This window comes from Oryctolagus cuniculus, chromosome 11 (genome assembly GCF_964237555.1).
Source record: "Oryctolagus cuniculus chromosome 11, mOryCun1.1, whole genome shotgun sequence".
Classification (NCBI taxonomy): domain Eukaryota; kingdom Metazoa; phylum Chordata; class Mammalia; order Lagomorpha; family Leporidae; genus Oryctolagus; species Oryctolagus cuniculus.
Window position 1 is genome coordinate 49510648 of NC_091442.1, and position 71318 is coordinate 49581965.

At 51.6% G+C, this 71318-nt stretch overlaps 1 protein-coding gene and 1 long non-coding RNA gene across 2 annotated transcripts; both read right to left on the minus strand.

The window, feature by feature from the left end:
- Positions 1–2967: 2967 nt before the first annotated feature.
- On the minus strand, positions 2968–11098 carry VSX1 (visual system homeobox 1). The gene is made up of 5 exons (XM_051834477.2): positions 10178–11098; positions 7560–7638; positions 6998–7121; positions 5661–5841; positions 2968–4013 (listed from the first exon to the last, which is right to left on the minus strand). The coding sequence occupies exons 1-5, from the start codon at positions 10602–10604 to the stop codon at positions 3646–3648; spliced, it is 1179 nt and encodes a 392-aa protein (XP_051690437.1). The 5' UTR covers positions 10605–11098; the 3' UTR covers positions 2968–3645.
- Positions 11099–21258: 10160 nt separating this feature from the next.
- LOC138844211 (uncharacterized) lies at positions 21259–47019 on the minus strand. Its single transcript, XR_011379772.1, has 4 exons — positions 46806–47019; positions 29891–30030; positions 23508–28214; positions 21259–22055 (listed from the first exon to the last, which is right to left on the minus strand). It is a non-coding gene; the product is annotated as an uncharacterized lncRNA (long non-coding RNA).
- Between the last annotated feature and the right edge of the window lie 24299 nt (positions 47020–71318).

Genomic DNA, 71318 nt, shown 5'->3' on the forward strand with positions numbered 1-71318 from the left:
ATTGTGTATATAACATATCCACCAATGAGTGTGTGTGTGTAGGTGGAGAGAGAGTGAGAGGGAGAGAGACTCATAAAAATTGTAAGTCAAATAAAACAATTGTGTTAAGCCACATTTTGGAGGTACCTGGAGCATCTCCTAAACCAAAACCTCTAAAAGCTTTACCTGGATGGGTGCTTAGTGGTGAAGTCCAGAGGTTGAGACACCTGTGACCCAAACTGGAAGGCCTAGGGTCAGTTCCCTGCTCTGACTTCTGATGCCAATGCAAGACCTGGATTGAGTTCCTGGCTCCCAGCTTCAACCCTGGCTACTGCGGGCATTTAGGGAGTGAATCAGTAGATGGATGTGCCTCTCTCTCTCTCTCTCTCCCTCTCTCTCCTTCTCTCTCCCTCCCTCTCCCTCTCCCTCTCTCTCTCTTCCTCTCCCTCTCTCTCCCTCTCTCTCTCTATTTCTCTCTATCTCTCTCCCTCTCTCTCCCTCCCTCTCCCTCTCTCTCTCTTCCTCTCCCTCTCCCTCCCTCTCTCTCCCTCTCCCTCTCTCTCTCTCTCTGCCCCACACTTCTGTTGATAGCACATTTGGGAGTGTTTCCTTGTGAGGTGTCAATACAGGTAAGTTCCATCTTTCCTCATGTGTGGGAACAGTTGTCCCAATAACTCATCCCCAGGTAAACCCTGCTTCTGGGTCTGTGCACGGCCAGGGATCAGTGCACGGCCAGGATTACGCAGCCATCATTGTCACAGCCTATCACAGCCCTGCTCCGTGGTCAAGTCCCTCACCCTGCCTGTCAAGGCTGTCTTAGCTCTTCTTGGCTGTGCGCTTCTGACACATTGGACAATCGGCAAGTTCACTTCCTTTCTCATCCACTGTGAGGACCGCAGCAGAGCACAAGGTGTTAGCGAGTGGACTGCGTTGTTTGTTGCTAGCTACACGGCCGTCCAAGCAAGAGGCATCCATTGCTCCATCTTGTTCTTCAGTCACTTGTGAAAACCTCTGCATAGTCCCTCAATGTTTCCCAACATCGACTGCCACCTCCTGTCACCGCCGGGCAGCTGGCAGCATTGGGCACAGATTCCCATTAGGACGCTTTCCAAATTGGCTGTTCGCAAATTGTAATTTTTGGAAATCTCCTTCAGGATGTTGACGCCCACATCTCTGTTGCCAAACCCTTTTGAAAACTGAAAGAAGTTCATCCTGAGTTATTTCCTGTGGCCAGACTCCAGTCTGACCTGCTGGTGATTCGGGCAGGGACATAAGGGGACTGTGTGTTGAAGAGCCCTCGTGCCAGTTATCCAATGGGCACATGTGGGAGACTGCAGGCAGTGGGCATAGGCCAAGCACACCTCCTGCAAGTGGGAGCTTTCTTGCTGTGGTTTTAAAAGAATTTTTGTGGGGCCAGCACTGTGGCATAATAGGTAAAGCCGCCACCTACAGTGCCAGCATCCTATATGGGTGCTGGTTCGAGTTCCAGCTGCTCCACTTCCAATCCAGCTCTCTCCTGTGGCCTGGGAAAGCAGTAGAAGATGTCTCAAGTCCTTGGGCCCCTGCACCTGCGTGGGAGACCCGGAAGAAGCTCCTGGCTCTTGGTTTTGGATCAGCACAGCTCCAGCCGTTGCGGCCAATTGGAGAGTGAGCCAGTGGATGGAAGACCTCTCTCTCTGACTCTCCTTCTCTCTGTGTGTAACTCTGACTTTCAAATAAATAAATAAATCTTTTTAAAAAAAGCATGTTCTCCCATGAGAACCTGACCCTACATCAAGAATGTATGTCAGTGGTGAGTAGTGTTTTCTTATGCATTTAAAATGACCTGTGGGGTTGATGTTGTGCCTCAGTGGGTTAAACCACTGCCTGCAAAGCAGGCATCTCATATCAGAGTGTCAGTTTGAATCCTGGCTGCTTCACTCCTGATCCAGCTCGCAGCTAATGCACCTGGGAAAGCAGCAGAGAATGGCCCAAGGACTTGGGCCCCTGCACCCACTTGGGACACCTGGATGGAGCTCTAGCTCCAGCTGTGACAGCTATTTGGGGAATAAACCAGCAGATCAAAGATCCCTTTGTCTGTCTTTCTCTACCACTCTGCTTTTCAATTAAATAAAATAAAGCCTTAACAAAATAAAGGAAGATAGGCTCATCATTTTCTGTTTAACAGTGAGTGATGGGTAACATTTAGCTTGCACAGAACAAGCACCAGCTGAGCAAAACAGGCCGGAGGCAAAGCTGTTCTGTTTCTTCATCCAGAGAGATGGGAGTGCCAGGCCCAGCTGGGCAGAGGCCCATGCTGCCTTACAGAGTAGAGTAGCAGCCTCCTTGCTTCCTTCTGCCACTCCACTGTCTTCACAAGGCACCACATGTCCCCCTTAACAAGATGTGATCTCTCTCTGGACTCCCAAAAGTGAATCAGACATGGCCACTGTTTACGAAGCAACACCTGGTACGTGCATAGCCTGAGAATGGCTGCTTTAGCCTTCCCGAGGTTAAAAAGCCATAAGCAGGCCAAGCATTTGGGGGTGGTGCTTAAGCCCCCATCCCGTATAAGAGAGCCTAGGTTTGAATCCTGGCATGGCTCCTGCTTCCAGCTTCCTGTTCATGTGCACCCTGGGAGGCAGCAGGTGATGGCTCAAGTCATTGTGTTCCTGTCACCCCGTGGGAGACCTAAATTGAGTTCTTGGCTCTTGAGTTTGCAGGGGAGTGAACCAGCAGAGGGGAGTTCTGTCTGTCTCTGTCTTTCTCAAATAAATAAAATAAAAATTTAAAAATCAAAAAGCATATGAGGGAAGAGGCTACCAGAGGATTGGCAATAGTGGAGACGTGCAGTGCATGATAGAAAGAGTACAATGATTGATAGAAAGAGTACAGTGATTGATAGAAAGAGTACAGTGATTGAAAGAAACAGAACAGTGATTGATGGAAACAGTACAGTGATTGATAGAAAGAGTGCAGTGATTGATAGCACTTAACAGCAAACACTCCACAGAACATTTATTTTTAAATAATAAATAATTGACAAAGGAAACCCAGGAAAGGAAACATTCATGAAACCCAAGTCACTAAAGTGCTTCCAAATATAAATTTTGAAAGACCAAGGAGACTGGTCTGACCTTGAAACACCCTTTCTGCATTGGCCAACAGCTGCTGAATATGGCCTCCTGCAATATGGAAGGGGAGAGGAAACATGGCTTTCATTCTCTTGCTGTTTTGTTCATCAGTCCCACTGCACATAGCCTGGCAAATGATGCTAGGAAGAACACAGAAGCATCCCCTTAACAAGAGAGGGGAAATAGCCAAGGCCAAGTTCAAGATGAAGATACTAGAATTCACACGTGGGTCTGCACGGAGTCTTCACTACCAAGACATCTGATTCTTCCCAAGGTCACAGGTATTCGTATTTTCAAACTCAGAGCTCAGACGTCAGCCCTAACCTATTAATCTATACACTGTATGTGAACATCTCAAACGGTGCCCAGCAGCAGATCCCTGATCAAGTTCTACAAAACAGAATCGGAATTTTACACCCAGTTTGCTGGTTCATGTGCCTTCAAGGAACAGTCTCCATTCTAGAATGCAATGGGATTTTCCCTAAGTCACCCATCTGTCCTCTTAAAGTAGGTGATGTTGCATAAGGAGAAAGTAAAAATGAGAATATTTGTCTCAGACCACTTTTTTCTTTTGAAAACGCCCTGGGGTGATACAGCTCTCTGCAGCCTCTGTGGCTGGGACCTGTGGGTCTCTCGAGGCTCCCAGCTTCCTGGGCTGCAGCCTGTCCAGCCCTGTGGAGTCGGAGCAGCCTCGGGCACCTGCCGCACACTGCACCTCCTCGGCCTCCTGCCGGGCAGAGCTGGAGAGATCCATGGCTACGTCTTCCAAGGCATTCTTGGAGCTCTCCTTGTCCAAGCCTCTTTGCTGCCCTGCCTGACTCTGGCTGGAGCCTTCCTGGAGATGGTCAGGGCCCCAGAGTCGTGCCAACCGGTCTTCACTTCCTGGTTTCCTTACCATCTCCGTGGATTTTTTATGCATCCCTTGTGAAAAAGAACAAAATACACACCTTAAAATTCAGCAATTAGTACATTTCTTCCTTAAAATTGTCATTGTCGATGCCTATCTCTGGGACCTACGGGAGGGTCAGGTAGGTGGTGTTTACCACCATTAGGGCTGCCGGCTAGTGGCCGGCACCAAAGGTACTCTGTTTGGATAACAGTGACTCAGCACTTTCCTAGGTGCCCACAGCTCTGCCAGCAGGCTCCCTACTTCAGATGGGTGGGCATGGCCTCCTGCCTCATTTTCTCTCTCTCTGGTCTCTTTATGAGAAGAGATTACAGTCTGGCAAGCAGGCAAGGTACTGGCCCCTGCTGTCAATAAGAGAACAGGGCCGGCGCCGCAGCTCACTAGGCTAATCCTCCGCCTAGCGGCGCCGGCACACCGGGTTCCAGTCCCGGTCGGGGCGCCGGATTCTGTCCCGGTTGCCCCTCTTCCAGGCCAGCTCTCTGCTGTGGCCAGGGAGTGCAGCGGAGGATGGCCCAGGTCCTTGGGCCCTGCACCCCATGGGAGACCAGGAAAAGCACCTGGCTCCTGGCTCCTGCCATCGGATCAGCGCGGTGCGCCCGCCGCAGCGCGCCGGCTGCGGCGGCCATTGGAGGGTGAACCAATGGCAAAGGAAGACCTTTCTCTCCGTCTCTCTCTCTCACTGTCCACTCTGCCTGTCAAAAAAATAAAAAATAAAAATAAAAATAATTAAAAAAAAAAAATAAGAGAACAGGGTGAGACATGGTGGGGGAGGTTGCTCCAGCAGCCCAAAGATCTAGCTCATTGCCCAGAACTCTGCAACAAGTCAGCTGACAACAGCTAAAGAACCTGATGACTGGCTGATGGCTTACTTGCAAGATTGACATCTTAGCCAGCCAATCGAAAGAAGTCACCATTTACCAAGCTAAAACTCTGTCTCAAAGCCCGCCAGACAGCTTCCTCCTCTAGGAGCCTGTCTAGGTGCCTAGGATTTTCTCTGCCTTTTCCTTTATCATTGCAGCCTCTGCTCTTCACTGCTTCCTGTCTGTGTCTTTCATTCTTCCTTGGTGTGGACCCAGCCAGAGCCCAGTTGAGTACTAACACCAGAATTCCTGCACCAGTCTGCTGGGTAGATATTCCAGATGTGTTTGCTGGACAAAGACACCTACTCCTTCCCAACCTACAACGCCACTGGGGGAAGCAAAAACTGGACCTGCCCAGGAGATTTGCAGCCCAGAAGACACAAAGCAGCGAATGCGGAACCAGAACCAGAACCAGGGGCAGGGGTAGGGTCCTGGCTCTAGGTCTCTGGCTCAGCAATGCCCTGTTCTTATAACCTGTGCCCCGGAATTACATGGTTTCTACACATTCTAACAGCATTCAACACGCAGGTGCACTCCGAATAAGTTCCCCAGCTGTGAACAGCTGGACAGGATCTTTCCACGCACTGCCTGCACGTGTCTAGGTTAAATGATCAGGCACTCTCAGCCACTGCAGGCCTTATCACTCACCAGACATTAGAGGCAAGGTTCTGTGCCTGAATTTGTGTCCATGGACATTGCTCTGCTTCACCAGCGGCTGTGCTGGGTGTGCGTGTACGTTCACACATACATGCACGTACACACAAATGCACACAAACACACACACCAGGGCCTTCTCCTTACCCAGGAGCCAGGGCACGCAGGCCCCGCGCAGACCGCCCTCAGCCGCCTTGAGCACGGAGTCAGGCAGCGGGATACAGTGACGCACCATGGCCCCATACAGCCCGTACTCGGCCATCACGCTGCTGCCGCCCCACCGCTTCTCCCGCTTGCGCCACTTGGCCCTCCGGTTTTGAAACCAGACCTGGATGGAGGCAAGAGAGGACACAGAGAGAGTAGGTGGTGAGGAGGGTGGTCTGGCAGACCCGAACCGTCCCTGCTCTGAGTTCTAAAGCGGGTCCGCCTCCCACCCGTGCAGGGCAGGCATGCCCTGCTAGCTCCAGCAGGGGGCTGGAGGGCTTTCTCTGCAATCCGGAATGGGCACGATGACATCAAAGCTCTCTTTCCTCGCTGCCTTGGGTGAAGGCGTGGGCTGCGGATGTTTGCTGTTTTCATTAATGGGGAAAAGTTCTTTGGAGCAGTTTGTAAAATGAATCTTGTGGGCTTGCTGCAGCTTTTAAAAATGAGTGAGTTAGGGAGCCGGCGCCGCGGCTCACTAGGCTAATCCTCCGCCTAGCGGCGCCGGCACACCGGGTTCCAGTCCCGGTCGGGGCGCCGGATTCTGTCCCGGTTGCCCCTCTTCCAGGCCAGCTCTCTGCTGTGGCCAGGGAGTGCAGCGGAGGATGGCCCAGGTCCTTGGGCCCTGCACCCCATGGGAGACCAGGAAAAGCACCTGGCTCCTGGCTCCTGCCATCGGATCAGCGCGGTGCGCCCGCCGCAGCGCGCCCGTGGCGGCCATTGGAGGGTGAACCAACGGCAAAGGAAGACCTTTCCCTCTGTCTCTCTCTCTCACTGTCCACTCTGCCTGTCAAAAACAAACAAACAAAACAAACAAACAAAAAAAAATGAGTGAGTTAGGGACAGCTGTGGCAAAACAGAGAACAAAAGTCTCTCGTGCGTGCGTGTGTGTGCCTGAGTGTGGGTGTGCACGCAATTGTATATGTGTGCATGAGTGTGCAGGTCACCCTTTGGGGCTGGATACACCTACATGCCCATACATTCATCCCATATGACAGCACATCGTGACAGCTGATTTCTCTAGAAAGGACGACAGTCCCATGATTTCTCAGTGATATATCTGCGCAGTTTCTAGCGCACGTTCTTGTGGAAATCTAAAGAATGATTCAATAGTAAATAACAGTAAAAGGACAAAACGCAGGAGGATCCCAGGGACAATCTTCTCATGGTGCCTTTGGCTAAAGGATGCTACGCATTGTGCTGTGGGGGGTGGCTGTGGGTGCGCTCGCCCAGGTGGGGGATAGCACGCCCCCTTGTGGCTTGTGTGGGAAACACATACACACCTGGATTCGATCTTCTGGGAGCTCAGTTTTCATGGCCAGCATTTCCCGGGCATACACATCAGGGTAGTGGGCCTCGCTGAACGCCTTCTCCAGCTCTTCCAGCTGCAAGGCACTAAAAACCGTCCTGTGGAGAGTCAGAAGCACACACTCAAGTCCACGCCGGGAAGGCAGGCTTCCCACCTACTGCTCCCCACCATCACCATGATGCTCAAGCCCAAAAGCCACATCCTGAGTACTGGACATCCCACTCTTAGCCATCAGCCTCCATAGAAACCAGAGCCTGCTTCAAACAAAGACAATTCTTTCGTGTTTTCTAAATGAATTTCATCCGTTCGTTTTGACAAGACCCATCTTACAGATGCACAAAACCATGGCTATCGCCTGCTGGGAAGATTGTTCCGTAGCCTCCTGGGAGTTGGAGGCTTATCGCCCCCTGGTGGATACTGTGCCCTTCCTCCTGCCCGCTAGGAGTTACAAGGGACGCTGCCATATCCCAGGGCCATGAGTCCTCGGGTGCGGGGTCCCCAGGAAAGGTGGCCAGAGAGAACAGCCCACCCTGTACCTGTGCCGCCGCTTCTTCCTCTTGCCCAGAATGGGGGACTCCTTCAAGTCACTGTTCTCCTCAGACGGGCTGTCCTCATCTGCCCGCACAAAGACAAGAAGAGAGCCATGAAGCTTGTTTGCGTGTCCTGGATTTTATGTGAGGGTTGAAGTCACAATCCTACTGGGAATATGAGCATCTGCCTACACAAACCCACACTGCTAGCACTCACTAGAGTCCAACGTCCACACCTTATGTCAGTCCTCCATAAAACATAAAAACTCTACCCACCCACCCCCCCCCCACCCCCCGCTGCTGTTATCCTGTTTTGACAGACATGGAAACCAAAGCACAGAGATACTAAGTGACTGTCCTGAGATCACACAGGCAGTGAATGGTGAAGCTGCAATTCAAATGCCAGAGTGTGTGCAGCCAAAGCCACTCAGCCACTGATTGCATTGTCTGTCCCCACAGCCTCTAGATCCACTCACTTGCCTGTGCCTCCCCTCTCCTCCTCTTAACCCCCATACCAACACCCCTCACAGGGAGAGAAGGTGAAGGCGACAGAGCTGCACCCTGTTCAGAACCCCTGGAGGCAGGGTCGGGTGGTTCCCAGATGCCCTGGGAGAACCACTCCACTTGTGCCTCATCTTTTGATGGCCATCACATCAAAAGGTCCAGATGGAAAGAGAGGCAAGAAGACCAGAGTATTGTCGGATCCATGGTTTATAAACAATGATTGCAGGCAGGTGTCTGGTTCAGCAATTATAATGCCAGTGGGGGCATTGGAACGTCTGGGTTTGAGTCCTGGCTCTGGCTCCCTGTCAGTGTAATTTGTAGGAGGCAGCAGGTGATGGCTCAAGTAATCAAGTCCCTCTCACTCATGTGGGAGACCTGAATTGAATGCCTGGTTCCTGGCTTTAGTCTGTTCAGGTCCAGCTGTTGTGGACATTTGGGGGGGGGGTGAATTAGTAGATGGGAGTCCTGTCTGGCTCTGCATGTGTGTGTGTGTCTACTTCTGAAATAAATAAAATCAATATATATTTTAATTTTAAAAGTATAATTGCTTCAAGTTTTTTAAAATAATTATTTATTCAAAAGGCAGAACGATGGGGGTGTGGGGAAATAGAGAGCAAGAGAGAGAGCTTCCATCTGCCATTTCATTCAAATGACTCCCACAGCCAGGTCTGGGCAAGACCAAAGCCAGGAGCCAGGAACTCCATTCCATTACCCCACATAGGTGGGGCAGGGGTCCAAGTATTTAGACTCTTCCCAGAGCCATCAGCAGGAAGCTAGTTGGGAAACAGGGCAGCCTAGACATCCACCAACACTGCAATGTGGGATGCCAGTATCACAAGCAATGGCTTAACCTGCTGTCCCACTTCAAATGTTTTTAAAGGATGAATAAAGATGAAAATAATAAAATAACACTAGATCCTTCTACATCAGCTCACCAGAAAACCAAATGCTTGGACATAGGATTCCATGCTATGCTGCTAACCTGGTGGCAACTAGCCACATAATATTAATGAGCACTTGGCTCATTAGTGAAACGTGGCTAAACAGGTTGAGATCTGCTGTAAGCACAGAATACTCAGTGGACAAAGTAAAACATTTTATATTGATTGCATGTAAAGTGTTGATACTGATATTTGCATGCCTTGGATTTAAAATATAGCATTTAAATTAATCCCCCTTGTTTCTATTTTCCTTTGAAGACAAAGTTGCATGCAACAAGTGGTCACAGGGTATGTCTTTCAGGTCAGCTCTCCCAGAAATGTCCCCACAAAGCAAGATTTAATTCCTTTCTCCTTTTCTCTTATCAGTGTCTGTGGAAAAAAGAACCCATCCTATGAAATCGGTTTCTGCATTTTCAAGGAAACAAGTAAAAGAGCCAGGGTTGTGGTCACTCCAGGTCACAGAGAGGCTCTTGAAGTGCAGCCTACTGCCTAGCTTTCTTTCCAGGCTGGCGATACCCGCGGCACTTTCTTGCTGGGATTGCCTGCCTGGCTGCCCCTTCTAGGTTCTAGTCGTGGGTACCTAGATCCTCATTTTCCTTGTAGTTCTCCCTCGTCTTCCCCCAGCAACGCAAGCCTCTCCATTTCTTGGTCCTTGTCAGTTACGGGGTTTCACCGCTTCCTTCTCTTTCCCCATACTCTGCCTGGATTTGGGGGTGACAGGTGCACCCAGAACCAAACGCAGGTTAGCCACAGCGCTGTGGTTAGCCATAGTGCATTCATTCAGCCAGGCAGCGTCCTCTCTTCCGCGCGCGGTCCCTTTTCAGCACCCCAGAGGCGGACAGTTCTTGGGCACCCGGCCCCGAAAGCTTTTGCCAGCCCGCAGCCAGTGCAGCTGGTAGACAGGACCCGCCCCCGCCTTCCCGATCCCCGCTCGCTCCTGGCGCGGAGGTAGAGGCCGAGACACCAGGATCTCCTCGCAAGGCTCCATCTGGCCCCTGCAGTGCTGTGGGCACCAGATTCTGGAGAATTGGGGTTCCCCCTGGGGCCCGCGGCGCTGCGGCGCGATTACGCCTCCCACTGGGATCCGGACTTCCCTGCGCTCCGGGACCGCAAGTGAGAGCGACCGCGCTTGAAGCCACCGGGATCAGGGGCAGGGGCAGAAAAGCAGGGCCTGGTTACCGGACGTCGAGGCGCTCTCGCTGAGTTTCTGGTTGCCCGGCGCGGGCGGCCGGCGCCCGGGGAGCTGCGGGGCGGCTGTCTCCGGCCCCGCCGGCCGCAGGAAAGGCACGTCGGCCAGCAGCAGGTAGGGCGCCGGAGCGGCGGCGGGCGGTGGTGCACCCAGACCACAGAGGAGGCCCAGCCCCAACGGGACCGCCCCGCGCGCCAGGCAGGAGCCGCCGAGTGCGGGGCCAGCGCACGGAGCCGCCGCTGGGCCCTCGCAGCCCGATCCCGGCCCAGGGCCCGCGGGCGCGGGCAGCTCGGCTTCCAAGCCCAGCAGATCGGTGATGGCGAAGCCGCGTGGGCGCGAGCCGCTGGGGGACCGACCCGGCACCTGCGCCCGACTCCGGGCGCGCGCGTCGGGAATCGCGTCGCCGCCGGTGGTCATGTCGTCTCAGGAGGCGAAGCTCGACCCTCTCTGGGTCACTTTGGGTTGGTGATCCAGCTCGGAGGACGTTTTATACGGCTAGGCTGCCCACTCCAATCAGCTGGGCGAGGGCGCGTCGCTGTTAGGGACCCCGAGAGACGGGATGCGGCCGACGGCCCTCCCCTCCCCTCGGTCGCCGCCCCCGCAGCTGCGGGCCCCGCGGTCGCTCCCTTAGTCCCTCTTCTCCCCAGCTGTCCCCTGCCCGCCCCGGCCCTATTCTCGGGTGGGGGTGGGGGTAGGGGGGTTGTGTGTGTGGGCAGGGACAAAACAACTCTCCTTCTGCCTGTGGGTCCAAGGCGCAGCCTCCCTTCCTTCCAGATCCTCCACGCTTACTGGACACGACCCATGAACTCCTAGGGCCCCTTCGCATCGCACCCCCCATCCACAACCAAAGTGATCCCCGCTCGCCCTACAACTTCACCGCAGGAACCTCTGAAAATCCCCATGGGGAAAGAAGTAAAAAAAAAAAAAAAAAAAAGTAACCCGTGCCTGCTCTCTGCCTGCAGCCAAACCCACACTAGAGTGGGTGGGTGGAGAGTTGTCGAAAACCCACACGCGCTGGGGGAAGGGCGTGGATCACAGAGCAGGGTGCCTGGCCAGAGGCCAGGTGAAGTCAGAATTTCAGATAAGCAATTATTATTTTTATTTAAATATATATGTACCAGCGTTTTATATAAACACGTTTAAACGGTGGTGGCGGAAGTTGAATTAAAAAGTGCCTCCTGGGGCGCAGTCCTCACCGGAGATAACAAACCGTGGCCAGGTTTTAGGATTATTGAAAGAAAGTTGTGTTTGCGTTTTGTTCGAGTTGGCGCCAAAGCAGGCAAGTGAGTAAAGCCGCTTGCTGGATCGGGCTTTGAGCCCACCCGATCCCTGTGACTCTGAGCCCTGGGCCCAGTCCGAGAGCCCTGGAAGCAGTCTCTCGCAGTCCCCACGGCCAGGGGTCTCCGAGAGAGCCAGGGGGACCCTCCGGATCTCCCGGGTGCGGCACGGCTGCCTGCGCGCAGCGCGGAGCTTGCAAAGCCGGTCTCCAGCTCGCCGCGCGTCAGCTAAACGAGCGGATTACACGCGGGCCTCCCGATCGAGATAATTACAAGGGGCTACGCATTAACTTTCCATTATTAAAGGAAGATCCAAATCTGCTCTGGCAAGCTGTTCCTGGGATTAGCAAAACAATAACTTTCCTTTGGGGTAATTGTCCAGGGCGGGGGCGGGGGCGGGGGCGGCAGCGGCTTTAGACGCCAGCGTTGTTTTCAGCTCGGCCAGGAATTCCTCTCCCCTCCCCCTCCAAATTTATCTCTGGGTTTACGGACTAGGCTCTGGGGACGCCGGTCCCTGCCGAAGAGCTCCCCTCTGAGGCGTCGTCCTTCGTAGAGCCGAATCTGGGGGTCCCAGTTGGGCGAAACTCCCACGATTCTACACATTCTGTAGCCCGGCCCCGGGGCGGAGAGGCGGGACAGGAGCCCCAAGGTGACCCACGCTCAAGGGAACTCTGGCCCACGCGTGCACCGCGTCCGCAGCCCGGGAGGCCCACGCCACCGTCTGCTGCTCGAGGATCTGGGATCCCCTGTCTCTCCTCCGCACCCAGTTGCTGCCTGGGGACCCCTAGGAGATGGCCAGGGACGCACAGACAACAAAAGGTCGAGCAAGGTCATCCCAATCTCGGTCGCTCCGCAAGATAACCCCGGCCTGGGGCCAGCGAAGGATCTTACCAAACTCATTTTGCGTATGAAAGAAACAGCCTAATAAACCTGGTCCCACTGGACGCTCAAAGAGAAATTGGGACAAGCGCAGCACTGCGAGAGATGCGTGGAAAGGGGACGCAGAGACCGCGAATGGGGTGGGGGCCGCTGAGGCCGTCCGTAGTTCCCCGCCTAACGCCGTCTCCAGCCCCACCAGGCACTAGGGGCGTTGGGGATCCGAGTAGAGGGCAGGCTGGATTCCAGTCCGGCTGGGTGGCGGCGGCGAACGCACGGTACCTCTGGCTGGCGAGAACCGCTTCCCGCCGGCCGGACCCAGCGCTGACCCCATCCCTAACCCCAGCTGATCAGCTCAGGGACCCATCTCCAGGGGTACAGAGCCGTGCCAAGCGCTTCGCTCAGTATGCACAGCGATGGAGGAAGGGCTCCAACTCCTGCGTGTCTGCGGGGCGCCTCACAGGCGGCTGCGTCCACCTGTACTCCCGCTTCTGGGGGTCGCCTCTGAGCCTTGGAAGCCGGGAGGATGGGGTCCTCCCAGCCTCCCTGCTCCTCACCCCCCGTGCCAATCGCCCGGGGCCACTCCCAAGAAGTCGTTTTGGAACCCTAAAAATCCATTAAGGGGTCTGGCTCTGCCTTCATCAGCCAGGATTATCCGGGATTTAACTAATCAGTAAAGGGGTTCTCCACTCATTATTTCCAGGGAAGGTTTCCAAGCCCTCTCTATCGCCCAACCGCGAGTGCGCCTCCGGCTTCCAGCCCGGCCACTGGCTCTCGAGGATCGGTCCTGCCTGGGTGCGTTTGGGCTCTTCACAGCTCCAGGCTGGGACTGGATGGGCCAAACTGGCCGGGGCCAGCAGTCCGTGGGGCGCCAGGGTGGGAAGAAGCGCCACCTTGGGAGTCCCTGGCTTTGCTGTCCGTCTGATTCTCCTCTGCCTCTGGCTGGGTTTTGAGCCCTCCTTACAGCCTCTGTAGCAGGCACTGTTGTGCCCCGTCCCCATCTCCTGCCTGGCTACCCAACCTGCACCTGGCCCAGCCGCTTTCTCTAGGCTAAGTCCACTTTGTCCGCCAGCCTGAGATGCCAAGAACTACCAGGTGTGAGCAGCCCTGGACCACAGACCAACACAGGCTGGATTATCAACAGCCTGCATCCTTTGCTTCTCCCAGAGGCACCCAGCAGGACTGTGGTGCAGTTCCTTGCTGCAGTCAAGCCCCACGTGGCTTCCTTCCCTGGTGCCCTTGCTCCCCACAGACAGGGACCCTGGGGGCACCTTCCCCAGCTTCTGGAATGTGGGCTGCCAGCAGCTCACCTTGCCCGCTCATGGAGAGAGAATTGCCCTGGACTGACAAAACTCCTTGATCCAGAACACACACACAGACACACATATACAAAAAAACCACACACATGCACACATAAAAACACACACACATACAATACACACATATACACAAAACACATACACATGTACACGTAAACACATACATACATACATACATATACACATACACATAATACATACACATACACACACATAAACATACATATACACAAAACACACATACACATGCACACATAAACACACGTATGCATACATACACACAAACACATACACATGCACACACATACACATAGCACACACATATACACATGAACACACATACACCCACACAATACACATACACACATAAACACACACATACACACACAAGCACACACCCACATATGACAACTGATACGAGGTACCATGTGAGACCACCCCTCCCCTTTCAATAAGGGACAGCTCTGTAGTTATTTCTCCAGAATCCACTCTCCTCGAGGGTCAGGCCACAAGTCCGAGCCTTGCTCAGCCCCTTTCCCCGCCCCATCTCTGGCCTCCCTTTCTCCTGGGACCTCCTTCCCTCCTCACCTCCAATAAATCTCGTGCCTCCAGACCCTGTCTCAGGCTCTGCCTTTGAAGCTCTCAACCTGGGAGGCTTCCTGTCCCCATCTCACTTCCCACTGGGGTTCCCCGAAGTACCTGCCCTGCACGACTTCTGCAATGCCCACTCAGCATCAACCTGGGTGCTTCTCCCACTCCCCACCACCACCACACGTACACACAGAAACCCATGGTGCAACCATCACGGCCCAGCAAAGGTCCTGAGGTCCATATCCAGCCCAGGACTTGCTCCTGCAGCCAGGTCCCCATCTCCAATGGTCTCCTGCCCATTTGTCCCCTAGGGTCTCCCAGGAGCACTGAATCAGCCCACCCAGAGCTGGATCCAGCTGCTTCCTCTCCAGTCTGCACTGCCCCGCCCCCACCCCAGGGGCCAGAATAGGATCTTGGGAACTGTCCTCAGCTCTCCACCCTCCATCCCAAGATCACCTCCAGCTACTGATGGTGACGGCCATTGCTGACTGCTCTTGGCTTCTTACGACGCACAGCTATTATGACTTCGATTCTGTGTCAGCTGGATGCACCTGTTTTCTGTGGTTTGCAGCCAGGAACACTGTCACTGTCTGGTGCCCCTCCTACTTCTTCCATGCTCTCCCCACTCCCTCCTTGTCCCACAGCCACCGTGGTCCCTGTTGGAGCACATCCCTGTTGCTCCTCACCATGGTGACACCAACTCCCAGCTCCTTCCTTGCTGGTGATGGAAGAGCAGTCGCATCACATGTATGGCTCACCAGCGTGTGACTGGTCTAAGTAGCCCCAAGCCCACCCAGACCCAGGAACAGGACAGAGACCCCCCTCCTCCCCTTCACAGCAGGAGCCCGTGTTTTAACACAACACTGACAGTGCCAGGTATGAGCAGAAGTCCCTTACCTGTTGAAGCCCAGCCCAAGCGGCTCCCAGCCATGGGCCCTTCCCGGATGACCCTACCGCAGCTGGAAAGTTCTAGACATCATGTAACTTGGTGCTCCTGAGGCCATCTTGTCTGCCCCTCCCTTTGGTCCTTTTGTGTATGTCCTCAGGTGTCCAGAGCCGTGTCTTCTGATAGCCCCTAGAAACACACGGTCTACCTTCCAAGTCGTGGCTCCTGGAAGTGGTCCCCTGACCATTTATCAGTGGGTCTCAAAGTGTGGGCCCTGGGCTAGCAGTATCAGCTCTGAACCAGTGAGGACAGCAAGGCCAGGGCCCCATCTGGCCCTACTGACCCAGAACCCCAGAGTGGGAGGATCCTGGGATGTCTGTTTACAAGCCCCTGGGAGCTCTGATGCCTCTGGATTCTAGAACCAAGGACTTCCAGTGAACTGTGTGTCCTCATTTGCTGAGCAAGCATGCCCTGGGCCCAAAAACACCCAGTCACCCCCAGATGCTCTGAGGCCCTCTGGGCAACACCCAAGCTCAGTGCTAGGAAATCTGCCACCAGCCAGCCAGGAGGCTAGGGAAGAGTCAGCTTGGCACCACAAAGAGAACAGTAGCAAAGAGAAAATACTCCTGAAAAGTATTATATACCAGTGCTAAATTTTTTTTTTTTTAAATTTATTTGACAGAGTTAGGCAGTGAGAGAGAGAGAGAGAGAGAGAGAGAAAGGTCTTCCTTCCATTGGTTCACTCCCCAAATGGCCACTACAGCCGGAGCCACGCCGATCCGAAGCCAGGACCCAGGTGCTTCCTCCTGGTCTCCCATGTGGGTGCAGGGGCCAAGCACTTGGGCCATCTTCCACTTCCCTCCCGGGCCACAGCAGAGAGCTGGACTGGAAGAGGAGCAACCGGGACTAGAACCCAGCGCCCATATGGGATGCCGGCGCTGCAGATGGATTAACCAAGTGAGCCATGTCACCGGCCCCACGAGTGCTAAATATTATATATCAGTGCTAAAACAAGTGGCCCTGTAAGTGGAGTCCTCCTCTGTGCCAGGTATGAGAAGTGCGTCACCTCCATCAACATATTTCCTCCTTGTGTCACCCCTAGTAAGGAAAGTCTCCTTGGCATCTACTTTGCACGGCACTGTCAGTGGAGAGTCTGGGACCCCACCCTGAGCATCAGGCTTGAAACAGCAGCATCACCATGGGGAGATGAGAAAGCTGGGGAGGTCTCTCACATGTGTTTGTGCTTAGTGCTATTTTTGTCTTTAATTTTTATTTATGTGAAGGCTTCTAAAAGTTTTAATCTTTCACTGCTCCATTTTCTGCCTATTGAGGCAGATTTCACACACACCATAGTTGTTCACACTGACCATGGTTGTTCACACTGCCCATAGTTGTTCACACTCCCTGTGGTTGGTTACATTCCCTGTGATTGTTCACACCCCCCATGGTAGGTCACACTCCCCTGGGGTTGGTCACACTCCCCATGGCTGGTCACACTCCCCGTGGTTGGTCATACTCCTTGTGGTTGGTCACACTCCCAGTGGTTGGTCACTCTCCCCATGCTTGGTTACACTCCCTGTGGTTGGTCAACTCCTGGTGGTGGTCATGCTCCCTATGGTTGGTCACACCCCTCATGGTTGGTCACATTCCCTGTGGCTGGTCATACTTTCCTAAGTGGGTCACACCCACGTTGGTGGTCACACCCCTTGTGGTTGGTCACACTCCCCATGGTTGGTCATACTGTCCATGATTGTTCAACCCTTGTGGTGTTTATAACCTCCGTTGTTGGTAACACTCGCCATGGTTGGTCACAATCCCCATGGTGGTCACACGCACCATGCTTGGTCACACTCCCTGAGGTTGTCAACACTTCACATGGTTGGTCATTCTCCCCATGGTTGGTCACAATTCCCATGCTTGGACACACTCACCATGGTTCATCACAATCCCCATGGGTGGTCACACTCCCTGTGGTTGGTCAAACTCCCAATAGAGCTCACACTTTCAGTGTTTAGTAACACTCCCCATGGTAGACCACAGTCCATGTTTGGTGACACCCTCCTGGTTGGTCACACACCCTGTGGTTGGTCACACTCCCCATGGTTTGTCATATTGTCCATAATTGATCAACTCCTTGTGGTATTCACACCCTCTGTTGTTGGTCACACTCATCATGGTAGGTCACACTCCCCATCATGGTCACATGCCCTGTGGTTGGTCACATCGCCGTGGTTGGTCACACTCCCCATGGTGGTCTCATGCCCTGTGGTTGGTCACACTCGCCATGGTTGGTCACACTCTCCATGGTTGGTCATTCTCCCCATGGTTGGTCATATACCATGTGGTTGGTCACACTCACCATGCTTGGTCATACTGTCCATAATTGGTCAACTCTTTGTGGTGTTCACACCCTCCATTGTTGGTCACATCACTACGGTTGGTCACACTCCCCAGGGTGGTCACATGCTCTGTGGTTGGTCACACTCGCCATGGTTGGTCACTGTCCCCGTGATTGCTCAGACTTCCCATGGTGGTCTCATACTCTGTGGTTGGTCATACTCCCTGAGGTTGGTCACACTCCCGCTAGTGGTTCACACTCTCAGTGATAGGTCACACTCCCAATGGTAGGCCGCAGCCCTTGTTTGGTCACACCCCCCTGGTTGGTCATATTCCCATGGTGGTCACATGCCCTGTGGTAGGTCACACTTGCCATGATTGGTTGCACTCCCCATGATGGTCTCATGCCCTGTGATTGGTCACACTCACCAAGGTCGGTCACAATCCTCATGGTGGTCTCTTGCCCTGTGGTTGGTCACACTCTCCATGGTTGGTCACACTCCCTGAGGTTGTCCACACTCCCCATGGTTGGTCACTCTCCACGTGGTTGGTCACACTTCCCATGTTTGTTTATACTTGCCGTGACTGGTCACACTCCACATGGGTGGTCACAAGCCTGTGGTTGGTCACACTTGCCATGGTTGGTCACAATCCCCATGGTGGTCTCATGCCCTGTGGTTGGTCACACTCTCCATGGTTGGCCATAGTCCCTGTTTGGTCATACAACCCTGGTTGGTCACACACCCTGTGGTTGGTCGCAATCGCCATGGTTGGTCATACTCCCCATGCTGGTCACATGCTCTGTGTTGGTTTCACTCGCTGTGGGTGGTCACACTGTATGTGGTTGGTCCCATTTCCAGTAGTTGCTCACTCTCAGTGTTTGTCACACCTCCCATGGTATACCACAGTCCCTGTTTGGTGACACCCCCTGGTTGGTCACACACCCTGTGGTTGGTCACACTCCCCATGGTTGGTCATACTGTCCATAAAGGGTCAACTCCTTGTGGTGTTCACACCCTCCATTTTTGGTGATACTCGTCATACTCCCCATCGTGGCCACATGTCTGTGGTTGGTCACATACACTATGGTTTGTCACACTCCCAGTAGTTGCTCACACTCTCAGTGTTTGGTTATACTCCATGTTTGGTCACACCCCCCTGGTTGGTCACATGCCCTGTGGTTGGTCACACTTGCCACAGTTGGTCATACTCCCCATGCTGGTCACATGCTCTGTGGTGATCACACTCACCATGGGTGGTCACACTCCCTGTGGTTGGTTGCACTCCCAGTAGTGCTCACTCTCAGTGTTTGGTCACACTCCCCATGGTTGGCCACAGTCCCTGTTTGGTCACACCCCCCTGGAGGGTCACACCCCTGTGGTTGGTCACATTCCCATGGTGGTGAATGCCCTCTGGTAGGTCACACTCACCATGGTTGTTTGTACTCCCCTTGATGGTCACATGCCCTGTGGTTGGCCACACTCCCCATGGTGGTCACATGCTCTGCAGTTGGTCACACTCACCATGGTTGGTCACCCTCCCGATGTGATTGGTCAGACTTCCCATGCTTGGTCACACTCGCTGTGGTTGGTCACACTCACCATGGGGTCGGGTCACACTATGGTTGGTCACACTCCCTGTGGTTGGTCACACTCTCAGTGTTTGGTCACACTCCCTGTTTGGTAACACCCCCATGGTTGGTCATATGCCCTTTGATTGGTCACACTCGCCACGGTTGGTCATACTCTAAATTGGTGGTCACATGCTCTGTGGTTGGTCACACTCACCATGGGTGGTACACACCTGTGGTTGGTCACACTATGGTTGATCACACTCCCTGTGGTTGGTCCCATTCACCATGGTCGGTCACACTCCCTGTGGTTGGTCACACTCTCGGTGTTTGGTCACACTCCCTGTTTGGTAACACCCCCATGGTTGGTCACACTCGCCACGGTTGGTCATACTCTAAATTGGTGGTCAAATCCTCTGTGGTTGGTCACACTCACCATGGGTGTTCACATGCCTGTGGTTGGTCATACTCGCCATGGTTGGTCACACTCCCTATGGTTGTCAAACTCCCAGTAGTGGCTCACACTTCCAGTGTTTGGTCACACCTCCTGCTTGCACACATGCCCTGTTGTTGTTCACACTCACCATGGTTGGTCACACTCCCCATGGTGGTCTGGTTTTATGCCCTGTAGTTGGTCACTCTCCCCTTGGCTGGTCACTCTCCCATGGTTGGTCACACTTCCCAATCTTTTTTACACTCACCATAGTTGATAACATTCTTCATGGTGGACATAGGCCCTGCGGTTGGTCATACTGTTCGTCACATTCCCATGGGTAGTCACACGCTTGGGGTTGGTCACACACACCATGGTTTGTCTCGCTCCCAGTAGTTGCTCACGCTCATAGTGTTTGGTCACATCCCCCATGGTTGGCCAGAGTCCCTGTTTGGTCACACCCTCCTTGTTTCACACACCCTGTGGTTGGTCAAACTCCCAGTAGTGGCTCACACTCTCAGTGTTTGGTCACACACCCCATGGGTGGCCACAGTCCCTGTTTGGTCACACACCCCTGGTTGGTCACACACCCTGATGTGGTCACACTCCCCATGGTTTGTCATATTGTCCGTAATTGGTCAACCCCTGGTAGTGTTCACACCCTCCTTTGTTGGTCACACTCGTCATCGTCACACTCCCCTTGATGGTCACACGCCCTGTTGTTGGTCACATCACCACGGTTGGTCACACTCACCATGAAGGGTATGCCCTGTTGTTGGTCACACTCGCCATGGAGGGTATGCTCTGTGGTTGGTCACATTGCCACGGTTGGTCACACTCCCAGTAGTGGATCACTCTCAGTGTTGGGTCACACTCCCCATGGTTGGACACAGCCCCTGTTTGGTCATACCCCCTTTGTTGTCACACACCCTGTGGTTGGTCAGACTCACCACAGTTGGTCAGACTCACCATGGTGGTCACATGCTCTGTGGTTGGTCACACTCCCCATGGGTGGTCACACTCCCTGTGGTTGGTCACAGTCCTAGTAGATACTCATGCTCCATGTTTGGTCACACTCCCCATTGTTGGCCACAGTCCCTGTTTGGTCACACCCTCCTGGTGGGTCACACCACATTCCTATGGTGGTTGAACGCCCTCTAGTAGGTCACACTCACCATGGTAGGTTGTACTCCCCATGGTGGTCACATGCCCTGTGGTTGGTCACACTCCCCATGGTGGTCACATGCTCTGTGGTTGGTCACACTCGCCATGGTTGGTCACCCTCCCCGTGATTGGTCAGACTTCCCATGCTTAGTCACACTCACCGTGGTTGGTCACATTCCCCATGGGTAGTCACACGCCTGTTGTTGGTCACACTCGCCATGATTGGTCACACTCCGTGTGGTTGGTTGCAACCCCAGTAGTGGCTCCCACTCTAGTGTTTGGTTACACTCCCCATGGTTGGCCACAGCCCCTGTTTGGTCATACCCCATTGTTGTCAAATACCCTGTAGATGGGCACACTCGCCATGGTTGGTCATACTCTAAATGGTGGTCACATGCTCTGTGGTTGGTCACACTCGCCATGGGTGGTCACACTCCCTGTGTTTGGTCACACTCTTTTTGGTTGGTTGCACTACCAGTAGAGGCTCCCACTCTCAGTGTTTGGTCACAATCCCCATGGTTGGCCACAGTCCTTGTTTGGTCACACTGCTATGGTTGGTCACATGCCCTGTGGTTGGTCACACTCGCCACAGTTGGTCATACTCCCATGGTGGTCACATTCTCTGTGGTTGGTCAAACTCCCAGTAGTGTCTCAAACTCCGTGTTTGCTCACACTCCCCACGGATGGCCATAGTCCCTGTTTGGTCACTTTCCCTGCTTGGTCACACGCTCTGTGGTTGGTCACACATACCACGGTTGGTCACACTCCCCATGGCTGTCTCATGCCCTGTAGTTGGTCATACTCGCCATGGTTGGTCACTTACCCCGTGGTTGGCCTCACTTCCCATGCTTGGTCACACTCGCTGTGGTTGGTCACACTCCTCATGGGTGGTCTTATGCCCTGTGGTTGTTCATACACACTGTTGTTGGTCACACACCCATGGGTGTTCACACGCCTGTGGTTGGTCACACACACCATGGTTTGTCTCGCTCTCAGTAGTTCTCATGCTCTCAGTGTTTGGTTACACTCCCCATGGTTGGCCAGAGTCCCTGTTTGGTCACACCCTCCTTGTTCCACACACCCTGTGGTTGGTCACACTCGCTATGGGTGGTTGCACTCCCTGTGGTTGGTCAAACTCCCAGTAGTGGCTCATACTCTCAGTGTTTGGTCACACACCCCATGGGTGGCCACAGTCCCTGTTTGGTCACACACCCCTGGCTGGTCACATACCCTGTGGTGGTCACACTCCCCATGGTTTGTCATACTGTCCATAATTGATCAACTCCTTGTTGTGTTCACACCCTCCTTTGTTGGTCATGCTCATCATGGTTGGTCACACTCCCCATGGTGGTCACACGCCCTGTTGTTGGTCACACCACCATGGTTGGTCACACTCCCCATGGTGGTCTCATGCCCTGTGGTTGGTCACATTGCCACGGTTGGTCACATTCCCTGTAGTAGGTCACACTCCCCGTGGTTGGTCACACTCTCAGTGTTTGGTCACAGTCCCTATGCTTGGCCATAGTACCTGTTTGGACACACCCCCCCTTGTTGTCACACACCCTGTGGTTGGTCACACTCGCCTCGGTTGGTCATACTCCCCATGGTGGTCACCTGCTCTGTGGTTGGTCACACTCACTATGGGTGGTCACACTCCCTGTGATTGGTCAAACTCCCAGTGGTTACTCACTCTCAGTGTTTGCTCATTCTCCCCGTGGTTGGCCACAATCCCTGTTTGGTCACACCCCTGTGGAGGGTCACAGCCCCTGTGGTTAGTCACATTCCCATGGTGGTTGAATGCCCTGTGGTAGGTCATACACGCCATGGTTGGTCACACTCCCCATGGTTGGTCACTCTCCCTGTGGTTCATCAGACTACCCATGCTTGGTCACACGCCTGTGGTTGGTCACCCTTGCCATTGTTGGTCACACTCCCTGTGGTTTCAAACTCCCAGTAGTGGCAGTCACACAACCTATGGTTGGTCACATTGCCATGGTTGGTCACACTCCCCATGGCTGTTCATGTCCTGTGGTTGGTCACACTCACCATGGTTTGTCACACTCCCTGTGGTTGGTCACACCCCCAGTAGTGGCTCACACTCTCAGTGTTTGGTCACATTCCCCATGGGCACAGATCCCTTGTTGTCACACACCCTGTGGTTGGTCATACAATGGTTGGTCACACTCCCTGTGGTTGTCACAAACTCCCAGTAGTGGCTCACACTCTCAGTGTTTGGTCACTCCCCCTGCTTGGTCACATGCTCTGTTGTTGGTCACACTCGCCATGGTGATCTCATGTTCTGTAGTGGTCACACTCGCCATGGTTGGTCACTCTCCCCGTGGTTGGTCTCACTTCCCATGTGTGCTCATACTTGCTGTGGTTGGTCACACTCCCCATGGTGGTCATACGCGGTTGGTCATACTCACTGTTCACATGTGTGAACACCATGGGTGTTCACACGCCTGTGGTTGGTCACACACACCATGGTTTGTCTCGCTCTCAGTAGTTCTCTTGCTCTCAGTGTTTGGTCACACTCCCCATGGTTGGCCAGAGTCCCTGTTTGGTCACACCCTCCTTGTTCCACACACCCTGTGGTTGGTCACACTCGCCATGGGTGGTCGCACTCCCTGTGGTTGGTCAAACTCCCAGTAGTGGCTCACACTCTCAGTGTTTGGTCACACACACCATGGTTGGCCACAGTCCCTGTTTGGTCAAACCCCCCCGGTTGGTCACATACCCTGTGGTGGTCACACTCCCCATGGTTTGTCATACTGTCCATAGTTAGTCAACTCCTTGTCATGTTCACATCCTCCTTTGTTGGACACACTCATCATGGTTGGTCACACTCCCCATGGTGGTCTCATGACCTGTGGTTGGTCACACTCACCATGGTTTGTCACACTCCCTGTGGTTTGTCACATTCCAAGTAGTGGCTCCCACTCTCAGTGTTTGGTCACAGTTCCCTTGGTTGGCCACAGTCCCTGTTTGGTCACACCCCCCTTGTTGTCACACACCCTGTAGTTGGTCACACTCACCAGGTTGGACATACTCCCCATGGTGGTCACATGCTCTGTGGTGGGTCACACTCACCATGGGTGGTCACACTCCCTCTTGTTGGTCATACTCACCATGGTTGGTCAAACTCCCTGTGGTTGTCAAACTCCTAGTAGTGGCTCACACTCTCAGTGTTTGGTCATACCCTCTGCTTGGTCACACGCACTGTGGTTGGTCACACTCTCCACAATGGTCACACTCCCCATGGTAGTCACATGCCCTGTGGTTGGTCATACTCGCTATTATTGGTCACACACCCCATGGGTGTTCACACGCCTGTGGTTGGTCACACACACCATGGTTTGTCTCACTCCCAGTAGATCTCACACTGTCAGTGTTTGGTCATACTCCCCAGGGTTGGCCAGAGTCCCTGTTTGGTCACACCCCCCTGGTTGTCACACATCCTGTGGTTGGTCACACTCGCCATGGGTGGTCACACTCCCTGTGGTTGGTCAAACTCCCAGTAGTGGCTCACACTCCCAGTGTTTGGTCACATACCCCATAGGTGGCCACAGTCCCTGTTTGGTCAAACCCCCCTGGTTGGTCACACACCCTGATGTGGTCACACTCCCCATGGTTTGTAATACTGTCCATAATTGGTCAACTCCTTGTCATGTTCACACCCTCATTTGTTGGTCAGGGTTAGTCACACTCCCCATGGTGGTCTCATGACCTGTGGTTGGTCACACTCACCATGGTTGGTCATACTCCCCATGGTGGACACATGCTCTGTGGTTGGTCACACTCACCATGGTTGGTCATTCTCCCCGTGGTTGGTCAGTCTTCACATGCTTGGTCACACTCACTGTGGTTGGTCAACTCCCCATGTGTGGTCACAGGCCTGTGGTTGGTCACACTCCCTGTGGTTGGTCACACTCCGAGTAGTGGCTCCCACTCTCAGTGTTTGGTCACACTCCCCATGGTTGGCCACAGTCCCTGTTTTGTCACACCCCCATGGTTGGTCACATGCCCTGTGGTTGGTCACACTCGCCATGGGTGGTCACATGCCTGGGGTTGATCACACTTGCCATGGTTGGTAACACTCGCTGTGATTGGTCACATTCTCAGTAGTGGCTCACATTCTCAGTGTTTGGTCACACTCCCCATAGTTGGCCACAGTCCCTGTTTGGTCACACACCCCTGGCTGGTCACATACCCTGTGGTGGTCACACTCCCCATGGTTTGTCATACTGTCCATAATTGGTCAACTCCTTGTTGTGTTCACTCCCTCCTTTGTTGCTCATGCTCGTCATGGTTGGTCACACTCCCCATGGTAGTCTCATGCCTTGTGGTTGGTCACACCACCACGGTTGGTCACACTCCCCATCATGGGTCATGTCCTGTGGTTGGTACACTCGCCATGGGTGGTCACACTCCCTGTGGTTGGTCACACTCCCAGTAGTTGCTCACATTCTCAGTGTTTGGTCACACTCCCCTTGGTTGGCTACAGTCCCTGTTTGGTCACACCCCCCTGGTGGGTCACACCCCCTGTGGATAGTCACATTCCCATAGTGGTCGAATGCCCTCTGGTAGGTCACATTTGCCATGGTTGGTTGCACTCCCCATGGAGGTCTCATGCCCTGTGGTTGGTCACACTCACCATGGTTGGTTATACTCCCCATGGAGGGTATGCCCTGTGGTTGGTCACACTCCCAGTAGTGGCTCACACTTTCAGTGTTTGGTCACACTCCCCAAGTGTGGCCGCAGTCCCTGTTTGGTCACACCCCCCTTGTTGTCACACATCCTGTGGTTGGTCACACTCACCACAGTTGGTCATACTCCCCATGGTGGTCACAAGCTCCATGGTTGATCACACTCGCCATGGGTGGTCACACTCCCTGTGGTTGGTTGCACTCCCAGTAGTGCTCACTCTCAGTGTTTGGTCACACTCCCCATGGTTGGCCACAGTCCCTGTTTGGTCACACCCCCTGTGGTTGGTCACATTCCCATGGTGGTCGAACACCCTCTGGTAGGTCACACTCACCATGGTTGGTTGCACTCCCCATGGTGGTCTCATGCCCTGTGGTTGGTCACCCTCCCTATGGTGGTCACACCCTGTGGTTTGCCACACTCCCAGTGGTTGTTCACTCTCCCCATGGTTGGTCACAGTCCCCTTGTTGTTCTTACTCCCTGTTGGTCACACTCCCCATGGTTGGTTACACTTGCCATGGTTGCTTGCATGCTCTGTGGTTGGTCCCATTCCTAGTGGTTGTTCATACTCCCTGTGGGTTTTCTTCACTCCCCATGGCTTGGTCACACTCGCCATTCTTGGTCACACTACCTATGGTTGGTCCTACTCCCCCTGGTTGGTCACCCTTCCTTTGGGTTGGTCACTGTCCCCATGGTTGGTCACACTCCTAGTGGTTGGTCATACTCCCTGTGGGTTTTCTTCACTCCCTGTGAGTTGGTCACTGTCCCCGTGGTTGGTCACACTCTCCGTGGGTTGGTTATACTCCCCGTGGGTTGGTCACACTCCCTGTGGGTTGGTCACTATTCCCATGGTTGGTCACACTCCCTGTGGTTAGTCACTGTCCCCATGATTGGTTATACTCCCTGTGGTTGGTCGCACTCCCTGTGGGTAGGTCACACTCCCTGTGGTTGGTTACACTCTCTGTGGGTAGGTCACACTCCCTGTGGTTTTCCAGACTCCCCATAGTTGGTCACACTTCCCATGGTTGGTCGCATGCCCTGTGGTTGGTCACACTCCTAGTGGTTGGTCACACTCCCCATGGTTGGTCACACTCCCCGTGGTCACTGTCCCCATGGTTGGTTATACTCCCTGTGGTTGGCCACACTCCCCATGGGTTGGTCACACTCCCCGTGGTTGGTCACTGTCCCCATGATTGGTTACACTCCCTGTGGTTGGTCACACTCCCCGTGGGTAGGTCACACTCCCTGTGGTTGGTCACACTCCCTGTGGGCAGGTCACACTCCCTGTGGTTGGTCACTGTCCCCATGGTTGGTTACACTCCCTGTGGGTAGGTCACACTCCCTGTGGGTTGGTCACACTCCCTGTGGTTTTCCGGACTCCCCATGGTTGGTCACAATTCCCATGGTTGGTCGCATGCCCTGTGGTTGGTCACACTCCCCGTGGTTGGTCACTGTCCCAATGGTTGGTTACACTCCCTGTGGTTGGCCACACTCCCCGTGGGTTGGTCACACTCCCCGTGGTTGGTCACTGTCCCAATGGTTGGTTACACTCCCTGTGGTTGGCCACACTCCCCGTGGGTTGGTCACACTCCCCGTGGTTGGTCACTGTCCCCATGATTGGTTACACTCCCTGTGGTTGGTCACAATTCCCATGGTTGGTCGCATGCCCTGTGGTTGGTCACACTCCTAGTGGTTGGTCACACTCCCCGTGGTTGGTCACACTCCCTGTGGGTTGGTCACGCTCCCTGTGGTTGGTCACACTCCCTGTGGTTGGTCACACTCCCTGTGGGCAGGTCACACTCCCTGTGGTTGGTCACTGTCCCCATGGTTGGTTACACTCCCTGTGGGTAGGTCACACTCCCTGTGGGTTGGTCACACTCCCTGTGGTTTTCCGGACTCCCCATGGTTGGTCACAATTCCCATGGTTGGTCGCATGCCCTGTGGTTGGTCACACTCCTAGTGGTTGGTCACACTCCCCGTGGTTGGTCACACTCCCTGTGGGTTGGTCACGCTCCCTGTGGTTGGTCACACTCCCTGTGGTTGGTCACACTCCCTGTGGGCAGGTCACACTCCCTGTGGTTGGTCACTGTCCCCATGGTTGGTTACACTCCCTGTGGGTAGGTCACACTCCCTGTGGGTTGGTCACACTCCCTGTGGTTTTCCGGACTCCCCATGGTTGGTCACAATTCCCATGGTTGGTCGCATGCCCTGTGGTTGGTCACACTCCCCGTGGTTGGTCACTGTCCCAATGGTTGGTTACACTCCCTGTGGTTGGCCACACTCCCCGTGGGTTGGTCACACTCCCCGTGGTTGGTCACTGTCCCAATGGTTGGTTACACTCCCTGTGGTTGGCCACACTCCCCGTGGGTTGGTCACACTCCCCGTGGTTGGTCACTGTCCCCATGATTGGTTACACTCCCTGTGGTTGGTCACAATTCCCATGGTTGGTCGCATGCCCTGTGGTTGGTCACACTCCTAGTGGTTGGTCACACTCCCCGTGGTTGGTCACACTCCCTGTGGGTTGGTCACGCTCCCTGTGGTTGGTCACACTCCCTGTGGGTTGGTCACACTCCCCGTGGTTGGTCATTGTCCCCATGGTTGGTTACACTCCCTGTGGGTTGGTCAGACTCCCTGTGGTTTTCCAGACTCCCCATGGTTGGTCATACTCCTTGTGGGTTTTCTTCTCTTCCCGTGGGTTGGTCACACTCCCTGTTGTTTTCCAGACTCCCCGTGGTTGGTCAGACTTCCCATGGTTGGTCACATGCCCTGTGGCTGGTCACGCTCCGCATCGTTGGTCACATGCCCTGTGCATGGGTCACAGGTTCTGTGGTTGTTCCCAGGACCCAAGGGTGGTCTCCTCTTTTCAGGTCCTGGGGGAATGGATAAATCCAGGGTAGGCTCCTGGTAATATTTGACCCCAAAGTCTATGCATACTTCCATTCCCCCTCCAACCTCATAGCCATCTCTCTTTTCTTGCCTCCTCTCTCCTTCCCTCTTCCTTAACCCATCAAAAAGAGCTCAGGGCCACCCTCCATGTTAAGTCCCAGCTGTACATCAAAGGAAGCCTAGGTCCAAGTTCAACTCAGGTGAGGACACAGGGTCCAACACCCATGTTGAGTACCCCCACACAGGGCAGAGAAGGTTATGAGTGAGCTGTGACCACAAAAGTTTTGCATGGTCTCCCAAGTGCAAGAGGGGGCCATGGCAGATGGAAGCAGGTGTGCTGGTCAGCCAGGGTGAGAAGGAGCTGATGGAGCTGAACTTTGGAGGTGTGGCTAAGGGGCTGCAGGAGGCATCAGGCTTCCTTCCTGGTGTTGAAGCAAGGTTAGGTTTTCTGTCAGTGACTGGGGCCAATGATAATGTTGATGGTTAGAAGTGAATGTGAAAAAAAAAAAAAAGAAGTGAATATGGGGGCTGGCACTGTGGCGTGGTGGGCTAAGCCTCTGACTGCAGCACTGGCATCCCATGTGGGCACCAGTTTGTGTCCTGGCTACTCCTCTTCCAAACCAGCTCTCTGCTATGGCCTGGGAGGGCAGTGGAAATTGGCCCAAGTGTTTGTGCCCCTGCACCTCCATGGGGGACCTGGAGGAAGCTCCTGGTTCCTGGCTTTGAATCCATCCAGCTATGGCCATTGCAACCATTTAAGGGGTGAGCCAGCAGATGGAAGACCTCTCCCTCTCTTTCTGTGGCTCTATCTCTCAAACAAACAAACAAATAGATCAATCTTAAAAAAAAAAAAAAAAAAGAAGTGAATGTGGTCCCTCTCCCAGGTCACAAGTAGTCGCTGAGGCTGGGGGCCACTGTGAGCGCAACTCCCTCAGGTTCCTGCCATGTTTCACTGCCCCCCCCAGTACACACCTCGGGACACAGATGCCCGTGTTGACCCCATTGCAGGTGGTGTTTGCTCCTGCTTCTGCACTTAGCACCCCATCAGCTCCCTGCCAGGCACCTGCCACTCTGCCTGGCCCCTTAGCTTCCTCCCAGGCACCTGCCACTCTGCCTGTCCATTGCCACCTGCAGCCTCTGTAGATAGCTCTCAACACACCCACAGTTACCTGCCAAAGAGCCTGCTACCCTGCCTGAGAACCTGCTTAGCCCAGGAGTGCACGGGTCAGGCCTGAAGTTCAAGTACCTGCGAGGAGGACCTGATGGCAACACCTGCTCCCCCAGCTCCTCCTGTGACTGAACCCCAGCAAACCCCAGTCCCTATCTCAGCTTTCCATGTGTCCCTGCCTCCCCCTCTCTTCCCAGGGTTAAGTAGGTTCACCCTCCATATCCATCATTCCACCCAAATTCCTCTCTCAAGCTCTGAGCAGTCCACACACCCAGGCACAGGGTCCTGGGCTGGCCTGGTGGCTGCCTGTGGGGGCCCAGCACTTGCCTGAGCACAGAGGGAATAGGAGCCATGTGCCTATCCCGGTGACCTGAGGTCGAGAGGCAGGAAAGGACCCCTGTAGCAAGCAGGCTGCCTCTGTTCCAAGTCCATTCCCCAGAGAATGGCACGCACTGAGACATTCTGTTCCTGGAGGCGCAATGAAGATCAAACCTTCCGTTCCCAGGTAGTTTCTGCTCCAGCTCTTCTCATGCTTTTGTTACAAACTCCTCCTGCTGCTGGGAGTTCACTGAAGCTTCTGGGGCTGGGGTTTGCTATCTTCCATGTATCCTGAGAATTTATCCGGTTTTTATCTTAAAAAAAAAAAAAACAACTTGTGTTATTTATTTGAAAGGCAGAGTTACAGAGAGGAAGGGAGAGACAGAGAAAGAGAAAGCTTCTATCCACTGATTCACTCTGCAGTTGGCTACAACAGCCAGAGCTGGCCCCGAGCTGAAACCAGGAGCCTGGAACTCCATCTGGGTCTCCCACATGAGTGGCAGGGGCCAAGCACTTGCACCATCTTCTGCTGCTTCCCAGGAGCATTAGCAGAGAGCTGTATCAGCAGTAGAGCAGCCGGGACTTGAACTGGTTCCCATATGGGATACCAGTGTCACAGGCAGGCAGTGATTTAACCTGCTGAGCCACAGTGCTGGCACCTGGATTTTTATCTTTTTTGTTTAAGGTTTTATTTATTTTATTTGAGAGTTAGATTTATAGACAGTGAGAGGGAGAGACAGAGAGAAAGGTCTTCCCTCGACTGATTCACTCCCCAAATGGCCACAACAGCCGGAGTTGCACCAATCTGAAGCCAGGAGCCAAGAGCTTCTTCTTGGTCTCCCACGTGGGTGCAGGGGCCCAAGGACTCGGGCCATCTTCTACTGCTTTTCCAGGCCATAGCAGAGAGCTGGACTGGAAAAGGGGCAGCCGGGACTAGAACCGGCACCCATATCAAATGCTGGCGCCGCAGGTGGAGGATTAACCTACAGTGCCATGGCGCCAGCCCCTATTTTATTTTTTATTTATTTTTTAAATTGCCACAACTCCTTCCCTCTATTCTCTCCTATTGAACTCAGGTTATTCTGATGTTGGACTTTTTCATTCTATCCCCCATGTCTTTCAGACCTCACATTGTTATTTTCCATCTTTCAGCTTTTCCTTGTTTTAATCTCTGTGTGCTGCAGATTTCCTTGACATTCTCTAATTCTCTCTCTTTAAAAAAAGATTTATTTGGGGGTCAATGTTGTGGCACAGTGGGCTAAGCCCACTTATTTTTCATTTTTCATATGTGGAACATTGAAATACCCTGTTCACATGAAGACATGGGTGGGACTGGAAACAGTGTATTTTTAAAAATTATTTGTTTAAAGCCCACACTGTGGCGTAGCGGGTAAAGCCGCTACCTGCAATGTCAGCATCCCATATGGGCGCCGTATGGGTTCATGTCCTGGCTGCTCCACTTCTGATCCAGCTCTCTGCTGTGGCCTAGGAAAGCAGTAGAAGATGGCCCAAGTCCCTGGGCCTCTGTATACATGTGGGAGACCCGGAAGAAGCTCCTGGCTCCTGGCTTCGGATTGGCACAGCTCCAGCCATTGCAGCCAATTGGGGAGTGAACCAGCAGATGGAAGACCTCCCTTTCTGTCTCTCCCTCTGTCTGTAACTCTGCTTCTCAAACAAATAAATGCTTTTTTTTTTTTTTAAAAAAAAGAGTTAAAAATTGGCGTGTGTACCTTTTAGAAATATTTCTGGCAGCTCTGAACAAAAATAAAAGTGCATGTGATCCATTTTCAGTTTATATGTCGTCTTAAAGTACCTTAGAAATAAAATGTATGGCAGGTGGACAGGGAAACAGATACACCTACATAAACACATGCATAGGAAATGACTTAATGGTTATGTTTCTGACAGATTTAGCCCAGACTCTGCATCCGAGAGGAGGAATTAATCCTGCCCAAAGGAAGCTGGTTTTCTCAAATTCAGCAAATTGATTCCTAGATTATGTTTTAGGAGGACGTTTATCCTGCACATGTATGCAGTATATGTTCTTCTGGTAGGAGTGCCCTTTAATCCGGGCTTACAGAATGGGTGTTAACAATTGCTGTTAAATGCATTAGTTCCAGGACATTCCATGCATGCTCCCTGAGCCAAAGAGCAGAGAAACTGTGACAGCAGGAGGCATGTGTCCAACTTGAAAAATAGGTAGGGAGCCGGCGCCGCGGCTCACTAGGCTAATCTTCCGCCTTGCGGCGCCGGCACACCGGGTTCTAGTCCCGGTCGGGGCGCCGGATTCTGTCCCAGTTGCCCCTCTTCCAGGCCAGCTCTCTGCTGTGGCCAGGGAGGGCAGTGGAGGATGGCCCAGGTCCTTGGGCCCTGCACCCCATGGGAGACCAGGAAAAGCACCTGGCTCCTGGCTCCTGCCATCGGATCAGCGCGGTGCGCCGGCCGCAGCGCGCCGGCCGTGGCGGCCATTGGAGGGTGAACCAATGGCAAAGGAAGACCTTTCTCTCTGTCTCTCTCTCTCACTGTCCACTCTGCCTGTCAAAAAATAAAAAAAAATAAAAAAAATAAAAATAGGTAGGGCTTTGGTTTGGTATTTTATGGATTTCCAGGGTTCTTTTTGCAGTACTACATGAAAATATTTCCCTGACAAGCCTCAATGAGTATTGAAAGAAGCATAAGATAAAAACTCACTTGAACATGCAGATTCTTTTCACATGCAAATAGAATACTGCTTGGCCAAAGCAAAGGTAAAATTTTCATCTTTATCTGCAAGGCCCCTGGCTGTGGGCTCAGCAAGCCCCTTCCCCCACAGAGAAGGCTGGGCAGGCAGACTACTTTGTGTATATTACATATTCAGCTGTAGGAAAGAACAGCTGTAGGGTTGGTGCCTCTCCACCTGCCTCTTGCAGGTGCCATGGGAGCTGTGGCTACAGACCCAGGGGGTGTCCTTCCCTGGAAAGCTGATGGGGTTGGGGGAGGGGGTGCACCAGGCTCCAATTGCTCGGAGATCCCAGCTTCCCCCCACAGCAGGCTGAGGGAGACCCATGAGCCCCTTCCTCAAGTTGGGACTCCCTGTGGTACGGTTGGTGCCCCAGGTCCTTTGCTCATCATCCCCTTCTCTCCCCCACCTAGTCTCTGTGCCCCACTTCCTTCACCTCAATAAACCCCAGGCACCAAACCCCTGCCTCAGGCTCCACCTCCAGGGAAACACCCCAGGCAAGTGGCTACTAGGGCTAAGGCTGCGGGACTGTTACAGGTGGAACTTGCGGAACTGAATGTTGCAGTCCCAGCTCTGCTTTGGGGATCTCTCTCTCTCTCTCTCTCTCTCTCTCTCTCTCTCCCCCCCTCCCTCCTAAATAAAACTTTTGTAAAAAGGTGCACCTTCATAGAAACATAGTTACTGCAATTACTAGGAGGAAAAAGTCCCCCACTCATAACACCAAGGAAAACTTCCAGAAAAGCAAAGGGAAGCCCAACGACTGATCCCTTCCTCCGTCTGAAATCTCCCGGCCCGCAGCCTGCAGCAGCTCCCAAATGGGGAGCCAGGGCCAAGGACATCCACGGGTGTCCTTACTGCTGACCTGGGGCCAGTCATGGTTCCTGTTTCCATCTTGGGACAAAAAAAGGAAGCAACAGGCAGGGATGGAGGGGCAGGGCAGGCAGGGAAGGGCCAGGCTGTGGGTCCCGCGTGCTTTGTGGAAGACCCCTGCCCGGAGCTGTGCAGCCATGCTCTGTGGCCTGCCTGTCCTGTGTCCACAGGGCCACACACTGGTGATTATTTAGCATCCGGCTTCAGTTTTTTTCTCTCGTTTATTTTTTGCTTTCCAGCTGCGTGTTAACAATAATTCCCCCTTTACTGAGGGATTTGCCTGGGATTTCTGTAATAAAATATTAGGATTTGCAACAAGCTCTACAAAAGTGGTATTTTTCATGTGATTACGAGGCCGAGAGCATATTGTCATCCCGGGACTGCTGAGCAGCGGCGACAGATGTCCCCTGTCAGTGACCAGTGACTAAATGTCCCCACAGGGGCCCCGCCTCATCCACGCACCTGTTCCTTCCTTTCTGCGGCCACATCGCCATCACAACCCCATATTTCCTGAAAACTGGGGGCTTCCCCAGAAATGCCCTGCCCTGTGCTCAGCCAGGTACAGAGGACATTTGTGACAAACGGAACTGGGGCCACCCACGGACGTCCTCAGGTGAGCTCAGCTGTGAGTCAGATCAACAAGTACAGACACCCTATGCAGACATTGGGGTAATAAATAGCTCCCTCCTGCGACTTTCCCTCCAGGAAATGACTTCACTGCAGTAAAAAAAAAAATGCAAAACAACAATAAAAAACCAATTCGATTTAAATGGAGGTTCATTGAAGCATTTGCCCTAAGGACAAAATGCTGAGAACAACTTGAAGGTCATTTCTTGAGAGGATACATGAAAACAACAGTAAATTCCCTCGATTGGTTCTGATGTGACTGTTGAAACAGGAATCAGGGACACACAGCTAAACGGAGCACCGTGAATGGTGGTTTCTGTTGGCCGTGCGTCCCCCAAATCTTGCCAAAGGGAAGGGAAAAGGGTAAATGTACAATCTGCAAAGGCCAGGAAAACGGGAGAGGAGGCCGCAGCAGACCTGAAAGTCGACAGAAATCCAAAGACAGAAAACAGGGGCAGAGCGGGAAGGAGTTGCATGCCTGCAGAGGGGACACGGATGACCTGGGCTGTGCGAGCCACAGGGGCCCCGGGAAGGCCTGGAATGGACCCCTACATTCCAGGGAAGGCAGGATGGGGCCTGGAGCGCAGGGCCAAGTCTGCAGCAGGAATGAGGGGGTGCCTGGGGCCGCCCCTTCCTGCCCGGGGTCCTCTGGAAGCCAGGTCTTTTCTCTGGAGAAGCCTAACCAGGAATGTGTCCGAGGGGCAGTCGTGCAAGTGCCAGTTACCTGCAGGGGAACTAACCAGGTGACAAGCAGCCCCATCGCGCACTCACACACGCATGCGCACGCTCACATGCTGTCTCACACACTCACATGAACGCAGGCTCTCATGGATGCTCACACACATTCACTCGTACACATGCACACATACACATGCATGCACGTGTATTCCCTCACACGCATCCACACATTTGCACACACATGCTTATACACATATATACTCTAACACACGTGTGTGCACATACATTCCTTCTTTCACATGAACATACACTCTTATACACTCACATGCACATACTCGCACATTCTGTCACACACAATCACATGAACACACACTGCCACATTCATTCACAGACACACATCTACACATTTGCATGCATCCACACACACTCACAATACACACATTCTCTCACACACACTTATATAAACTTACACTTACACACTGGCACATACACACATGCACACACACATTTTCTCACACTCATTTAAACTCTCACACTCCCACGTGTACACATTTGCATGCTCATTTACACACCATCTCATATACATGTGCACACTCATATATTGATACTACACTCACACACCCCACCACACTCACACATGCACTCACACTTCCACAAAAACACACATACACAGTCACACACTCATACACACCTTTCTCATATACATGTACACATGCACACACTTATACACTCATGCACACACTCATACACTCACACTACACTCACACAGCCCATCACACTCACACATGCCACTTCCACAGAAACACACATACACAGATGCACACTCATACACACCATCTTATATACATGCACACACTCAAATACTCACATGAAACTCACACAACCCATCACACTCACACATGCACTCACACTTCCACAGACACACACATACACAGTCACACACTCATACACACCATCTCATATACATGCACACACTCATACACTCACAAGCCCATAACACTCACACATGCACTCACACTTCCACAAAAACACACATACACACACACACCTTATCATATACATTGTGCACATTCATACATTCACACTACACTCACACAGCCCATCACACACATGCAGTCACACTTCCACAGACACATACATACAGTCACAGTCTCATACACACCTTTCTCATATACATGCACACACTCATACGCTCACACTACACTCACACAGCCCATCACACTCACACATGCCATTTCCACAGAAACACACATACACAGATGCACTCATACACACTATCTCATATACATGCACACACTCATACACTCACACAGCCCATCACACTCACACATGCACTCTCACCTCCACAGACACTCACACACATACATAGTTACACACTCATACCCTCTCATGAACACTTGCATGTTTGCAGTCACACACTCACACAGAGCTTCCCTATGCTTTTTTGGTTACTCATTCTTTGTTTCTTTTTAATGTTTATTTATTTATTTTACTTGAAAAGTGGAATGACAGAGGAAGAGATAAAGAGGGCACACTTCCATCTGCTGTTTCACTCCCCAAATGGCCACAACAGCCAGAGCTGGACTAGGCAGAAATTAAGAACCAGGAACTCTATCTGGGTCTCCCATGTGGTGCAGGGTCACAAGTACTTGAGCCATCATCTTTTGCCTCCCAAGATGTATTAGCATGAAACTGGATAGGAAGCGGATGAACTAGGCTCAAATCAGCACTGATATAGGACACAGGCTTCCTAAGTATTGGTTTCACCTGCTGGGCTACAACACCCACCCTACTCATTCTTAAATATGAAAAGATAGAGAAGAGATTAAAATGCAATAGGCAAAACAAAGGTAACTGAGTAGCAGGAGGTTAAGACAAAGCTGAAGACGTCACTCAGAAAGTGGGTGAGGAGAAATCGGGAGGTGAACAATGAGAGAGGAGAGAAAGTTCAGGAATCACTTCAGAGGTGCAGCGCACGGCTGATGAGAGTCCTAGACATGGAGTCCAGAAGACACGGAGGGGATCGCCAAGCAAAATTCACAAGAAGATGCCCCAGAGGGGAAGGGCAAGCAGCCCACCAGACACCCAGAAACACAAATGATAAAAGGCCAATGTCAAGGCACAGCACCAAGAGACTGGAACGCTGGGGACTACAAAAGATCCCAAAAGTCTTCAGAGAGGGAAAAATGAGCCAAATACCAAGAGAGAGGGAGCAGAAAGGTTTTCCCAACACAACAGTGGAAGCCACAGGAGTTGGTGGGGCGGGGCGGGGGGCGAGGATTCTCAGCCCAGGCTTTCATACCCAGCCAAACTGTCGCCCAGCTGTGAAGTAAAGTAAGTGTGAAATTAGGACATTTTCAGACCTAAAAGGTCTCAAGGTTTTGTCCTGAATCCCCTCTTGGAGGAAGCCCTTGAAAGGAGTGCTCCACCAAAAGCCACAAATCAAAAAAAGGAAAAAGCATGAACACAAGAACCCCCAGGGGCTCCCATAAGAGTGAAGCTAAAGGAACTGCTAGGATGTCCAAGGAGAGACCCCGAGACAGCTGTGCAGAGTCTAGGCTGGAGAGAGGGCTGGGGGCTCCAGGGGGCATATTTGTAGGAAAACAGACCAATGGCTCAGAAAGATTATTCGATATACAAAAATAGTCACCATGCAGATTGTCAGAGGGCCAGGGAAGAATTAGTGAGAGATTCCCAGGAAACAGAGCAAATGAAAACGGAGGCAATTATGAACTCAAACAAAAAGTTACACAACCAATGGACAGGAATTGCAGAACACCAGAGAGTCACAATAATGTAAATATTATCAGTTTAACAAAAATTACGAGGAAGAGGAGAAGATAATAAAATCCTCACACAGCATGTCTAAAATAATTAAATCAAGAAATGGCCTTATATTGTTCAGTAAAAAGGCAATAAATTCTAGAAACAGATAAGGGGGTTGAAACTGCCTCTGAGCAGGCACTCCCGGAAGCAGACAAGAATTTGGTATAAGTTGCCTGTTTCAGGGAGGATTCCAGGAACCTGATAGGCAATGGTGGTTCAAGGCAGGGAGGGATCCAGCCCAGGACAAGTAACTGATCAGGCAGCCTCCATGGGCAACTGGGGTTCAACCTTCCTGGAAACCTCTGGGAGATGGTAGAACATTGCTCATAACTGTGACAACTCACATTCATTATCCACTACGGACTGCCCCGAGGCACTTAGCTCCCTGAAGCTCTGTGCCTACTCCATGCAGAGACCTAACCAATTTGACCAGATAACACTCTTGAGCCAAAAAAGGATGCAGGTGTTCAGGGTGGGAAGGCATCCGCATTGTTGAGAATTGTCCTGTAAGACTTCTGATAGCCTCCAAGATGGGAAGAGTACATAGAGATGGGGATCAAGACCAAGGTACTGTTACACATTAGGAACTACTAGTGGTCTGTGAGATTTTCAAACAAGGAAAGCTCTCTAAAATGACCTCTTGTCAACGGAGAGATCGCCTCTACTCCTAGAAGTATGATTTCTGTCACATGACCAAGGCTTATCGTCACTCTCAAAGATGGTTCCCTACTTCCATCCCTAACAATCAAGCAGTATGCCTGCCAGTTGTCGATAAGTTGTTTAGGCCACTTGTTGTGGTGTGCATTATACAACTTAAATGATACATAAACCGATTGAACAGGAATATGTAAACCAATGAGGCAGAAGTGAAAAAATAGAGCCTTTTAAACTACATGGTGGTAAAATACCTGTAAAATATTAGGAGAGAAAAGTGAAAGTCTCAAAGAACTATCTTGATTTCTGCTTCTGACAGTATGCTAAGATAAGAATCCTGAAAAAATCCTGCATTCACTTGCCCTATTCTGGATGGGAAAAAAAATAGTATCTCCTGATAATTGAATGTTCAGGTAAAGGCACCCTGACCAAGCCCGAGACAGTAAAATAAAATAATGGCAGTAAAATTAAATGACCTGGGGCAGGCATTGTGGTGTGGTGGTTAAGCTGCTGCTTGGGACGCCCGCATCCTGTATCCGTGTCTGGGATTGAGTCTCACCTCTGCTTCTGATCCAGCTTCCTGCTGATTCACCTGGGAGGCAGCAGATGATGCCCCAAGTAGGAGACCCTGATGGAGCTCTAGGCTCCTGGCTCCAGGCTGGCCCAGCCCCAACTGTTTCAGCATTTGGAGAGTGAACCAGCAGATGGAATCAATCTTTCCAATTTCTGTCTGTCTGTCTGTCTGTCTCTCCCCCCCACCCACCCATATTCTTTCTTTCAAATGAATAGAAAAATAAAACTTTTAAAAATTAAATTAGAGGGGCTAGCACTGTGGCATAGCAGGTAAAATCACTGCCTGAAGCGCCAGCATCCTGTATGGGCACCAGTTCTAGTCCTGGCTGCTCCACTTCTGATCCAGCTCTCTGCTATGACCTGGGAAAGTAGTAGAAGATGGCCCAAGTCCTTTGGCACCCGCATCCATGTGGAAGACCTGGAAGAAGCTCCTGTCTCCTAGCTTTGGCTCAGCACAGCTCCGGTCGCTGCAGCCAAATGGGGAGTGAACCAACAGATGGAAGACCTCTCCCCCCCCCCCCCCTCTCGGGCTCTACCTCTGTCTGTAACTCTGTCTTTCAAATAAATAAAATAAATCTAAAAAAAAAAGAATGGACAGTCAAGGAAGTTTTAGAAATTAACAGTTGTGATTTAAAAATAGAACTCCTTGGGGGCTGGCATTGTGTCGTAGTGGATAAAGCTGCAGCTTGCGACACCGTCATTCTAGCAGTTTCGAGTCCTGGCTGTTCCACTTCTGATACAACTCGGTGTCAATGAGCCTAGGAAAGCAATAGAAGATGGACCAAGGAATTGGTCCCCTGTGCCCAGGTGAGACCTAGATGGAGTTCCTGGGTCCTGGCTTCTGCTTGTCCCAGCCCTGGCTATTGCGGTCATCTGGGGAATGAACCAATGGATGAAAGCTCTCTCTCATTCTCGCTCTCTCTCTCTCTGTAACTCTGCCTTTCAAATAAATAAATAAATCTTAAAAAATAGAACTCTTTGAAAAAATTTAACAACTGAAATAAAGTCTCATTTCCTGAGGTCAACAGCAGCTGGAGGTAGACATCGTGAACAGGAAGTCAGAGCTGAAAGAAGAAAGCAGATTCCAGCAGAGGAAACTGTGAGAGAAAATGGAGAAAGAGATGACAGGGAATCTGGAAGAAGTTGTAACTCACATCTAATCAGAGCTCCTGAAAGAGATGATGGAGAGAGCAGAGGAGAGGAAATATTTGCCCTGATTTTTGCTAAGCACTTTTCAGGATAAAAGAAAGATTTGAATCCCACAGGTGTTGGGGTGTGTGTGTGTGTGTTTTTTTTTTTAAGATTTATTTATGTATTTGAAAGGCAGAGTTACAGACAGGAACAGAGAGAGAAAGAGAGAAGGGGGGGGATTTTCCAACTGTTGGTTCATTCCCCAAGTGACCACAATGTCCAGTGTTGGGCCAGGCTGAAGCCAGGAGCCCAGAATTCCATCCTGGTCTCTAGGGGCCCGAGTACTTGGGCCATCACCTGCTGTTTCTTAAGTGCTTATTAGTAGGGAGCTAGCATTGGAGGCAGAGTCAGGACTCAAACTCAAGTATTCCCATATGAGATGTGGACATCTTTTTTTTTTTTTTTTTTTTTTTTGACAGGCAGAGTTAGACAGAGAGAGAGAGACAGAGAGAAAGGTCTTCCTTCCGTTGGTTCAGCCCCCAAATGGTCACTACGGCCAGCTCACTGCGCCAATCCAAAGCCAGGAGCCAGGCACTTCCTCCTGGTCTCCCATGCGGGTGCAGGGGCCCAAGCACTTGGGCCATCCTCCACTGGCCTCCCGGGCCACAGCAGAGAGCTGGACTGGAAGAGGAGCAACCAGGACTAGAACCCGGCGCCCATATGGGATGCCAACGCCGCAGGCAGAGGAGTGAGCCACGGCGCCGGCCTGGATGTAGGCGTCTTAAGTGGTGCCTCTTGTAAAATACTTATTTAGGGGCCAGTGCTGTGGTGTAGCGGGTAAAGCCACTGCCTGCTGTGCCAGCATCCCATGTGAGCGCCAGTTCAAGTCCCAGCGGCTCCACTTCTGATCCCACTATGATCTCTGCTATGACCTGGGAAAGCAGTAGAAGGTGGCCCAAGGACCCCTGTACCCATGTGCAGAGGAGACCCAGAAGAAGCTCCTGGCTCCTGGCTTCAGATCGGCCCAGCTCCAGCCATTGCGGTCATCTGGGGCGCGAACCAGTGGATGGAAGACCTCTCTTTCTCTCTTTCTCTCTCTCTCTCTCTCTCTGTCTCTCTACCTCTGCCTCTCTGCAACTCTGCCTTTCAAATAAATAAATTAATCCTTTAAAAAATAAATATTTATTTAGTCTTTTTTTATTGATTTGAAAGGCAGAGTGGGGGCCAGCGCTGTGGCACAGCAGGTTAAATCCCTGTCCTGAAGCGCCAGCATCCCATATGGGCGCCAGTTCTCGACCCAGCTGCTCTACTTCCAATCCAGCTCTCTGCTATGGCCTGGGAAAGCAGTGCAAGATGGCCCAAGTCCTTGGGTCCCTGCACCGGTGTGGGAGACTGGGAAGAAGCTCCTGGCTCCTGGCTTCAGATTGGCACAGCTCTAGCTGTTGCAGCCATCTGGGGAGTGAACCATTGGATGGAAGACCTCTCTCTCTCTCTCTCTCTCTCTCTCTCCTTCTTTGTGTTATTCTGACTTTCAAATAAATAAATAAATCTTTTTTTTTTTTTTTTTAAAAAGGCAGTGTGAAAACAAGAGATCTGGGGCATGAGGAGGAGGCAAAGAGAGATAGAGAGAGCGAGCGCTCTATCTACTGGTGCACTGACCAAATGCCTGCAACAACTGGGGCTGGGCCAGGCCAGAGTCAGGAGTCAGGAATTCCATTCATGTCTCTGACTAGGAGGCAGAAACCCAAATACTTGAACCATTATCTGCTGCCTCCCAGGGTGTGCATTAGCAGGAATGCTGGACTGGAAACGGAGGCGTGACTGAAACTCAGGCACTCGGATATGGGACGCAGGTGTCCCCCAAGTGGTGACTTAACCAGTGTGTCACAAAACACGCCTTCCCAGCATTGTTTATTTTTTTTTAACAGGTAGAATGGACAGTGAGAGAGACAGAGAGAAAGGTCTTCCTTTTGCCGTTGGTTCACCCTCCAATGGCCGCCGCGGCTGGCGCACTGCTGCGGAAGCCAGGAGCCAGGTACTTCTCCTGGTCTCCCATGGGGTGCAGGGCCCAAGCACCTGGGCCATCCTCCACTGCACTCCCGGGCCATAGTAGAGAGCTGGCCTGGAAGAGGGGCAACCAGGACAGAATCCAGCGCCCCGACCAGGACTAGAACCCGGTGCGCCGGCGCTGCAAGGCGGAGGATTAGCCTAGTGAGCCACGGCGTTGGCCCCAGCATTGTTTTAACTGCTGTGCCAAAGAGCAGCCCTGGCCTGGAATCTGTTACAACCGATATAATCTCTCAGGAAGGAGGGGCTGGTTCAGGGATGACCTCATCCTAGAAGTAGCCAACCTGAAGATTACACACACTCACACACATACAAATACCATGAGAATTAATAAACTAGTGACACAAACTCCATGTACAGAAATCAATCGCATTTCTATACACTAAAGTTAAACCATCTGAGAAGGAAATTAAGAAAAATCCATTTACACTAACACCAAAAAAAAAAAAAAAAACACAAAATGAACTAAAGAAACTAAAGACTTGTACACTGAAGACTATAAAGTGCCATTGAAAGAAATTAAAGAAGACACCAACAAATGGGAAGGCATCCAGTGTTCAACATTGTTTAGAAAGCTTAATATTAAGATGCCCAAGGCCAGCGTTGTGGCATAGTGGGTTAATGCCCTGCCCTGCAGTGCCGGCATCCCATGTGGGTGCTGCTTTGAGTCTCGGCTGCTCCACTTCCGATCCAGCTCTCTGCTATGGCCTGGGAAAGCAGTTGAAGATGGCCCAGGTCCTTGGGCCCCTGCACCTGTGTGGGAGACCTGGAAGAAGCTCCTGGCTCCTGGCTTCAGATTGGTGCAGCTCCAGCCGTTGAGGCCAACTGGGGAGTGAACCAGCAGATGGAAGACCTCTCTCTCTGTCTCTCTATGTCTTTCCTTCTCTCTCTGTGTAACTCTGACTTTCAAATAAATAAAATCTTTTTTAAAAAAATTAAAAAGCCTGTAATTGTCATGAGTGTGTCATCCTTGTTGGTTATGACTGTATATGTGCACACACACATGCACAGGTAGCAAACACCTTTGGGGCATTTTTTTTTTAAAGATATATTTGTTTATTTGAAAGGCAGAGTTACAAAGAGAATGAGAGAGAGAGATTCTATTTTCTGGTTCACCCCCCAAATGGTGGTGACAGCCAGGCCTTGGACTAGCAGGAACCAGGGGTTCTTCCAGGTTTCCCACGTGGGTAGCAGGGGCCCAAGTACTTGGGCCATCTTCTGTTGCTTTCCTAGACTCTTTAGCAGGGAGCTGGACTGGAAGTGGAGTATCCAGGACTTGAACAGGCATCTCATATGGATTGCATTACAGGTGGCGACTTAACCCACTATGCCACAATGCTGGCACTTCTTTGAGTTTTTAATCTCTTATCATGTGACATAAGATGTAGACTTATTCCATAATATTAAGTACTGTTGATTTTACATCTGTCTCAGTCAATTTGGGCTACAATAACAAATCACCGTAGACCAAATGGCTTAAACAGACACTTGTTTCTCACTGTCACACATACACATAACACATGCACAACTCAACACATACACAACACACACACAGTACACACAAACACAAATACATCCTGTTCTTTCTGTTTCTCTGGAGAAGTCTGTGTAATGCAGCCACTCTTTAAAATAAATAAATGATAGATCACAAGGTGTGCAGAGATGTAGAGAAATCGCAATGGTGTGTATTGCTGGTGGGACTGTATGGTGCGGTGACTACTGTGGAAAACAGGATGCCAGCCCCTCAGGAAACCAAAATGAACAGTTCTGCATGATCTAGCAATTCCACTCTGAGTCTGCCCAGAACTGAACTCGAGGATAGAACAGATATTCATACATCCAAGTTTCTAGCAATGTTATCAATAGTAGCCAAGAGGTTGGCTCAACCCAAGCATCCATCAACATACGAATGGGTTAACAAATGTGGTGTACCCATACAGTGGAATATTATTCACCCATAAAAAAGGATTTCAGAAATATTATTTATTTATTTTCAAAAGTCAGAGTTACAGAGAGAGAGGGAGGGAGATACTGAGAGAGAGAGAGCAAAATCTTCCATCTGCTAGTTCACTCCCCAGCTGGTGGAAAAGTTCTGGACATAAATGATAGTATGTTTAATGCCAATGATCCACACACTTAAAATGCCGCACTTCATGTCACCTATATTCTTTACAAGAAAACAAGTTTTAAAGAATGAGGGCACAGACATAAACACAAACCGAGACCACACAGCCATTTAGTCTAGGCTCACATATTTATAAATTTGTGCTGATGGTGTATTTCTTCTGCTTCAGTCCTTCTAGTGAGTTGGCAAGAGCACCAGACACCCAATCACAATTATGCAGTAGTTCCCCAATTTTATGTGTTTTCAAGTAACTCTTTTTTTTTTTGACAGGCAGAGTTAGACAGAGAGAGAGAGAGAGAGTTACAGACAGTAAGAGACAGAGAGAATTTATTTTATTTAAAAGGCAGAGTTCCAGAGAGAGATACAGGGACAGACACACACAGAGAGATCTTCCATCTGCTGGTTCACTACCCAAATGGCTGCAAGCTGGGCCAGATTGAAGCCATGAGCCAGGAGCTTCTTCTGAGTCTCCCATGTGGGCACAGGGGCCCAAGCATCTGGGCCATTCTCTGTTGCCTTCCCAGGTGCCTTAGCAGGGAGCCAGATCAGAAGTGGAGCAGCCAGGAATTGAATCAGCATTCATAAGGGATGCTGGCATTGCAGGCAGCGGTTTAACCTTCTATACCGCAACCTGGGTTTTTTTTTTTTTAATTTGTATGTTTTAAGATCAAAACAAACTCAGGAGGAACCCAAGCCTCGGGGCCTCCAGCACCTTGCAACCCTGACCCTCACTCTTGCCTTCCTCCTGGGTCTGACACTGCACTGTGAGAGTCCAAACTGAGTTCCCATTGATTACTGCTTTCCTCCAGAGAGTACTTGTTAAGGAAGAATTAATGCTATTGTTTTAGAACAAACACTGCCCAAATACTGTCTTTAGCAGGATTGTAATCAGCTTTGCCCGCTTTCCCTCTAATCTGATTGAAGCAGATTTTCCACAAAATCTTTTTTATTTTGTTGCTATTAAAAGGTCACCTATTTGGATCTACCTCAAACTCTTAAGTTCCTGACATCAATTACTAAGTTTACAGATGACCTGGCCAGGGACTGAATTGCCGTACTTTTAATTAAAATAGAAAAAAAGCCAGAGAGAGTAGGGGGTGGGGAGGGGGTGTTTTCTGTGGGGAAACACAGGGTGCCACATTACTGAATACACTTTAGCCCATTTTCCTGGCCCTGTGTTCTAAGTCTGTGTATAGTAATGCCTTTTGACCCTCTGCACTTACTCCATCATAATTATCCTTTAATACTCTTATAAATGAACTTTTAGCTTATCTTCCATTAATTCTCCAGAACAAGCAAAGCCATGGAAATAAAGTGTTTAACCCTTCCCTGGTCTTCCCGCTCACAGCACGAGGTAGGAAGCTCCTCGGTGGGAAATCCATTAAGCTCCGGCACAGACCTGAACTTGAATCACAGTCGCCTGCCTCTCCTCCCACTCCCTCCTGGCGATTCTCAGCAATCTGTGTGTGGAGTCCAGACGGAACCCACCTGAGGCTCCTGCACCAGGTGTGGGGAAGACTCAGCCTGCACCTGCCTGCTGCCCGGAGGGTATGGTTGGAAATGGCCAGGGGACTGGCAGGGTGCTCAAGGCACAGCAAGGCCCTGCAGGGCCCTGTGGGCTACATCTGCATCCTGCCTGGGGAAGCCCTCGCTTAGACACCGAGCAGCCCAATGGTGGAAGGTGGAGAACTCTGGGCGGGCCAGGCCGGCTTGTGACACAGGGCCATGGACTTGGCCTGCTCCTTCTCTGTCCAATGCCCATGGTCTTAATTACCCAAGAAGTCAAGGCAGCAAGAGCACTCAGCTCAATACCAGTGATGCTCACTGTGCAGGCACCACCTAGCCCAGTCCTCCTCACCGCTTGCGTGTGGGCCCCAGACACTACTTCCAGCACAACATCCCCAGCGGGAATTTGGCCTGGAGCTCAGTTAGTAGCCAGGGTGCCAGTACAAGTGCCTCCCATGAGGACTGCTGCTAAAGATTCCAGGCTCTCAGACACGGGTCACTCGGGTGTGTTCAGTCTCGGGGGGCTCCCCTGCTGTGGCTTGGGTGATCTTTGTCCCTGGGGTGCTGGTGTTGGGAGGTGACAGACCTCCCAGTGGTCCTTCGGTCACATGGGTTTGCTTGTTAGGGGACTCCTGACTGATTCTCCTCATTGGACTGAGCCTGTGCCCACCCATCCTCCTCTCTATTTCGTGACCAAACACATGATCACTTCCTGTAGGCCCCCATAGCAGCTGCGGAATCCCCACCACCACACACACACACACACATCCCGGCAAAGGGAAAAAGGGACCTGGACGGGGCCAAGGGAGGAGAAGCTGCAGGAACAACTTCCTATCTGGGCTGCTCTAACAAGACACCTAAGACTTGGCCATTTATTTATAGACAATAGGAATTTGTTGCTCATGGTTCTAGACACTGGCAAGGCCAAGAACAATCACCAGCAGGTGGTGCCTTCTCAGCGTCCTCACCTGGTGTGAGTGGAGGGCAGACAGCACCTGCACATGGCCAGGAAGCCCCCTCGAGCCTCTTAGGATTCCATTCACTGGTTCCATTCACAGAGGCAGAACCTGAAAGCCCCACCTCCTCACCCTATCACCCCCAATATTGGGTTCCAAGGCCAAGGAGCCTGCGGAGTGTCAAGCCAGAGCCTGCCTCTGAGCTCCAAGCAGGGGATCAGAAGGTTCCAGGAGAACCAGCAGGATCCCGACTCAAGATCAGAGCCTATGGCAGCGGAGTTTCTGACTCGACCATGTTTGGTACCAGGGAGATACTGAGTAGGAAGGGGCTGCGCATAAATAAGCCCATTGACTTACCCAGTTAATGAGCCAATCCCACTGAAGAGAGTTCAATTCCAGGATCCTAGGATGGCTGCAGGACACCCAGGACAGATGAGGCTCCCTGTGCAGGAGATGGGCTTCCCTGGAGGAGCTAGGAGACAACCATGGGACAGACGCCCGCAGGAGGGCTGGCTCCCAGGGGCCATCAACCCTGCAGCCTGCCCACCAGACAGACACTGCTCACAGCCTCTGTGCCTCCTGCAGTTGAAGCTGGGCTTGATGAGGTCATAGACCAATGGGTGTGGTCTGGCCCTGCTCTGAGCCTGTGAACATCCACCTGGACAACTGTATTCATCCCCACAGGTTTCACTACCCTTGGTACATGTGCTGATCACTCCCAGCAGCCAGATCTCTGTCCTGGGATCCAACCAGAACCCACAGAGCTGCTTGACACCACACATCTGCCACACCCATGGACCACTGGTCCCCTGATGTGAATGCAGGAATGTGAAGGCCAACCTCAGACTGGCCTCCTGCCTTCACCCCACATCCAGCTGGTCACCAAGTCCTCTGCCATGCAGCTCTCAGGCCAGTGCCTCCTCTCCTGCCCGTGGCCATGCCCTGCAGGTTGCAGCCTTTCCTACTGTGTGACAGAGTCTCCTTCATGGTCTTCCTGCTCCTACTCATTGCCTGCCAGGACAACCTCAACAACACTTGGTGCTGTCACTCTCTCACTCAAACCCTCCCCATCACCTGTTATCTAACTATCTATCTATTTAGAAAGTCAAAGTTACACAGAGAGAGAAGGAGAGACAGAGATCGAGAGAGGGAAAGGTCTTCCATCTGCTGGTTCACTCCCCAGAGGACAGCTTCCATTTCTTTCTCTGTAACACAGGGATAATAAGCACACTTCTTCTTTAGCATGTGGAGTGCACAAAGTCTGGCATGTAGTAAATCTGATCAACATTTTTTTAAAAAGATTTATTACTTTAATTGAAAGTCAGCGTTACAGATAGAGAAGGAGAGGCAGAGAGAGAGGTCTTCTATCCACTGGTTCACTCCCCAAGTAGCTGCCACGGCCGGAGTTGCACCGATCTGAAGCCAGGAGCCAGGAGCTTCTTCCAGGTATCCCATGCAGGTGCAGGGGCTCCAGGACTTGGGCCATCTTCCACTATTTTCCAGGGCATAGCAGAGAGCTGGATCAGAAGTGGATCAGGGCCGGCGCCGTGGCTCAATAAGCTAATCCTCCACCTAGCGGCGCCGGCATACAGGTTCTAGTCCAGGTTGGGGCACCGGATTCTGTCCCGGTTGCCCCTCTTCCAGGCCAGCTCTCTGCTATGGCCTGGGAGTGCAGTGGAGGATGGCCCAATTCCTTAGGCCCTACACCCGCATGGGAGACCAGGAGAAGCACCGGCCTCGGCGGGCATTGGAGGGTGAACCAACGGCAAAAAGGAAGACCTTTCTCTCTGTCTCTCTCTCTCTCACTCTCCACTCTGCCTGTCAAAATAAAAAAAATAATAAAAATTTTAAAAATTAAAAAAAAAAAGTGGATCAGCCAGTGCTCGAACCAGGGCCCATATGGGATGTCGGCACTGCATGCGGCGGTTTTACCCGCTACACCACAGCGCCGGCTCCACATCTGAACATTAACGAATGGAATAGAAAGGGCCAGCATTGTGGCACAGCAGGCCAAGCTGCTGCCTGCAACACCAGCATCCCATATAGTTTGAGTCCCAGCTGCTGCGCTTAATATCTACTCCTTGCTAACCTACCAGGGAAAGCAGCAGAAGATGACTCAAGTATCTGGGCCCCTGCACCCACGTGGGAGACATGGATGCGGTTCTAGCTCCTGGTTCCTGCCTGGAATGTGGCAGAAGCCCAAGTGCTTGGGTCATCTGCCACTGCCTTCCCAGGTGCATTAGCAGCTTCCATCTAGATGGCTCGTGCTGATGTCAGGAGGAGCACGAGAGCACCCATTTTCTCTTCCTCTTCCAAGGGATGAATGAGTCTGGTGGGAGCACCATCCTGACACAGGGGTCAGGCCGGCTTTGGGGACAGGAGAGGCAGTCCCGTGGGCCCAGGCATTTCTGGAATGTGCTTGGGTGCACTGTGGGTCCCCCACTTGTCACAGAAGCCACCGTGTGGCTCCAACATGAATGTTCCAGGTCTGGGGCAAGGAGTGGCCTGGGTTTGGGGTTGGTCTGTCTCGGAGCCTTGTGGGACAGGAGACACCCAGCCTCCTCCCACGTGGCAGGGGTGCCCATCCCTGGCCCTTAGCAGGCAGGCGAGTTGGAATGCACAGCTCAGAACTGCAGAGCTGCACGGGACCCTGAGATGCCATTGACATTTTAACGCCTCCGCCCAGCAGAAGACTCAGCAGTCTCAAGACAAAGAGATGAGCTAGCACTTGGGTGCTGGTGAGGAGCCTTGTCCGAAGTATGCAGATGAAGTCCGCCCTGTCCATCCGGTGGGGATCTCTGTGGTTTTCCACTTTCTCTCCAGACCCAGGGCCGTGCTCTGATTGCTCATGTCCTGCCCATTCCTGTACTGAAACAGAATCCCTGGGGTCGGCGCTGTGGCGTAGTGGGCTAAGCATCCACGTGCAGTGCTGGCATCCCATATGGGCACCAGTTGGAGTCCCAGCTGCTCCTCTTCTGACCCAGCTCTCTGCTGTGGCCTGGGAAAGCAGTGGAAGATGACCCAAGTGCTTGGGCCCCTGCACCAGTGTGGGAGACCCGGAAGAAGCTCCCGGCTTCAAATCGGCCCAGCTCCAGTTGTTGTGGCCACTTAGAGAGTGAACCAGAGGATGCAGGACCTTTCTCTATCTCTCCCTGTCTCTATAACTCTACCTCTCAACTAACTAAATAAATAAATCCTAAAAAAATAAATAAAGTGGCCATGTTGAATTCAGGATAATCTGTAGAAGCTGATGGAAGAGGATAAGGATTAAGACTTAGTAAGGATGGGGCCAGCACTGTGCTGTAGCAGGTTAAGCCACTGCCGGCAGTGCCAGCATCCCATATGGGAGTCGGTTCGAGTCCCGGTTGCTACACTTCTGATCCAGCTCTCTGCTATGGCCTGGGAAAGCAGTAGAAGATGGTACAAGTCCTTTGGCCCCTATATCCACGTGGGAGACCTGGAAGAGTCTCCTGGCTCCTGGCTTTGGATAGGTGCAGCTCCAGCTATTGTGACCATTTGGGGAGTGAACCAGTGGATGGAAAACCTCTCTCTCTCTCTCTCTCTCTGCCTCTCTGTAACTCTGCCTTTCAAATAAATAAATCTTTAAAAAATAAAAATAACCAGCAGAGAGAGAAGGAAAAGTAAAAAGTGAAGTTTCTTGTATATCCATGGCATAGTGATAGCCCAGTTTTTCTTTTATTTCTCCCCTTCCTCATTAATTTATTTTTTTTTTAATTTTTTTGACAGGCAGAGTGGACAGTGAGAGAGACAGAGAGAAAGGTCTTCCTTTGCCATTGGTTCACCCTCCAATGGCCACCGCGGCCGGCGTGCTGCGGCTTGCGCACCGCGCGGATCCGATGGCAGGAGCCAGGTGCTTCTCCTGGTCTCCCATGGGGTGCAGGGCCCAAGCACTTGGGCCATCCTCCACTGCACTCCCTGGCCACAGCAGAGAGCTGGCCTGGAAGAGGGGCAACCGGGACAGAAAACGGCACCCCAACCAGGACTAGAACCTGGTGTGCCGGCGCCGCAAGGCGGAGGATTAGCCTAGTGAGCCATGGCGCCGGCCTAATTTATTATTTTTAAGATTTGTTTATTTGGGGCCGGTGCTGTGGCATAGTAGGTTAAGCCTCTGCCTACAGTGTTAGCATCCCATATGGGAGCTGGTTTGAGTCCTGGTTGCTCCATTTCTGACCCAGCTCTCTGCTTATGGCCTGGGAAAGCAGTAGAAGATGGCCCAAGTGCTTGGGCCCCTGCACCCACATGGGAGACACGGAGGGCATTCCTGGCTCCTGGCTTTGGCCTGGTCCAACTCCAGCTAATATGGACATTTGGGGAGTGAACCAGAAGATGGAAGATCTCCCTCCTTCTCTCTCTCTCTCTCTCTCTCTCTCTGTCCCTCTGTCTCTCCCTCTCTCTGTCTCCCTCAACTCCATTCTCCCTCTGTATTTCTGCCTTTCAAATAAATAAATAAACCTTAAAAAAAAACAGTCCCTTTGAAAAAAATTATTTGAAAGGCAGAGTGATACAAAAGGAGAGAAGGCCTTAAGAAAGGGAGAAAGGAAAAAAGAGAGAGATCTTCCATCCACTGGTTCACTCCCCCAAACACCTCCAACAACCAGTGCTGGGCCAGGCCAAAGCCAGGAGCCAGGAACTCCATCTGGGTCTCCCATGTGGGTGGCAGGGGCCCCAGCGCTTGGACCATCCTCTGCTGCCTCCCAGCGTGTGCATTAGTCTGAAGCTGGACAGGAAGCAGAGGAGTTAGGACGTGAGCTAGCACTCTGATGTCCAATGTGGCTGTCTTAAGCAGCAGCTTAGCTCACTGCACTGCACTGCCCACCCCTCTTGTGATTTTAAATGACAAATAACCTGGGTAATGGCTCATGTGTCCTAGTGCTAAGAATATGCAACAATGCAAGTGATAAGATCTTCTTAACAAAGCACAACGGATGCCCCCAAAGTCATCATTTTTGCCACATTGCTATCATATTCCAGGATTTTTCTTCGCAATTCTTTTTTTTAAATTATATATTTATTTGAAAGGCAGAGTTACAGAGAGGCAGAGGCACAGAGAGAAAGATCTTCCATCTGCTGGTTTACTCCCCAAATGGCTGAAATGGCTGAGGCGAGCTGATCCGAAGCCAGGAGCCAGGAGCTTCTTCCAGGCCTCTCGTGGATGCAGAGGCCAGGACTTGGCCATCTTCTACTGTTTTCCCATGCCATTTCAGAGAGCTGGGTGGGAAGTGGAGCATCCAGGATTTGAATTGGCACCCATATGGGATGCTGGCACCACAGGTGGATGCCCAACCCACTCTGCCACAGCACTGGCCCTCAATAGTTAAAAATAAAAATATTTCATCGGCTGGCGCCATGGCTCAATAGGCTAACCCTCCGCCTGCGGCGCCAGCACACCGGTGGGGTTCTAGTCCCGGTCCGGGCGCCGGATTCTGTCCCGGTTGCCCCTCTTCCAGGCCAGCTCTTTGCTGTGGCCCGGGAGTGCAGTGGAGGATGGCCCAGGTCTTTGGGCCCTGCACCCGCATGGGAGACCAGGAGAAGCACCTGGCTCCTGGCTTCGGATCAGCACAGTGCGCCAGCCACAGTGGCCATTGGAGGGTGAACCAACGGCAAAGGAAGACCTTTGTCTCTCACTGCCCACTCTACCTGTCAAAAAGATATTTCATTTTACTGTTTTATTATCGGTAAGCATGACCTATATCAGGATTTACATTTGAGGAGATTCGTTGACAACTTCTTTATGTCATTACACTTGGCCCATTTTTGTATCAGTGCTATGTATGGTTGAAAATAATGCATATTCTTTGATGGGGGAAAAAGGACCTTTATCTATTCTATAAAGTTTTTCATCTGTGTTACTTAAGCACTTAATTTACTTTTTATCCTCTCTTTTTTTAAGATTTATTTATAGCCGGTGCCGCGGCTCCTAGGCTAATCCTCTGCCTTGCGGTGCCGGCACACCGGGTTCTAGTCCCGGTTGGGGCGCCGGATTCTGTCCCGGTTGCCCCTCTTCCAGGCCAGCTCTCTGCTGTGGCCAGGGAGTGCAGTGGAGGATGGCCCAAGTGCTTGGGCCCTGCACCCACATGGGAGACCAGGAGAAGCACCTGGCTCCTGCTATTGGATCAGCGCTGTGTGCCGGCCGTGGTGGCCATTGGAGGGTGAACCAACAGCAAAGGAAGACCTTTTTCTCTGTCTCTCTCTCTCACTGTCCACTCTGCCTGTCAAAAAAAAAGATTTATTTATTTTTTTGAAATTAAGAATTACACAGTGAGAGAAGGAGAGGCAGAGAGAGAGAGAGAAAGAGAGAGAGGTCTTCCATCCGCTGGTTCACTCCCCAATTGACCACAACATTTGGAGCTGTGCCGATCTGAAGCCAGGAGCCAGGAGCTTCTCCAGGGCTCCCACGCAGGTGCAGGGGCCCAAGGACTTGGGCCATCTTCTGCTTTCCCAGGCCATAGCGAGAGCTGGATCAGAAGTGGAGCAGCCGGGACTCAAACCAGTGCCCATTTGGGATGTCGGCACTGCAGGCCACGGCTTTACCCGCTTCACCACAGCACCAGCCCCTACTTTTTATCTTCTTGGTCTCTGTCACTGTTAAGGGATATGGGTTAAAAATATCACACATGATATAAAATTTTTAAATTTTTCTATGTTCTTCAGTTTTATTATTATTATTATTTATTTATTTGTGAGGTAGAGTTTCAGACAGAGAGGGAAAGGCAGAGAAAAAGGTCTTCCATCTGCTGGTTCACTCCCCAAATGGTCAAAACAGCTGAAGCTGAGCCCATCTAAAGCCAGGAGCCAGGAGCTTCTTCTAGGTCTCCCATGTGAGTGCAGGGGCCCAAAGACCTGGGCCATCTTCTACTGCTTTCCCAGGCCATAACAGAGAGCTGGATCAGAAGAGGAGCCACAGGACTCAAACCGGCACCTATATGGGATGCTGATGCCACAGGCAGAGGCTTAGCCTACTGTACCACAATGCCGGGCCCTCTCATGTTTTTATAAAAATTGTTAACATTGAGACTGGCATTGAAGCATAGCCATAAAGCCACCTCCTACAATGCCAACATCCCATGTGGCCACCATTTCAAGTCCCAGCTGCTCCACTCCTGATCCAGCTCCCTATTAATGCACCTGGGAAAGTTGCAGAAGATGGCCCAAGTATTTGGGCCCCTGCAACCACGTGGGGACCTGGAAGAAGCTCCTGGCTCCTGGCTTTGGCCTGGCTCGGCTCTGGCTATTGTCACCACATGGGGAGTAAGCAGCGGATCTGTCTCTGTTTCTGTCTCTCCCTCTCTCTATTTAGCTCTGATTTTCAAATAAATAAATATTTTTTTTAAAAAAGAACAGTTCTAACAATTACTCAGGTGGCTGCTATCTGCAATAAGGACCTTAAACATATTATCCCATGTGACCCTCGCAGCTCCTATGAGGAGAAACTATCAGCACCCTGGTTTTTCAGGTGTGAAACTCGAGGCAGAGAGGATCCCTATCTCCCATACCTGGAAAGTCAGAGCCAGGATCGAAGCCCCCACACCTGGGCTCCAGCATGCTCCCTGGCCACTGTCCCTGCTGTCACTTCACACATTGCTAGGGAGGAAGAAAGTGCTAGCTCCTGAGACACGCACTCTCTCATCCCCAAGAGTACTTGTCTTTCCTCAAACAAACCTTTTTAGGTTTATTTGCAAATCATTTTGACCACCTATTTCTCTGAGCAAGTGCGACAAGAGGGAACACAAGTGACACCAGGGACCTCCAGGAGCAGACACTTCTGTGTTACTGTCACAGCCGCCACCGTCTGTGTTTTCCCACGTGTGCCGCCTTCTGTCCTGATGAAGGTGCTGGGGACGCAGGATCTCTCAGACGACGAGGTCTCCTTCCAAGGCATCCACAACAGGTGGTGGCAATGTGCCTTGGCGCTTCCAAAATACGTAGACAAAAGGTCTTCAGACAAAAGCCAGGACTTTTGACCCAAACAGACCTCTAGGGCTTTGCTGTCTAAAACACCATCCATCTTGGCCAGCATTGTGGCGTAGTGGGTAAAGCCACCACCTGCAGTGCCAACATCCCAAGTGCACAGCGGTCAGGTCCCAGCTGTTCCTCTTCCATTCTAACTCTCTGCTATGACCTGGGAAAGCAGTGGAGGATGGCCTAAGTGCTTGGGCCCCTGCATCCACATGGGAGACCCAGAAGAAACTCCCGGCTCCTGGCTTCAGATTGGCTCAGCTCCAGCTGTTGTGGCCATTTGGGGAGTGAATCAGTGGATAGAAGATTCTCTCTCTCTCTCTCTCTCTCTCTCTCTCTCTCCCTCTCTCTCATTCCCCCCCTTCTGTACAACTCTGACTTTCAAATAAATAAATAATTTTTTTTAAAAAAAAGAAAAAGCAATTTAAACACTTATAATAAATGAGGAGGCCTTCTCTTTCAGGAGTGGCACAAGGGTAGCTATTTAACCATCATCTTCCAACAGATGCAGACACAATGGCCTGAGACCAGGGGAGACCCTGAGGGGACTCAGGCAGCCCCAAGGACAAGCAGGGCGAGGCTACTGGGCATACTTGTGGATCTGCTCACTCACTGGAAGCCCACTAGTCCTCCTGGCCCTGGCCATTCACAACAAACCTACCACACCCTTCAGATCTGCACCCGACTTAGCCTGATGACGTATCATCAAGTTGCAAGAACTGATTTAAGCCTCTGAAATAGTTTAGGGGACCCTGGTGGCCAATGTTACCACATAGGAAGTCAAAGTGCCCCCAACTACCACCCCAAAGGGCCTTGGGCCGGGGCAGCCTGCAAACCTCCGGCAGCCACAGCTTTGCCCCCCGTCAGCCTTTTCCTCTGTCGGTCATCTCCTTCTCCATGGACCCTGTCACATTCTTCCCCAGGATTGTGTCCTCTGCAGGCTCCTCCTGGCATGACAGGCCTCAGTGCTTAGGCAACTCTATGAAATTACTTAAAGAGCTGGAGCTTTGGTTTAGCAGGTTAAGCCTCTGCCTGCAGTGCCAGCATCCCAAATGGACACCAGTTTCAGTCCTGGCTGCTTCGCTTCTGAGCCAACTCTCTGCTATGGCCTGGAAAGCAGTAGAAGATGGCCCAGGTTCTTGGGCACCTGCACCCATGTGGGAGACAAAGAAGAAGCTCCTGGCTCCTGGCTTCAGGCTTCAGATCTGCATAGCTCTGGCCATTGTGGCCATTTGGGGAGTGAACCAGTGGATGGAAGATCTCTCTCTCTCTCTCTCTCTCTCTCTCTCTCTCTGTAACTCTGCCTCTCAAATACGTAAAAAAAAAAAAAAAACTGTTTAATAGGAAAAGAAATCTTCCTAAAAGCATTTCCTGATCACCTTTAAAGAATTCAATCTCCTCTTTCAGTTTAGAGATGAAGAAAGTCCTACAGCAAAGCACCTGGAGAATTCTGCCTCTTCCCTGATGACATAATCCTTATAGCAACGCGCCGCCCCTGTGACAGGTGCGCTCCTGCACTGCCACGGCGTCAGTGTCGGGGCCATAATCTCATCTGATCTTTGCAGCGAGAACCTGAACAACACCAGGCAGCCACATAATCACTGGACACAAAATAAGCTGCTTACCTGATTTCAGTCACTTTCGACTTACCTATAATTACTTTCTAAAATGATTCTGTTTTTTTTTTTTTCTGATTGTAAAAGTCCAATGCCTATTGTGGAAGTGACAGGAAATAGAAAATAACAATTATCTATAAGCTTATGACCCACAAATAAGCCTTGTTAGCATTTAGTACATTGTGTTTTAGCATTTTCCAGTGCATATGTAATTTTTTTAAGATATATTTATTTACTTGAAAGTCAGAGTTACAGAGAGGAGAGGCAGAGAGAGAGAGAGAGGTCTTCCATCCCTGTGGTTCACTCCCCAGTTGGCTGCAACGGCCGGAGCTGTGCTGATCTGAAGGTAGGAGCCAAGAACTTCCTCTGGGTGTCCCATGCGGGTACAGAGACCCAAGGATCTGGGCCATCTTCTACTGATTTCCCAAGCCATAGCAGAGAGCTGGATCAGAAGTGGAGCAGCTGGGACTTGAACCAGCACCCATATGCGACACCAGCACTGTAGGCAGCAGCTTTACCCACTACACCACAGCACCATATCCCATACATAATTTAATGCTTGATCTCATATTGTATTTGCAACTTATTGTACTGATTTTTTTCATTTTGCATTATACATATTTAATGACTTCACTTTCATCAAAATATTTCAAAATCTAGAAGGATATATGCTGTTAGTGAGAACCTCTGAGTAGTGATAGGGATGTAGGTATATGCTTTTATTTTCATATTTTATATTTTATTATCTATGTTTTCCGATTTTCAACAATGTATAGTTTTTTGCCTGTTTGTTTGTCCTAAAGATTTACATATTTATTTGAAAGGCAGAGTTACAGAGAGAGAGAAGGTGAGACAGAGAGATCTTCTGCCTGCTGGCTCACTCCCCACATGGCTGCAACAGACGGGCCTGGGCCAGGCCAAAGTCAGAAGCCAGGAGCTTCTTCTTGGTCTCCCACATGGGTGCAGGGGCCTAAGCACTTGGGTCGTCTTCTGCTGCTTTCCCAGGTGCATTAGCAGGGAGCTGGATAGGAAGTAGAGCAGCCAGGACTCAAACCAGTGCTCATACAGGATGTTGGCACTATAGGCCACAGCTTTAACCTGCCGAGCCACAGCGCCAGCCCCAACAATGCACAGCTTTATGAAAAGATTTTTTTAATTCAAAAAGATGATTTTTCATAGCTGCGTACTATTCCATCTTATGGACACACTCAGGTTTACTTAATGTTTTGTGACGTGGTGGACACCTGCTGTCCAAGGTCTCAGGAGGTGCCATTACAGCTGAGTTCTGGTAGTCAGATGTTTTTGTAAAGTCTGCAATGGTGAGCTAAACACAGTCTTTTTTTAAAAAAAATTATTAATTTACTTATTTGAAAGGCAAGTTGACAGAAAGAGAGAGAGAGAGAGAGAGATTTTCCATCAGCTGGTTCACTACCTAAATGATTGCAGTAGGCACGGTTGAGCCAAGAACTCCATCCAGGTCGCCCACATGGGTGGTAGGGCCCCCACCACTTGAGCCATCTTCCAGTGCTTTCCCAGGTGCGTTAGCAGGGAACAGGATCAGAAGCACAGCAGCCAGGGCTCAGACTGCAGCTGCAGCATGGGATGCTGGCACTGCAGGCAGCGGTTTTACCCACTATGCCATAGGGCCGGCCCCCAGAGGATTCTCTTAATCAAAGAGAAATAAAGTGGCCTGGTGGTTAATACATCTGCATCCCACATCAGACTGCCTGGGTTTGGTACGCAGCTCTGGCTCCTGACTCCAGCCACCTGCTGATGCAGACCCTGGGATGAAGCCAGTGATGGCTCAAATAATTGGGCTCCTGCCACTCTTGTGGGAGACCTGGAATGAGATCCTGGCTCCTGGCTGCAGCTGGGTCCCATCCCGGTCACTGTGGGAACGCGGAGCGAACCAGTGGTACGAGCTCTGTCTGTCTGTCTCTGTTTCTCTGTCTGTGTAGCTTTCTGCCTCTCAAACTAAAAATAAATTTCATTAGTGAAGAAAGCCATAAAAAATATTTGAGAAGTAGACAAAAACAATTCAGCATATGAGTAATACAGAGCACTTGGATTAAAGAAAAAAAAACTAAAGTAAAGGAATAGAAGAATTGCAACTCCTAAAATACAGAAAGAAACAGAGACTGAAACTGTATTGAAAGACCACAGGGTGACGCCCACACAGCCAGTGCCCAGGCAATTCCTGGTGACGTCACTGCAATGGAAAGACAAGTGCCCAGGGCCTTCGAGCCCCTGGGTGAAAAGAACTTGTGGGGAGCAGCTCGGACTAGACTAAGTTACTGGAATTAAGACTTATTCTATGCATCTGCTCTCCTCTGTGGGGAGCAGCTCGGACTAGACTAAGTTACTGGAATTAAGACTTATTCTATGCATCTGCTCTCCCACAATATGGCGCTGGGAGAGAAGTAAACAGCTTCCGCACAGCTGCCTCCAGTTCAACCAATAAACTGTAGGACCTGCTCCTGATTGGAGAGCAGCGTACTCGGCGTGTGGGCAGCCGAGTTGGGATTGGCGGAGGAGGACTATAAAGGAGGAGAGAGACGGCATGCACCAGGAACATCTATGGGGAACATCTAGCTGAAGGAACACCTGTGCAGCCCCCGAGAAGAGCCGGCCGGCGGTGTGCCGCTCCCCTGCGGAAGTGGGGAATGTGGCCAGGGGGAACTGCCCTTCCACGGAGGTGGAAGGGATAGTAGCCAACCCGGGAAGAACCAGCAGCAAACCCGGGGAGGGCCGAGCAGACGAAAGAACAGCGCAGGGTCCTGTGTTGCTCCTCCACGAAGAGGGGGAGCGACATAATGGTGCCGTGACTCGGATATGAAGCCTAGGCAGGGCTTAGTGTCGTTCCCCCACGAAGAGGGGGAGCGACATAATGGTGCTGTGACTCGGATAGGAAACCTAACTCGGACAGGAAACTTAGGACGGATAGCAAACTTAGGAGGGAAGAAACGGGAAGAAATGGGAAAATACCGGAGAGAGAGACTAGCAAAGAGCCTAGGTGCCAGAAGAAGCTATTGAAAGCCTAGGCATAGACTCGGATATGGACTGTGGGAAAGAAGTTAGGATTGACAGCGAAAGTGAAAGCTTTCATAGACTCGGATGCGGACTATGGCAGGGAAGCTAGGAGACTGAAAGCGAAAGTGAAACCTGGAGGAGGCTTGGACTCGGATACGGACTGTGGGGAGAAGCCAGGAGAAATGAGAGGAATATTGTTGGAAGAAAACTTAAGGAAACATACCGGGTAGAGAGAAATGTTAGGGAGGATGAAGCCGCGAGTGCAGGCCGAGGCGGAGATATAAGCCACCTTGGAATTCTTCAAGTCACCCCGGGGAGCAAGAGGCGAAGATCTGGAACCAGAGGCAGAGACGTGGGCCGCCAGGATTCGCCAGGTTAGTCCGGGGAACTTGGACTGAATGCCGGTGGTGGCGGAAACATTCGCGAAAGCCGCCGCGTGCAGAGAGAGCACGGGGCGTTGGCGCGAGGCCGTGGTGCGGGCGCGAAGTGCGTGGAGACCTCGGAGCGTGCGCGCAGAGCCAGGAACCCGCCGGCGGGGCGAGGCGCCGGGAAGCCGCGCAGAGCCGTGAAGCCGCCGCGGGGCGGGCGCCGGCGGGGCGAGGCGCCGGGAAGCCGCGCAAAGCCGGGAAGCTGCGCAGATGAGAGAGGCGCGGGCTGAAGCGGCTCAGCCGGGAAGCCGCCGAGAAGCAGCCTCAGGGCGGGCGCAGCCGGGAAGCCGCGGGGATAAGAATGAGAGCGGGAAGCCGCAGGGATAAGAGAAACAGAAGTTTTAGAAGTAAAGTGAGAGAAATAGGAATGCTGGAAGATAGAAGTGAAATGGGAGAGGTAGGAATGCCCGGAGATAGAGAAATAGAGAAAAATAAGGCCTCCCCTCAACATGCCAATTAGAAGGCTTGGATTCGGTCTGCCCGATTAGTGAGGCGATGAGCACCTGGGCGGCTAGCCGCAGGTCACCGAAGACAGGCACGAATTAACATCAGTAAAGCTTCCCCACAATGCAACAATTAGGAGGCTTGGATTCGGTCTGCCTGATTAAGGCGGTAAGCGCCAGCAAGCAGCTCGACCAGAGTATGAGCTGCAGGTCACCGAAGATAGGCACGAACCAACACTAATAAGTCTCCCCCACAATAAGGCAATGAGAAGGCTTGGATTCGGTTTGCCTGATAGAGCTTGTAAGCCCCTGCAGGCAGAGCAAAGCATGCGCTACAGGGCACCGAACACAGGCACGCATCAGCGCCTAAAAACCTCCTCACAACATGGTGAAGAGAGGACCCGGATTCGGTTTGCCTGATGGATAGGACTTGTAAGAGCCTGTGGCAACTCTAGCAAGTAGAGCAGAGTGTGTGCTGCGGGACACCGAAGACAGGCGCGTATCAACGCCAAAAAAAAAAAAATAAAAAGAAAGGGGGATCTGTGGGGAGCAGCTCGGACTAGACTAAGTTACTGGAATTAAGACTTATTCTATGCATCTGCTCTCCTCTGTGGGGAGCAGCTCGGACTAGACTAAGTTACTGGAATTAAGACTTATTCTATGCATCTGCTCTCCCACAATATGGCGCTGGGAGAGAAGTAAACAGCTTCCGCACAGCTGCCTCCAGTTCAACCAATAAACTGTAGGACCTGCTCCTGATTGGAGAGCAGCGTACTCGGCGTGTGGGCAGCCGAGTTGGGATTGGCGGAGGAGGACTATAAAGGAGGAGAGAGACGGCATGCACCAGGAACATCTATGGGGAACATCTAGCTGAAGGAACACCTGTGCAGCCCCCGAGAAGAGCCGGCCGGCGGTGTGCCGCTCCCCTGCGGAAGTGGGGAATGTGGCCAGGGGGAACTGCCCTTCCACGGAGGTGGAAGGGATAGTAGCCAACCCGGGAAGAACCAGCAGCAAACCCGGGGAGGGCCGAGCAGACGAAAGAACAGCGCAGGGTCCTGTGTTGCTCCTCCACGAAGAGGGGGAGCGACAGAACTAAAAGAAAAGGAAATCGTCTAGCATCAGCGTGAGCAGTCACACCTCATCTGAAAGGAGTTGGGATCACAGTTATCTAAGATGCAGGGAAGATGTGAGCCAAGCGTTTTGTAACCTACAAAAGGTCTTTAAAAAAAAAAAATTGATTTTTTTTTTTTTTGAGAGAGAGAGAGTTACAGAGAGAGGGAGAGGGAGAGAGAGAGAGAGAGAGAGAGCGCTACCTTCCCTCTCCTGGTTCACTCCTCGGGTGGCTGCAACAGACAGGGCAGGGCCAGGCTGAAGCCAGGAGTCAGGAGCTCCATCTGGGTCTCCCACGTGGGTGCCAGGGGCCCAAACACTTACCCATGTCGCCCTTGTTTGCTTTTAGGACATGAGCACACCGTGTCCTTAGAGCCCGCATCCCCACCCTGAGGGGCTTCTGTGGGCCTAAGAGACCCCTGCGTGGCAGGGCCCTTACCCATTCTGTCCAGCTGGTCTGTCGCCTCATGGTCCACACTCCATACCTCTTGGCTTGCCTCTGAGGGGTCAGCATTTTGATGCTCCTCCACAGGAATCTGCTTCTCCGCTCGGGGTTTTTCTGGACCGTTGGGTGCCCCCTTCACTGGCCACCCCACCAGTGAGGGACAGGAGGGCCCAGCTGGCCTGAATTACCCTGCACATGGCTGCAGGGCCCTTGTGAATTGGCTGCCCCGCTCCCTTGTGCTTCCTGGGCCTGTGTGGCCATACCCTAAGGGTGCAGCTCCAGCAGGTGGTACTTGCTATCCTGGGAGCCAGTCTCGGTAAGTGCCATGGAGCTGCTCCTCCAGGCCTGGGTGGTCCCAGACACCTGTGTGGGGTGAGGAATAGCAGAGGCCTCAAAGGAGACTTCACACCCAGCCCAGACTGGCCAGCAGCCTAATTAGGCAGCAGGGGGTGGCTTGAGCCTGGAGGGGATTGCCCAGGGAGGTGATGAGCAGAGCAGGTGCCAGGAGGAGAGAGCAGAGAGGGGCTTTGAGGATCTGGAGAATCCAGGAATACAGAGAGCATGGCACAGGCACGTCCTCGGCTGTCAGGAGCCCGGAAGGGCCCACCCATCCCTGGCTCTGCACAGAAGCAAAACGGCCAGCCCGGTTCTTCAAAGTTAGTCAACCTACTGTTGAAAGTTCAACCTCAAGGAAGACAAGGGAAGAACTGTCACACAAGGAAGGTGCTGGAGCTGGCGCCGCAGCTCAATAGGCTAATCCTCCGCCTGCGGCGCCGGCACACCGGGTTCTAGTCCCAGTTGGGGCGCCGGATTCTGTCCCGGTTGCCCCTCTTCCAGGCCAGCTCTCTGCTGTGGCCCGGGAGTGCAGTGGAGGATGGCCCAGGTGCTTGGGCCCTGCACCCCATGGGAGACCAGGAGAAGCACCTGACTCCTGCCATTGGATCAGCGCGGTGCGCCGGCCTCTCTCTCTCTCTCACTGTCCACTCTGCCTGTCAAAAAAAAAAAAAAAAAAAAAAAAAAAAAAAAAAAAGGAAGAAAGAGGAAGGTGCTGGAGACATAGAGACTAAATGCAAACAGGTGGCCTGGGCTGGATTCTGAAGCAGAGGAATAACTTTGGTGGAAAACCCAGAAAAATCCAGATAAAGACAGGAATTCAGGAAACTCAGCCCTGCGCCAGTGGGAAGCCTCAGCTTTGATTGGTATAGCTTAGTTATCCACACTACTGTTGTTTGGAGAAGCCGGATGAAGGATATGTCTGGGGCTGGCACTGTGGTTAAGCCTCTGCCTGTGAAGTCAGCATCCCATATGGGTGCTGATTGAGACCTGGCAGCTCCATTTCCAATCCAGCTCCCTGTTAATGTGCCTAGGAAAGCAGACAAGGATGGTCTAAGTGCTTGGGTCTCTGTACCCATGTGGGGGCCTGGATGAAGTTTCTGGCTCCTGGTTTTAGCATGGCCCAGCCCCGGCCATTGCAACCATTTGAGGAATGAATCAGTAGATACAAGAGTCTCTCTCTCTCTCTCTCTCCCTCCCTCCCTCTAGTTCTGCTTTCCTATTTTTTTAAGATGTATTTATTTATTTGAGAGGCAAAGTTAGAGAGAGTCAGAGGCAGAGAAAGAGAGAGAGAAAGAGAGGTCTTCCATCTGCTGGTTCACTCCCCAAATAGCCGCAACAGCTGGAGCTGTGCTGATCTGAAGCCAGGAGCCAGGAGCTTCTTCCGGGTCTCCCATGCTGGTGTAGGGCCCCAAGGACTTGAGCCATCCTCTACTGCTTTCCCAGGCCATAGCAGAGAGTTGTCCCATATGGGATGCCAGGACTGCAGGCGGCGGCTTTACCTGCTGTACCACAGCGCCAGCCCCTGACTTTCAAATAAATAAATCTTTTTTTTGTTGTTGCTGTGTGTGCAACTCATCTAGAAATCCAAAAATAGTTCAACATGTGAAGTTTAAGAAGTAGAAGCACTGTGCACTAGCACAGAAGTACCCAGTAATTTGACCAAACTGGTCCCTTTTCCACTCTTTGGATGGTCTCTGGGACATCACACATTGCTCTGTTCGCATGGGTCTCCCCCCACCTGTTTTTTCTTTTGCTTACTAACATCTAATACAGCACAGTATGTCAGTATATGTAGGTGGTGATTTTATTTCTGTGTAATAACTGTACATATTATAGGGTGGACCGTGCTGTGCATGGTGTGGCCTCCCACACCCCTCTCTGTCCAGGCAGAGCCCTGTGAGGACCTGCAGGCATAGCGTCTGTCCCCACCTCTGCCTGGTTCCCGAACACTGAACCTTAACCTTTCTTCTGAGTTCCTAATTCCACCCCTCCCCTATTGCTTCTCGCTGGTCCAGACAAGACACTTCTGAGGCCATATATCGCAGCAACAGCATCTTCCATCACTTCATTGCATGCCAGGCTGGCTTTGGGGGTAGGGGGAGGGGGATTCTTCCCAGCTGGCACTGGGTTCTTGGCTCACTGTACAGCTGAGCATGCCAGCCCCAAGCAAGGCATGCTGAATGCTGACAGGATTGAAGCAAAAGCCTGTGGTTGGGTGCAAGTCTGCCCAGCACTCACACAGCGTGGATGGTCTCCCCAGGGGAAGCTCCAAGGCAGAGCTTTGACTGCTCTGGAAACAGGGGAGGGAGACACCCAAAGCCTGCGGAGAAAGCATAGCGCTGGTCAGTGATGGGAGGGAGGAGAGGGAAAAGGTGCTATCCCCAGGCTTGGGGAGGGGCCCACCTGGCTTGAGTCCCTGTGTTCCCAGGAGGGTTACTCATTCCCTAGAGTGTAGACAATGAAATCAACATCCCAGGCCTGCTGTGAGATGGGTACACACAGCAGGAAGCCAGGCTCAGGATAGTGCTCTGTGCTTAGCGCTGTTCTCGTCGTTAGCAACCATTTTTCAGATCTCTCAAGTCCCTTCCCAGGAACACTAGCTGTTCTTAATGACCACTGGGAAGCATGAGTTAACATCAGTAATAATTTTGAAATCAGACGATTCAAAGAATTTTCTCCAAGAGACAAACTGAAACGTGAAAGTCCTTGGGATTTCTATAAAAGAGGATTCCAGAGGCCGGTGCTGGGGTGCAGTGGGTTAAGCTGTTTCCAACACCCACAGCCTATATCAGGGTGCCAGTTCCAGTCCAGGCTGCTCCACTTCTCATCCAACTCCCTGCTAATGTGCCTGGGAAGACAGCAGAAGATGGCCCAAGTATTTAGGCCCCTGACACCCATATAGGAGAACTGGATGGAGTTCCAGGCTCCTAGCTTCAGCCTGGCCCAGCCCTGGCTGTTGTAGCGATTTGGGGAGTTAAACAGCAGGTGAAAAATCTCCCCGTTTCTCTCTCTCTCTCTCTCTCTCTCGTTTTGCCTTTCAAATAAATAAATAAATCTTGTTTAAAAAAAATAAAAGAGGAGCCGGTGCTGTGGCTCAATAGGCTAATCCTCCGCCTTGCAGCGCCGGCACACCGGGTTCTAGTCCCGGTCGGGGTGCCGGATTCTGTCCCGGTTGCTCCTCTTCCAGGCCAGCTCTCTGCTGTGGCCCAGGAGTGCAGTGGAGGATGGCCCAGGTGCTTGGGCCCTGCACCCCATGGGAGACCAGGAGAAGCACCTGGCTCCTGCCTTCGGATCAGCGCGGTGCGCCGGCCACAGTGGCCATTGGTGGGTGAACCAACGGCAAAGGAAGACCTTTCTCTCTGTATCTCTCTCTCACTGTCCAGTCTGCCTGTCAAAAAAATAAATAAAATTTTAAAAAATTAAAAAATAAAAGAGTATTCCAGGGAGTGAGCATTTAGCATAGCTGTTAAGATGCCCACATTCCACACTGGAGTATTTGGATTCAGTTTCTGGTTGGGGCTCCTGATTCCAACTTCCTGCTAATACAGACCCCAGGAGGCAGTGGTGATGGCCGGAGAACCTGGTTCCTGTCACCTGTATGGGAGACCTGCATTGAGTTTCTAGCTCCTAGCTTCCCCCTGGCCCAAAACCAGTCATTGCAGACATGTGGGGAGTGAACTAGCTGACAAGAATGCTCTCTCTCTGTATTAAAATAATATTTTTTTTTTTTTGACAGGCAGAGTGGACAGTGAGAGAGAGAGACAGAGAGAGAAAGGTCTTCCTTTGCCGCTGGTTCACCCTCCAATGGCCGCCGCTGCAGCCGGCGCACCGCGCTGATCCTGGCAGGAGCCAGGAGTCAGGTGCTTTTCCTGGTCTCCCATGGGGTGCAGGGCCCAAGCACCTGGGCCATCCTCCACTGCACTCCCTGGCCATAGCAGAGAGCTGGCCTGGAAGAGGGGCAACCGGGACAGAATCCGGCGCCCCAACCGGGACTAGAACCCGGTGTGCCGGCGCCGCAAGGTGGAGGATTAGCCTATTGAGCCACGGCGCCGGCTCTGTATTAAAATAATATTTTAAGAAAATAAAGAATACTCCATTTCATCAGGCTTGGGTGGTTCTGAGAGAGAAGAGAGAAGGGCAAGATCATTTCCAAGTTCCTCCTGGAGCCCCAGACTCGATTTCACAACTCCTGCAGCCTCCCTAATTAAATTGTCTGGTTTGTTCCCTCTCCCTCCCGCCGTCCCAGTCCCCAGCATCCATTCAAAAAGCACAAGTCCCAGGGAGGGGACAGCTTACAAACAGTCCCCAGCAATATGCCACACAGACAGACGTCCCCCTCCGCATCACCTCCTTTGTGCAAAGGCCAACTGGTAATGGGCAGTTGCAGTGTCCTCAGAGCAGACAAAAGAGCCACTCAAGTGTGCAGCTTCGGGGGCGGCCGCCACACCCTCTGCGGGTGGGTAAGGTCTGCTCTGCCCTGGGCCAGCTGCCCAGCGCCCCTGGAGAAGAAAGGAGCAGGCCTGCGGGCCCCTCAAAGGCCGCGTGGGACATCCCCAGCATATGGGTCCCTGGGGAGCCCTCTTAGTTAACAATCATGACCTCCCTCTTCTGGAGACAATGATATTTGGGGATCTTAAATGGGCCGTGTGACAACATTAAATTCCCCAGGCAGCCAGAACCAAGATGCTAATTGGCTTTGCCCATGATTCTGCCCCTCCGCAGACAGACAGATTGGCTCATGTTTCAGGCGACTAATTATTAATTTGAAGCCATGAATAGCAAGAGATGGGAAGGACCTGTCACCTCCTGCTCAGTGGATGGCAACACTTTGTTAACGCCGGCACAGGGGAGAGTGGACGGGAGGCCAGTCGGGGCTCCGAGTGGACAGACTGTATCTTCTGTTACCACCACGGCTCCAGAGTTTGAATAAAAGCTTCCGTCTGTACAAAACACCATGTACATCTGTGTTACCGTGTCTGGACTGAAAGTTGAAAGGCTCTTCCTAGGATGTTAAAATCAGGTGCTGTTGCAAGACCACACCCTTAGCATCATGGATTAGTATTTACAATGAATCCTACAGGTATCTTGTGAATGGCTCAGCTTCACCACACTATGTGTGATGTATTAAAGGCATTTGCTGTGGCTGGCATTGTGGCATAGCATGGTTAAGCTGCCACTTGCAGTACCAGCATCCCACATGGGCACTGCTTCACTTTCGATCCAGCTCCCCACTAATGTGCCTGCGAAAAGCAGTGAAAGATGGAGCAAGTGCTTGGGCCCCTGCCACCCATGTGGGAGAGCAGAATGAAGCTCCTGGCCTGCCCAGCTCTGGCCATTGCAGCCATCCGGGGAGTGAATCAGAATGGAAGACCTCTTTCTCCCTGTCTCTCACTCTTTCTCTGTGACTCTGCCTTTCAAATCAATCCATCAATCTTTAAAAGAAAAGGATTTTCTGGGGGCAGGACAGGCACTTGGTGACTTGGTGCAGTGGTTAAGACACCGCTTCAGGGGTCGGTGCTGTGACATAGCAGGTTAAGCCAACCCCTGCAGCACCAACATTCCACATGGGTCCCAGTTCAATTCCCGGCTGCTCCACTTCTGACTCAGCTCCCTGCTACTACACCTGGGAAAGCAGTGGAGGATGGTCCAAGTTCTTGGGCCCACGCCACCCATGTGGGAGACCCAGAAGGAGCTCTTGGCTCCTGGTCTTGGCCTGACACAGAACTGGCCATTTAAGTCATTTTGTGGAGTAAACCAGTGACTGAAGATCTCTCTCTGTCTCTCCCTCTGCCTCTGTAACTCTGCCTTTCAAATAAAATAAATCTTCAAAACAAAACAAAATAAGACATTGCTTGGGAAGCCCAAGTCCCATATCAGAGTGCCTGGGTTGGAGTCCTGGCTCCACTCTCCATTGCTGCCTGCTAATGTGCACTTTGAGAGACAGTAGGTGATAGCACAAGTAATTGGGTCCCAGCCACCTACATGGAAGACTCAGAATGACATAGCTCTTGGCTTTAGACTCTGTGTGAGTGTATGTGTGTGTGTGTGTTTCTGTCTCTGTCTCTCTGCCTTTCAAATAAAATGAACATAAATTAAAAAATTAAAAGGCATTTGCTTATTATATGCAAAGAGCTAAAATATATCATCACTCTTTGATAATAAAATGTTGGAGAAAAATGGATTAATTCAAATTTCAAATATGCAGAAAAAATTAATTTAATTTGCATGGACTGCCTGCCCAAGCAGCTACCACTTCTGTCCTACAATAAAAATGTTGCTACACTGGCTGCATCAAAATCCACCTATCAGCCATCACTGTTTTTGATGCATTTCAAATTAAGTCACAGACATCCTTCCCTGTGCCCCAGGCACGTTGGCACGGACATCATTAGCCAATGTGTTTAAAGAGGATCTGGAGGTAAAACTCACACACGAAGCCATGCATGCCTCCCGCATGCACGCTCCTGTGGGTTTCCATAAATGTGTACTTCCAGTCGAGGTGCTCAGCACCCACCAGTTCAGAGAGTGCACGGGATTCCTCCCAGCCAGTCTGATCCCAGCCCCATAGGCAACCGCTACTCGTCCTTTCCACTGGAGTCACAGCCCATCTTTGCTGTTTCTACTCTAACACACCTGGCACCTCAGTGAGTAACCGTGCCCCAGGCCTCTCTCAAGGCCTGTGGGGTCAGAGAGCCACCTTACCACTCTTACTTGTAACCATCAGTGTGCCCTCCAAGTTTAGGAGGCAGAGTGAAAATCCCAACACACACACATTAGCTGCTTTTAAGCCAAGAAGTACAAGGTGTGATCTTTCTTTCTTTTCTTTTCTTTTTTTTTTTTTGAAGATTTTATTTATTTGAGAGGTATAGAGTTCCAGACAGTGAGAGGAAGAGAGAGAAAGGTCTTCCTTCCGTTGGTTCGCTCCCCAGATGGTCACAACGGTCGGAGCTGCACCAATATGAAGCCAGGAGCCTGGAGCTTCTTCCCGGTCTCCCATGCAGGTGCAGGGGCCCAAGCACTTGGGCCATCTTCCACTGTTTTCCAGGCCACAGCAGAGAGCTAGATTGGAAGAGGAGCAGCCGGGACTAGAACTGGTGCCTATATAGGATGCCTGCGCTATAGGCAAAGGACTAACCTACTGTGCCAGCCCCAAGATGTAATCTTTGTTTTCTGCAAACAGAAAATTAGCCCTGGCTAATCTGACTGTTCCCATGGCCACCTCAAGACAGATGAGGGCCTGAATACTCAGCTTCTTGGAGAACATAGAGCTTTTTAAATTATTTTGAATCAGGAATATAACCTCCAAAACAAGAACTAGAAATTGTTTCAGGGGGCCAGTGTTGTGGCACAGAGGGTTAAGCCACCACCTGTGATGCCGGCATCCCATATTCAAGTCCCAGCTGCTTGGCTTCCAATCCAGCTCCTGGCTTAGGCCTGGCCCACACTTGGCCGTTGCAGCCACTGGGGGAGTGAAGCAGCAGATGGAAGATTCTCTCTCGCTCGCTCGCTCTCTCTCTCCCTCTCATAGCTCTACCTTCCAAATAAATAAGTAAATCCTTAAAAGAAGTAGAGAGAAAGGTCTCCGTTTCTCCTCCCCCACCACGCATTCAGAGTGAAGGTCATGTGGGGACAGCAGCGAGAAGGCAGCTACCTGCAAATCAGAGAAAGAGCACTCGCCAGAAACCAAACACTGCTGAGATCCCCTGGACAGACAGAGACGAAACCTACAATATTTTGCCATAGTAGCCCAACCTGATTAATGTACCCACTCATAAGGAACAGTGTCTGTAGTTTACTTGTGTTGTGCAATCCTTATCTAGCTTTGGTAGGGTAGCTCTGGCTTCATAGAATGAGTTAAGAAGAGTTCATCCTTTTAATGGAGGTATGATTGATGTATATAAAGCTGAACAAAATCGGGGCTGGCACTGTGGCACAGTGGGTTAAAGCCCCAGCCTACAGTGCCAGTATCTCATATGGGCACCAGTTTAAGTCCTGGCTGCTCCACTTCCCACCCAGCTCCCTGCTAGTGTGCATGGGAAAGCAGTGGAAGATAGCCCAAGTCTTTGGACCCTATACCCACATGGGGAACCCAGAGCAGGCTCCTGGCTCCTAGCTTCAGCCATTGTGGCCATTTAGGGAGTGAACCAGCAGATGGAAGACCTCTCCTCTCTCTTGGCTCTCTCTCTGTTTCTATATCTCTGTAGCTCTTTCAAGTAAATAAAATAAATCTTGTTTTAAAAAGCTGTATAAATTTAATGTACACATTTTGATGCATTTGGGGATAAGAATATATCCCTGAAACTATCACCACATCAAGGACATAAATATATATCACCTCCCAAAATTTCCTATAATGCCTCTATTACTGTTATTGGGGTGTTGATATTGATGTTGTTTGGGTAAGAACACTTAACACAATATCTACTTCCTGAACAAACTTAAGATGTACAATACACAGGGCCAGCACTGTGGTGCAGAGGATAAAGCCACTGCCTGCAGTACAGCCATCTCATATGGGTGCCGGTTCAAGTCCCGGCTGCTCCACTTCCAATCCAGCGCTCTGCTATGGCCTATGCCACGTGTGCAATAGTAATTATCTGTTGTTTATGCATTGCCCAGGTTCAGGTATTTTCATATAGCTGCACAAAGGCACTAAGGCAGACACACAGAGAAGTGAGAACACATAGTACTTATCTTTCTACCACCAACATAATGCCCTCCGGGTCCATCCATGTTGTTGCAATGGCAGGATCTCCTCTTTGAAGGCTGAATAATATTCTCTTGTACAAATAGACCATGATTTCCTCATGTATTGATCTGTCAATGGCTGCTTTCTGTGAAAGACTGATGGGGGTGCCCTGTCCTGTTCTGGCCCTTCTTTTCCCTGTCTTGCCATTCCTCCCATCCTCCACTGTGGGAATAAAGGGGCCAAAAGGCAACTGCCAGACCCTGCATCGAGTCCTTGATTTTTTTTTTTTTTTACTTTTTTAACAGGCAGAGTGGACAGTGAGAGAGAGAGAGACAGAGAGCCAGCGGCCGGCGCCGCACTGATCCGAAGCCAGGAGCCAGGTGCTTCTCCTGGTCTCCCATGCGGGTGCAGGGCCCAAGGACTTGGGCCATCCTCCACTGTACTCCCGGGCCATAGCAGAGAGCTGGCCTGGAAGAGGGGCAACCAGGACAGAATCCGGCGCCCCGACTGGGACTAGAACCCAGTGTGCCGGCGCTGCAGGTGGAGGATTAGCCTATTGAGCCGCGGCGCCGGCCCGAGTCCTTGATTTTAGACTTCCAAGCCTACGCAACTGTGAGAAATACATTTCTGCTCTTTATAAATTACCCAGTCAGTGGTATTGTGTTTAGGCAGAAAACAAACAGACAAAAAACAAGCTAAGATAATCCCTCACCCAATACATGGTTTGAGTATTTTCTTCCATTCCATAGGTTTCCTTTTCAGTCTACTGATAGTATCCTTTTAAAATAGTATTTTT

Coding starts and splice junctions, on each gene's coding strand:
- VSX1 (XM_051834477.2), bottom strand. CDS start 10,604: ATGACCACCGGCGGCGACGCGATTCCCGACGCGCGCGCCCGGAGTCGG. Junction 5,842..6,997: donor TCCCAGAAGATCGAATCCAG/GTGTGTATGTGT, acceptor GCCTCCATCCAG/GTCTGGTTTCAAAACCGGAG. Junction 4,014..5,660: donor CTGCGTGCCCTGGCTCCTGG/GTAAGGAGAAGG, acceptor CTTTTTCACAAG/GGATGCATAAAAAATCCACG.